Below are 72,089 nucleotides of genomic sequence, written 5' to 3' on the forward strand. Positions count from 1 at the left end.
TTCTTCTGGATCAACATTCTATGGGGGTCTTGAGGCAACTAAACGGTACCTCTCCATCAGATCTCTTAGTAATAGGGAACATACCCTAATGATTCTGGACAAGCTTAAGTTGTATCTAACCCACCACTCCTTCATGTTCGATGGTCAACACTATAATGAATTATGTGGCACTGCTATAGGTGCATCAGTAGCCTCCATGTATGCTAATCTATTTATGGGAGCCTGGGGGTAAGATCTGTTTGCGTCAGAAGAAAAATGAGTACACACAAACAGGGTGATACTATGGAGAAGGTACATGGACAACATATTTATCCTATGGGATGGCACAGCCAAAGAGTGGTTCGAATTTTTAAACTACTCAATACCAATGATAACAATCTAACATTTACAGAACAACATAGTGAAGAGGAAAATGTGTATTTGGACATTAAAATCAGGATAACAGACAAGAAGAACACGACAGAGCTGTATCACAAAGAGACAAGCACCAAGGCAGTATTACACACGAATAGCACACATCCCATTAGTCTCAAAAACAGTATCCTGTATGACAAATTCTTAAGGATTAAGTGGAACTGTAGTGAGGATAATAATTATGTACAAAATGCCAAAACAGCACCTGCAAAATTCTGTGCAAGAGGCTATTCCAAAGGCATAATTTGCAAAGCTTACGAAAAATTCCAGATGCAAAATAGGAGCAACACCCTCATCATGGGTAAAATGAAGAAAAAGAGACATAATGGGTCCATCAATAGTATCAGGGTCATCACCACATTTAATGAAGGAGCTAAACAGTGAGAAAAATCCTGGTCAAATACTGGCATCTTTTGACCAGAGACAAGGACATTAGCTGACACATAGAATCCACTACAAGCGTCACATTAAGGAAAGCAATATACGTGCAGTCTAAACTATCACCAAGTCATTATCAATCGGCAAACCCTGTTGAACAAACATGATGGTTGTCTGATAAACCCACGGGTTTCTACAAGTGTGCCATATACAAGGCATGTCAGTTTGGAACCAATGTGCAAAGTTACAATCACCCACGAACAGGACAAAAAACCCAAATCAAGAAACGAATCACATGCATGTCTACATATGTGATACATGTGATCACCTGTGACTGTAAACTGTGGTACATAGACAGCACCAAACTAGAGGTCAAAATGAGGACACTACAACACCTAAGCGCCATACAAAATGGCGATATGGCATATCCGATGGCAAAGAACCTTGAAGAAAAACATGAGAGAGACATGTCCTCCTTCAGATATTTAGCCATTGGCTCAATCTCTAACAACCCAATAGGAGGAGACTGACAAACAGAATCCAGATATATAATTGATTATGGCACCGAGACTCCCAATGGTCATAATAAGGATGAAGAACTGTATATATTTGTGGGAGACTAACACTGTATGGGCCAATATGCCTTGAAACACAAAACGAGATGGCAGAATTGGATACATGTAGACATATTATTCACGTGGTTTCACACATCGAGTATATAATATAATATATATAAGTGCTTTGGATTAAGGCGCTATATAAATAACACATCATTATCATTATTATCATTATAAATCAAGTTGATTTTAATCTTTGTAAGTTTTAACTTGGGGAAAGCACTTTACTAAGCATCAACACTTTATGTTTTTTGGTCTGTCCCTGCAATGGTATCCTGATTCCAACTAATGCCTTCTATTTATTGTTCTCTAGATATTCCAATGCGATTCTGTACATCATAAATACTGTTACAATTTAAAACCAGACTCCCATAATGAGGAAGCCTTGCCTCAGGTATATTACACTTACAAATATTAGGGAACCAGTGACCAGCCAAACAATAGGCGATTAGCAGGCCCTCACATTATTTACAATACACAAACAGGTATTAGAGGTTCAGTAATATATAGCACGGTGCACTTTCAAGGTGGAGCCTTTCAATTAGCACTATGCACTTTACAGTATGTACCTGGAAATGCACTAGGATAATCAGCTGTTAAGCTTTTTATAGACATGTAACCAACTAAAATGGACCGTAGGCTGTTATCCTTGAATCACCCTTTATACAACATAGGGCCTCATTCCGAGTAGTGTGGTAAGGGATACCGGGCACCGTTAAGGAGACCAGTGCCGGTAATCCCTTACCGCCCTACTACGAGGTCCCTTAGCGAGTCCCGCAATGGGTGCCTGGTTTTACCAGGTGCCTTTAGCAGGAGCCGCTAAGGGACCAGAGAGCTAATAATTATTAGCTACTTCCCCAAACCCATTTGAGCCATATGGGGCTCAAATGGGAATGGGGAATGGATAATTCAATGGGGACTTACCGGACCCGCAAAGGTCGGACTACACCTGTAAATCCCCATTGAACCAGGTCAGAGTCGGTACCGGTATGGGAGGTAGTCATGGCGCAAATAGCGCCATGACTACCACCATACTCGGAATGAGGCCCATAGAATACATATGTTCAAACTTAGGTGTTTTCGCCTGGTATAATATGCACTGTCTCAGTATTTAAAATTGCTTGTGAAACTGAGACCTTTCTCCCTCTATTCAGGATTCTCTAATCTTAGGTGTGTCTTCTCTCCTGTCATAACTGTGAAATATGTTAGCTCTGTGAGCCTGAGTGTCTACATTGTGTCCTATTGCGCAACCTGCCTGCCTCTCGCTCCTCGTCTGCCTACTCTAGTGTTCTACTCCAGTATCTCCACCTCTCTCCTCTCCCACCTTCTCTATGGTGCTCTCTGTCTCTCCCATCTTCTGCAACTGCTTCTCTATTGACTATCCTGCTCTCCTCACTAAATCTGGTAGGAAGAAGTTTAAAAAGGAAATCTTGATCTCCAACCCAGGCCTCCCTATCACTGACACCTACACCTACACCAGTGCCTCCTCTAAGGAAACTCTCACCAACATCGTCGTCGTCGTTCCTTCGCCAGACCTATGGACTCTTCATATAGTCTCTGTGCTCTCTCCCTTCTCCTCTTCTCCCATTAATTGTGGCACACGTTGGGACGTCCTCCTGGCCTCCTTCCATTCCTCTAAGGTCATCATTAATGTTAACTTGAACAGGACCGTCTTGGTCCAAGGCACTCAGCCAACCTTCACCTCTTTGATAGACGCTTCACGCGCCTCATAAATTTCCTCTCTTCTCCTGCTGTCCCCTCTCTCCCCCACCGCCCCCCTTCTTTACCCCTCCCCTGAAGTCCTTCAAGGATGGCAACCTTCTCCATATTTCCATTCTTAACTCTCGCTCTGCTGTCAAACACTCCTCTGATATCTGCCACCTCCTGGAAGAACTCAACCTCAAAGACCTCGGTCTCACCGAGACATGGTTCACAGCCAGCTCTGTCACTAGCTTTGACACGCTCCTACCCGACGGCTACAAGATCCTCTCTGCGCCCAGACCCAACCGCTCTGGAGGGGGTGTTGCCCTGATCTTCCATGAGTGGATTCCTGCCTCTATCACTCCCACGCAGTCCTACTCCTCTTTTGAATGCCTCTTCTGCAGGCTCTCTCTCTCGCCTAGCCATTCCCTTACTGTGGCTACTATCTATCGGCCACCTGGTCAGATCTCCTCCTTCCTCTCTGAGTGGGTGGACCGCTCCTCCTCACTCCTGGGGTCGACCACCCAACTCCTCCTTCTCTGAGATTTTAACATTCACCTGGATGCCTCCTGTCCTTCCTCTGTACTCTCTCGCGACCTCTGCGACTCTCTCTCTCACTCACTATTCTCCCCTCTGGCCTGACTCCCTCTGCAGGGCATACTCTTGATGTTCTGACCCCCTCAGACCTTCCCCTCTCTGATCCTCTCTCCACTCCTCTCTCCTGGAGTGATCACGGTCTCCTCTTCTCCCAGCTAACTCTCCCTACCCCTCAGGCCAAGCCACCTCCATCCCTGCCACCTAACTTCTCGGTCATCTGACCCATGAAGCGTCTGAGGCTTTTGCCACCACCCTCTCACCCCCCTCCTGAACTCTTCACAATCTACAAGGAACTGGCCAATCCTGCTGCAGTCTCTACCTCCCCTGGGCCTTTCACACCACTGGCCTCTCATTTCGTCTCTAAAACCCAGGACATCCTGTCCTCACTCTCTGCCTATTCCCTCCTTTCCCCTACTCCCTGCTCTTCCTCTGGCCCTCCTGCAGCCACCGCTCCTCCCTCCTTCTCTTCCTTTCCGCTTTTCTCTGCAGACAAGGTTTCTAGACAAGTCTGATCTATGAAAGTCTCATTGAAACAGGTTCACCCCTGTTCCTCCGAAACTATCAAGGACCACATCTACTCCCTGGCTCCTGCCCTGGCTGATTTCTGCAATAAATCCTTCAACACTGGAGTCTTCCCACCCCCCCTGATGCACTGCCTTGTGCACCCTCTTTTTAAGAAACCCTCTGCCGACCCCTCCTCCCCGGCTAACTATCGCCCAATCTCCATTACTCCCGTCCTGGGCAAGCTCCTGGAGAAACTGGCCATCTCCCAGCTTAATCTCCACACCGAATCTGTTGGTTGTCTTCATGACCATCAGTCTGGCTTCAGAGCTGCCAGAAGCAAGGAAACTGCTCTCCTGAACATCCGTGAAGACCTGCTCTCCAATCTTGACTCTAACACCCCTTATGTCCTCATCTTGCTTGATCTCTCTTCTGCCTTTGACACTGTCAACCATGCTATCCTGCTCAACCGTCTCTGTGATAACCTGGGTATCACTGGTCAGGCTCTGGCGTGGCTGACTTCTTTCCTCTCTGACCGATCCTCCCAGGTCCAATTTGGGACCCTCCTCCCCAATATCTTTTTCTCTACCTGTGGTGTCCCCCAGGGATCTAACCTCTCTCCCTGGCTGTTCAACCAATAGTTGGCACTCCTTGCCCACCGCATCACCGCTCTCTGCCCCAATTTTCAGTGCTATGCGGATGATACCCAGCTCATTTTCAGGCTACCCTCGGCCTCCTCCTCTCCTTCCCTCATCTCTGACTGTCTGTCTGCTATCCAGGAGTGGTGTGCCACCAATGACCTCTGCCTTAATGCCAGTAACACTGAGATTCTACTCATCGGCACACCCACTCCCTCCTTCCCTGCAGCTCACTGGCCGGCCTCTCTTGGCCTTCTTCCTGCTCCCACTTGCAAGGCTAAAAACCTTGGGGTCATCTTCGATTACACACTCTCCTTCTCTCCTCACATCTCTGACGTCTCTAAGAAGTCACACTACCAGTTGCACCTCCTCAGATGTATTCTTCCTTTCCTCTCCTTCCCCCAGAAGCTCACTGTCTCCAAAGCTCTGGTTCTCTCTGGGGGCTGGACTATTGTAACAGCCTCTATCTAAATCTGCCTGCCTCTGCTCTCCGCCCTCTGCAACTTATCCAGAACAGGACTGCGAGACTTATCCTTGGCCTCAAGCCCAGGGATCCTATCTCTCAGGACTGAAATCTCTGCATTGGCTCCCAGTGGCTGCGAGGATTACGTTCAAAACCCTCTGCATTGTCCACAAGGCCATCAGGGGCCGCAATACCTTTAACTCTCTTCCCAAATATCTTCCTTCTCGATCTCTTCGCTCATCCGCCTCCAACTCGCTCAGGGACAGTCGTTTCTCCAAGAAACAAGTTGGTGGTAGATCTCTCTCTTCAGCAGGGGCCTCCCTCTGGAACAGCCTTCTTGCCTCCCTGAAACTTGAGAAGAACCATCTCCGGTTCCGGAAGCACCTCAAAACCTTCCTCTTTGCCTCTGCTTTCTCCCCCTCTCTCCCCTGCTGAATTCCTGGCTGATTCCTGGCTGTTACCCGGCCACCCTTTCTGATCTCGGGCCCAGGCCCCGACAGTTGCACACCTGCACTGTCTCCCTGGCAACCTCCGGGACTGTTTTCTGTATCCCTACAGTCCCCCTACCAGCACTCATGCCTGCACTTACCTCGCGCTTGCCACAATCTGGCCGTTTTTATTATCTTATTTATTCTACTATCCCATGTACTGCACTTTCCCCTCACCCCAACGCACTTTTCCCTCTCCCCTTCCCATGCACTTGCACGATTTGAATGACACCTGGCCTAGTTTGATCGTTGTCTGTCCTCCCTTTGTTCCCCCTCCCTTGCCTCGTCGCGCCTTGAAACACTTGTGTATAGGCACATTATAAATGCCATATCATATCATATCATACTTGTAGTACCAGGCCCTTTACAGGCAGAGTCCTAAATATTGACTATAAAAGCACTAATCATTTTGTATAAGCACTTTAATTATTCTGCCAGAGCTGGCACTACACAGATGTACCTTGTTTTGCTGACAAACCAGCCATTGGGAAAAATTGATAAATGTGCCAGGTAACTCTTAGAGAGTTTTATGTTCTTATATGCTATTGTATAGATACAGAATATGATTTTATATAAAAGCACTAGGCACTTTATTGATAGACAAATTGCAGTTTGTACTTGTACTATGCCTTTTAACAGGGAGTGCGCCCACATGGGCAAAGGGGCTTATAAACTGTAAGAGAAACATAGCTCCATTACAAACTATCTTAAAAACCCATGTAACCCAATGTTCGTTTTGCAATAACAGCGGGGTTGACAGATCTGCAGTATGTGTCGTCCAACACGAGGGGTGGAGCACATGCTCTGCAGACGAGTTACAAAGGCATTAGCCATATACAAGTCTATTAAACACTAACTGTACCACCACCGACGGTAAACTGTTGACAATAATTAAATACATTATTTTGGATTGTGTAACGACACCATACAAGCCATCAAACAATTTGCGAACACATCTTTTGCGCCATCATCTGAAACAACAGTATTTTAATTGTGATGGTTCTGGCAATTTGTTAAATTGGACTCATTGCAGTATTTACCTTAGTAAGAATATGTCAGTTCAGTCTAAACCATATACTTCGAAGCACACTTCATATGTTCCAATATGGCGCTCTGCACTGGCCCATGTTAATTATAGGCATGTACTGGAGAGAACTAAGAAACCAAAGAAGGATCTTCCAAGCATCAAAAAGTGTCTTTGCTTAAGATGAGTGTGCAATCTGATGAAACCCGTGCAGGGTGAAACGCGTTGTTGTGCTTTTTTTGTCTGTTTTCTCGCCATAGATTAAAAAAAGGAAAAGATGTACTACACTTGAAGGCACCAAAGTCATTATTAAGTTTTCTGGAGTGAGTGTCGCGGTCTCCTGGCAGAGGGGAATCCATGCTGTCAGTTTATTTCTCATATATATATTCAGTAAAAAAAACTTTATTAAAAGGGACGTTATGGTTAAGTTGCGCTACTAAAAACCTATGAAATCCACTAAAAAAAACTTTGTTAACGGGACGTTATGGGCTGAAGTAAAACCGAAAAAAAAACCTTGAAATCCGCCATTTATGGTAAGCTAAGCAACCATAACTCACGCCACCGCCGTGCACTGCTAAGACTAACACCCAGGACATCAAAGATGACATCAGAAATGGTGTGGATTTGTCCAGGGGCAGCAGAGTTATAAGCCGCCCAAAAAGTGCTCTTCCTATGGAAACAGCAACTTAACCATAACTACACGGCCACTAACGTGGCCGTGTAATATTGATATATATTCAGGGAAATCACTTTGTTAAAGGGACGATATGGTTATAAATAAAACTGAAAATCCCAAGAAATTCACCTGTTATGGTAAACTATTCAAGCATAACTCCTGCCACCACCGTGCACTGCTAACACTAACACCCAAGACATCAAAGATGACATCACATCTGATAAGGATGTAAACAGAGTCCTGCCGGCTCGCCCCGTCTCACCTTCTGTAGAGCTGTCCCCTTGAAGGTCCTACTTGTCTCCAGTTTCTTACCACGGGTAAAACCACAAACTCGGCTAGCCCAAAATACCATCTGGCCCAAAATACCATCTGGTTTATTAAGTGTTCTAGGTTTAAGGTCTGTCAGTATACTACTTGCTTGTCCTCATTTAAACATCCTACAGTTGGTACCAAGTACACCATTCGTTGCAAAATGTATTGCAAAACAGACTTTGTTGTTTATATTCTCAGGGGCCAATGTTCAAAGTGGTACTTTGGAAGCATGGATTGCAAGTTAAAAATGAGGATTTTACAGCACATCTGGGGCATAAAGCATTCTGACTTTTCCTATCCAATTGCCAAACACTTTTATGAGGGTCATAATGGGCGTCTAGATGACTTCTCATTTTTTGGAGTTGCACTTATCGACAAACAGTGATGTGTTGGTGAAAGAACATTGCAACTCAGCTAGAGACAAGAGCTATTCTGGACTTCCAGACCAAAGTTCCATCTGGACATAATATTGACGAGGAGCCCTATACCTTCACTGGAGTGTAATTTTAGGTGGCCTAGCAGAAATTGCATTGGCCTTGTTTCTATTTGTTCTTCCGTGTTGTTTGGTGTTGCATTTTTGGTCATTGATGCATTATTATGAATATGTATATGGGGCTTTATTTTCTTTTTCTTCTTTTCCTTTGAATTCTTTCTTTTTTACATTATATTTGTCTCAGTGTGCTTAGATGAATAGTGAACGCCCTGGTTGAAATGTTTCTGCCTGCCATTATGGTTTGGTATTTTCTGGTCCTCAGCATTTATTTCATGGACAGTCATTTGTGTTTGTCACCAGCTCTTTTGGGTTTCATTTGGTGATATGTGTTCAATCAGGCTTCCGAAGCAGTCATAGCACAGAAACCACTCTCCTAGATTTCAAAACATCCATTCTTCAGCAACCAGACAAAGGCAGAGCATCTCTTTTGATGCTCTTAGATCTTACTGCGGCCTTTGACCTCATTGACCATACCATCCTGGCTACTAGATTACAAGACACTGCCTCCTTTTCTAGTGAGGGAACTAGCGGGGTCCTGTCCTTTCACTCAAATCGAACGACAAGATTATTTTATGAAGATTATATGGCAGAGGGCTATGAGTTGGATTGTGGGGTACCCCAGGGCTCCTGTGTGTCCCCAGTGCTTTTTAATGTCTTCCCTCTTCCTCTCTTGATGCCAAAGGCATTGGGTATGCAAACTATGCGGATGATACCCAGTGCCGCTTTCCTCTTACCGGTAACTATGAGCTAGAGTCACGGACTATTAATAACACCTACAATCGAATTCATCATTGGATGACTTTGAATGAGTTGGTACTTAACAATGGAAAAATGTAAATTATGTTGGTAGGTACCACCTCCAAACTGCACAAAATGGATCCTGCCTCTGCTACCTTTCAAATCGCTGATTGGCATCTGACAACGCTTACAAAAGTTACAACACTGGGTATGGTGTTGGACTCAGAGCTCACAATGAAAGCACATGTCAGCAGTCTTGTGTCTCGCGCCTCCTATTATGTTAAGCTACTGGTGCAGGTTAGACCACTCCTTGATACAGCAGATAGTGCCACTTTAGCTCATGCAATTATCGGCTCACGGCTGGACTATTGTGCCAGCCTTCTTCAGGGTATTGGAAAGACGTGGGTTAATCGACTGCAGGTTGTCAAAATAATGCAGTCAGGACAGTCACTGGTCGTCGTACAATGGAGCATGTGTCGACAGTAAGAAGGTCACTCCATTGGCTGCCCGTACAAAAGCGGATCCTTTTAAGGACACTATGCACTATGCATGCATGTCTTTACAGAAAAAGCCTGGCATGTTTGACTAAACGGTTAATGCGGCTGCCAGTCAGGCGTACGCTACAAACCAATAACACAGGACTTTTGGAAGTACCTGCAGCCAAGCTATCCCATGTGCAAGACGGCTGCTTCTCTGTAGCAGCCCCTCGGTTGTGGAATCCCTTTCCCCCTGATCTAAGACTATGCGGGGCATTATCACTCTTTAAGCGTAAGCTCAAGACCCTTCTGTTTGAATAACTTCTGTAAAGAACCCCCAGGATTCTCTGTCCTGGCTAATTCTCTGCTTTTGTTCAATGGTGTCTCTCTTGTCCTTGTCACATAGGCCCACAGGCCATGTCCCAACGCCTTACAAATAAACTTAAATAAATTAAATAAACAAATAAAATCTCATGCTGTTTTTTTCTTCTTTTTTTCTCCTCTTAATTCTTTTGATTCATGGGTGTTGGATTTGTATGTGTTCTCGTATTTTTTATTTGCCCAGTTGAGCATTTTTGCTCCTTCCCTGTTCTATTCATATTATTGGTTCTTGGTGGGACACGCCTCCTATCTACCTGCAATTTGATCTTGACGTGAATGCACGTTCTAGGCCCTTGTAGTCTTATGGGGCCATTTTGCATTGTGAACTTTATTTTTCCCTTCCGTGCATTTTATATCAAGGTCGTGTGTTGTTCTCAGGGCATCCACTTTGCACGTTATTACTTGGCCAGCATCATTCTGCCAAGGCCCTACTTTTGATAATTTCTGTTTAAGTTGTTTATACCTAGATGTACTCTGCACTTTAAACATCATTCGTCATGCTTTAAACTGAGTGCAGACCCCTAGGGAGACACAGGCGCGCCATCATCCGTTTAGATAAATAATAAATATATGCACTATATATTGATTATTGTGCTAGTGTGCCTCTATCTATATTATACCATCAGGACGCATACTGACCCATAACCCCTGATTGTTTTATTTCATTTTGTGTCAGGCAGTTTTACTTCATTAATTGTATTCCATATATACCCTGGAAGGGATTTTGGATTTCGAATTTCTTGTTTCCAGGACTTTTATCGGTATGGGCACATATGCATTTGCATCAAAATGTTATCTGGTGAACATTGTGTTTTTATTTTGTCACTTGGTGTTGAGATTAGTGGCTCTGATGAGGATTTAATATTGTTGTGTGTTTTTATTCACACTGTTATTAATATCAATGGGCCACTTGTTTGTGCCATGCACTTTATTTAGCAGGCTTTTATTGCATTGAGCTTTTTGATGCTCCTTGTCGTTGCGTAGTGATTACGCCGTTAACACGCATGCGCGAGCGGGACTGAGGCTTGCGCATGCGCAGTGTCGATAAAGACGGTCCTCCGGCAGTTCGAGCTGGGGACCTTAGCAACACACGCGTGGTTCTTGGTGTGCGTGTGCTGGCGCGCGTGTGTGTACCGGTGAGGGCTCTGGGCAGTCCCCACCATCCAACACTGGCGACGAGGAGGCTCAAGAGCGTCCTGTACCCGCTCCGACAGCATCGGAGTAGGAATTGATGCTCTGTGTCACTTCGAACTTGCGCGTATGGCCGGCGGCCATTTTGTGTCATTAAGGAACTCAGCAGTTGCGGCCCGGGAGGGTGCTCGTGCGCCGGCTGCGATCCCCAGTGCATCAAGAACAATTTTTGGACCCTCCCACAGCCCTAGCTCACTGCAGGACTGTAGATTCAAAAAAAAAAAAAAAGAAAGGAGCATCTTTACCTTGCAGGGGATTGGAAGTTCTACAAGGGCGCAAAGACTTTACAGGCTGGGCATCTGCAGGCCTTCCAGCAACATTCACTGGTGTTTGGAGCACCATCATCCCCTCTGGTGCCTGGATCACGCCTTCACCATCAAGTACCATCGTGAGTACTCTGCCTGATCGCCAGCATGGCGGAGGAAGGAGAGGCTGAGGGTGCCCTTGCGCCCATCCCACGCAGGATGTACAGCACACTAGCCCCCATGCCTGAATTTGACACAACGGGCCCACCTTCCAAGCTGGGGCCGAAATGGCTCCTGTGGGTCAAGAAACTGGAAATGTTTTTCAGGGCCTCTGGGGAAGAGGATGTCGACGCCAAAACTGCCATCATGGTGTATGCTGCAGGCACGGAGGTGCACAGAATTTATGACTCTCTCAATATCCTGGTGGTCACGTATGACGCTGTGAAGCAAGCCCTACGAGATCATTTTCTGCCCATGGCCAACGTGGACTTTGGCAGATTTGTCATGTGCGCGGAAAGGCAGCAAGAAGAGTAATCACTGGACCAGTTCTGTGCGCGGCTGAGACACCTGGCAACCTCCTGCAGGTGGGAGAATGAGGAGGAGATGGTCCTTAACCAGCTGTTTCAAGGGTGCAGTTCAGGGAAGCTAAGAAGGCAAGTACTGAGAGAGCCTGGTCTGACCCTGCAGCAAATCCTGGACACGGGGAGAGCTTACGAGCTGGCGGAGGCCAGGGGGGCAAAGATGGATGCAGCCACGCACTCTGGCAAGGGCGAAGAGGCGTTTGCCATTGGACGCTCTGCTCCAGGGAGGGTGAGATGGACACGAAAGAGGGGAGATGGCCCTCCAGCGCCTGGGGCTGCTCAGTCGTGCCCCTACTGTGGATATGACCTGCCACACGTGGGGGAGTGCCCGGCGAAGTCGAGGGTCTGCGGCTGGTGTGGCACTCCAGGACATTATGCGAGGGTGTGCAGGGCTACCGCGCCGGTAGCAGCCTCGAGAGGACCAGCGAGAGTTGGCGGGAGCAACACTCGGAGGGTGAGGGGCGTGGCATGCAGGACCTGAACATTGCAGAGGAGGAAGAGGAGGAAGAAATCTTCTTTATCTCAAGCATTGCCAAGGGCTCCGGAGGAAGCCGACAACCGACATGCACGGTAAACATCGGGGAAGACCCCACCACAGTCCTCATAGATACGGGGGCGTCAGTCTGTGTGTTAGCAACTGACCATTATGAAGCACTCCCTGGCCTGCACGAGTTGGCAGAATCCACAGCGCAGATATATGCATTCGGAGGTGACTTGCCACTCCCCATTCAAGGGGTGTTCGTGGCGGCAGTGTCCCACGGACAGAGCAAGATAAAAGCGAGGTTCTTCGTCATAAGCGTGAGCCCGCACTCCCTCTTAAATTGCGCTGCCTCGGAGGCGCTGAACCTGGTGCACTTCCCATTTGCTGTATATCATACTGACCTGGAACGCCTGCTGCAGCGTTTTGACATGATCTTCCAAGGCATAGGGAAGCTAAAGGCCGACCCCATACGGCTTCATATCGACGGGTCGGTGAGGCCAACAGCGCTCAAGCATCATCGCATCCCGTTCCACTTGAGGGCGCAGGTGGAGAAGGAGCTACAGACGATGGTCGACTTAGACATCATCGAGAGAGTGGAAGGACCCACCCCTTGGGTCTCGCCAATAGTGGTGGCCCCAAAGCCGAAACAGCCTGGGGCAGTCCACATCTGCGTGGACATGAGGCGGCCCAACCTGGTGATCAAAAGGGAACGTCACCTCACGCCCACCCTGGATGACATTGTCAGCGACCTGCAGGGGGCGAGAGTGTTCTCTAAACTGGACTTGAGGTCTGGTTACCACCAGCTGGAGCTCCACCCCAAGTCAAGATACATTGCCACCTTTACAACTCACCAGGGGCAGTATCAGTTTAAGAGGCTCTGCTTTGGGGTCTCGTTGGCAGCGGAAGTCTTCCAAAATGCCATCAGGGGGGCCATGTCGGGACTTAAAGGGGTGATCAACATGTCGGACGACATCCTGGTGTTCGCGAGGTCGGAGGCAGAACACCTGAAGCACCTGGAAAACACCCTGGAAAGGCTCCGCAGCCTTGGGCTGACTCTCCACAAACAAAAATGTGAGTTTTTGAAGGACCGGCTGGAATTCTTCGGCTTTGTGTTCCACGCCGGGGGCATCTCCCCGGATCTGGAGAAGGTGAAGGACATCCAGGAGGACTCCCCGCCGGGGTCACCCGTGGAAGTCAGGAGCTTCCTGGGGATGGTCAATTACCGTGGACGATTTATTTGCGACTTGGCCTCCCTGTCGGAACCCTTGCGGGCACTGAACAGAAATGATGTGGCCTGGAACTGCACCGGGAAGGAACAGAGGGCGTTCGCCGCCATCAAGAACGCCCTGTCGGGGCAGGAGACGATGGCCTACTTCAATCCGGACCGGGAGTCGGAGATCGTGGTGGATGCCAGCCCGGTAGGACTGGGGGCGGTCCTCATGCAGGCGGATCCCGAAGGGAGATTGCGGCCCATTGTATATGCCAGCAAGGCTCTCACCGAGACCGAGAGGCGTTATTCACAGATTGAGCGTGAAGCCTTGGCTATTCTATGGGGCTGCAAACACTTTTGTATTTACATTCTGGGGAAGCCCGTAGTGGTCGTGACGGATCATAAGCCCCTGATTCCGATCATATCCGTGGCATCGTCCAAACCACCACCGCGCATCGAGAGATGGATGCTCTCGCTGATGGAGTACAGGGTGAAGCTGATGTATCGTCCTGGCACGCACAATCCAGCAGATTATTTGTCCCGACACCCGGGCGCTGGGCGGCCCAGGGACTCAGCGGAGGTGGCGGACTGTGTAGAGGCAGTGCACCTGGTGGTGGAATCAGCGCTGCCCGTCGCCATAGCGCGCCAGGAGATTGCAGATTAATCGAACGCAGACGGTGTGCTCTTGAGGATCAAGGAGGCCATGTCAAGTGGGGAATGGCGCGAAGTGTTGATGAACAATGCCAGAAGGGGCGACGATGCACAAAATGACTTGAGTGCACTCTGGAGGGCACGCTATGAGATGTCGGTGGCCGAGGACGGTCTACTGCTGAGGGGTCACCAGATAGTTACCCCACGTGCTCTGGTGGGCAAAATGCTGCAGTTGGCCCAGAAGGGACACCAGGGGACGGCAAAAACGAAGGCACGTCTCCGTTTGAAAGTGTGGTTCCGGACCTAGAGAGCAGGGTGGATAAATGTGTGAGGGCTTGCATTCCATGCCAAGCGGCTGGTCCAGTGGAGAGAGAGCAACCATTCAAGCCATGGAGAGGAGTGAACGCCCATGGAGGACTGTGCATGCAGACTTCGGGTCCACGGGCTGAGGAATGTACTTTCTGGCGGTGACGGACCAGTGGTCCCGCTATCCCGAGGTGGAGCTGGTTGAGTCCACGGCCAGTGACCACACCATCCTGGCCATGGAGAAAATGTTTGCCACCCATGGTTTCCCCCTGGAGATCTGTTCGGATAACGGATCGCCGTTCCAAGGGCAGCTCGCTACTGTGAGGAAAGGGGGATAAAGCACCGGAAAGTCACCCCACTCTGGCCCAGGGCCAATGGGGAGGTGGAACACTTCATGCGGACGCCTAACAAAATCTTCCGCATATTGCTGAATGGAGGGGAAGACCTGCGGCGCAACCTGTTTGACTTTCTGCGTGAGTATTGCACGACCCCGCATCAATCTACTGGGGTCGCGCCGGCAGAGGCCCTCTTTAAACGGGCACCCCGAGGACTGTTGCCCGAAGTGGAAGGTCGGTGTCCGGGTGAGATCGACAACAACTGGATGCGAGCAGAAAGGCCTGCCTGGAACGAGAGTGAGACTGCTCGGCGAAGATTACCGGAGAAGGCAATTGCAGTGGGGGACACCATGCTGCTGCGAAATCAGAGGCCGGAAGGAAAACTGTTGTTGCCCTATGAGGCGCAGCCACTGGGGGAGACACACGCCAAAGGGTCCATGATCACTGCAGCCAATGGACAGAGAACTGTCACGAGGAATGCTTTGTTTTTCAAGCGCATAGAGGCGGCACCAGACCCGCCATAGAGCGTCATGCAGGGGCCCGAACAGGACGCATGATCGTCACCGAGGGACGATGGACCGCCAGAGACTCCAGGGACACCAGAGGTGCCCACAGCTGAGGCACGCAGGTACCCGAGCGGGGCGGGGCGCAAGCCGCCGCAGAGGTTCCAAGACTTTATTATGGACTCTGCCTTGTAACCGGTGAAAGACTGTTAGTTAAAGTTTGAATTACCGTTGTTAATTGTATAAGTTGTCATGGTTTCTTGTTTGGGGAAAAAGGAGGGATGTTGCGTAGTGATTACGCTGTTAACACGCATGCACGAGCGGGACCGAGGCTCACGCATGCGCAGTGTCAATAAAGACGGTCCTCCGGCAGTTCGAGCCGGCGACCTGAGCAGAACACACGCGTCCTGCGTGGTTCCTGGTGTGCATGTGCTGGCGTGCATGTGAGTGCCGATGGGGGCCCTGGGCAGCCCCCACCATCCAACACTTGTGTTGATTATTTGCATCAATATGGCACTTTCATGCATTATTCACCACTGCAAGATGACCACCGCCATTCACAGTTTACAACGTCGACATACTACCATAGAGTTATTTAGTGCAGTTATAAGTACCTTGACTATGTCTATGTCTGCGTCTATGTGCGATCATGCAACCTGCGTGGGTGTGAAACGAGTACGAGTAGCTTTTCGTTCTCTCGTGGTGTTTAGGCATTGTTGCCATTAAATATATGTTTACTTGACTTTCCAAATAGTCAAGTATAGTGCAGTTTTCTGTCACGTTTGCTGTGCGACCCGGCAGCATTTGGTGCTTTTATTAATTCAATGAATACATCGTTTGTAAGAGTGTCTTTAAATGTCACTACTAAACGTTCTTTGGTTTGAATTTATGTTTTTTTAATGAAATAACTTTGCTAGAAAAGTACATGAGCCCACTCTTAGCCTATCTGTCTTACCGAATGCACATTTATCAAGCAATATTGACCTTAAGGGGGTTGTTGTATCTGTGCAAACCCATTGCATATGCATTGCGGCTTGGGCTATGCTGTGGGCATGCTTTATTATTTATTTATTTAGTCTTTTGTATAGCGCACCTAACCGGGACACATACTCTACCCACTTTGCAAAGTGTACATTGTCATTGATTACAGAGTACCAAGATATGTTTGTACTATACACATGCAGAACTCGGCATTGCATAATTTCGCACATTTCAATGCACTGCCACCTGGATTACCTGGAATGGGAAAGCACTGGAATGCAAAGTCACCACATTATCCAGCCAAGATGTGCTTTAGTCATGGGCAAACAAGTGAGCCCCTTGCATGCCTGTGATGCAATGTGCCAAAAGAGACCTCACTAGTCACTGATTACTGGCTTCACCCAAGCCTTGCGCATATCTCTAGGTGGTGGGAGCTTCGGGTTCGCCTGATGACATTATGCAAGACACCCCAGTCATGTTATGCTAAGTGGCATTGCATTGTAGACATGAGAAATATGACAGGGATGCTCCACCAGCATTCGCGCATAGACATGCCATGTTTTGGTGACGCGTCTCTTTCTCGGATGCTTGTGGAGTAGGGGGATTATATATCCAGCATGCAATATGTTGGTCAGGTAGTTGTTTCCCGGCCGACAGGGAGTAAGGGATTCTGTATCAAAGCAAAAACAAGGAGGTGATGGCTGGAAGGTTTAGAATGAATCACCTCTTTGTTTTTGCTTTGTCACCCCGAGTGGGACGGGTATGTCCAGACATGGGTCCCGTGCCTGCTGGGCCTAGAGACCCAAGCTACTCCTCACTGATGACGCCCAACAAGGTTGAAACATATCTGGGGATGCTTGTTTTCTCGTGCAGAAGGGATGTGACCTAGCAGTTCGGGCTGGACTGCCCCTTTTGGGGTGGGACTAAGCCTGATTTGCATATGGTCTTTCCCCCTCTGTTATGGCTTAGCAGGCGGAAAAACGATGGTCTGGAGGGTTGCCCAGAGCAATGCCAGAGGTTAGGATTAATTCCAAATAATCCAGCGATCATCACTTTTTTGCTGGGATTCTGTATCCAGCATGCACTATTTGCTAAGTGTCTCTTGCTTGGTTGCTTGACGGTTAGACAGTGTTGATCATCGACTTTGTAATATCAGGCACTACACAATGTACCCTTTGCAGTGATACAATATCCTGAGGCTTGGTGAGACACCTCCCACACTTGTATTTATTGTTCACCACAAACAATACCCTTAAAAGCACACTAACTCCACCTCTCCACACCGGGGTGATAGATACACATTGTCCTGTCTTTGTTCAAGTTTTTTGCCATAAACATGTCACATGTTCTATTGTCCAACTTTGGTAATGAAGTGCAGAGGGTCGTTTGTGCCCCATCTCCACCTTAAATGCAAGTAGTGCTTCATGTTTGGTGAAAGTGACATCTTACCGCGCCCACTGAGGCCACTGTGCAACAAGTCGTGCAACCATTGGAAAAGCAAATGCAGGCAACACAGTGTTGCGGGGCTGGTTATGTGATCAGAGGCGAGCTACACATTTAGGAACGGTGTTTAATCTGTATTCAAGACAATTGCAAGTTTTGAGTAAACCATAAAAAAGACAACAGCTGCTGGAGAATGTGCAAAAAAAAGCATTGGTGTATATTTCTATATTAACGAAATGACAGAGTCATTCTTTTATCTCGTACATGGCTGAATTACAGCATAAAACACATTTTTATCATGCAATTGATTATTTTTCTGGTATGTATGTTACGAGTGCTTTTCCTTTTTTCTTTTCCAATCATCTCTTCAGAAACTATTATAACTAGTATCACAGAGGAAAATAAATAATATTAGATAATTGATGGGTTGGATGGAACCAACAGCTCCTTGGGTTGCTTGCTCGCAATGTGCGGGTTCTAAACTATGATGCATCAGAATTCTGGCTATGATGTGCACCAGGACACTTGTATGCCCGAGAACGGTGCAGATGTGAGCATTGTGGATGGGGCATTCACGTGTAGGTTCTAGTACTGCTGTTGAATGACCAGGAGACAAGGAGTGGCCAGTTGATCAAACACGTCTCAACGGCTGCCTGGTGGCAATACTTAACAGTGAAATATATTTAGTTATTTATTTATTAAGAATTCTTGTACTACCGCGCCGCATGCCCATAGGCCTCGGTGCGCGCACACATAATCAACAAAACCAACAACACTACAAAGAGTTTTTAAACAGTGCGAAAAAGAGAGACACATGCAGAAACTCAGGAATCAATGTGGTGAGAACTCCATAATCAAAAAGAAGTCCTAACCAGGCGGCAGGTCAAAGAGAAACGTTTTCAGTTTCCTCTTAAACGTGGCCGGCAGCTCGGAAGCTCTAAGGCCGAGAGGTAGCAGGTTCCAAGCAAGTGGCCATTATGAGTGAATAAAAGAGTGATATGTGCCCTCAAGTACAGTGCACCCAGCCTGCATGCAACTTAGCTATGGCGGACTGCCATATTCAAAGTGCAACATGTATCAATCCGCAGCTGTTCCCTCTGATTTCACTTGGGGAGAAGGGTGCAGTATTCTTTCACGAGAATTGTTACAAAATGAACGATTTCTACATTCACTGTCTGGGAGTTGGGGCTCAGCTTCCCAGCATGCACCGTGTGAGGTCCACAGGACAGGTTTTTTATATGGTTTGGCAGAGCGCACGTTCCATTATTTTGCCACATTGCTTGCTCCTACTCCATTGCCCTGAAGGCTGATTTTTCTATGTCTTGGTGCTTCCATTTTGTAGACAAGATTTGGGGCTCATATTTCTTCCCTGATTTCAAGCCTGGATTCAAGTTTCCTCAACCCACTTCCAACATTCTCACAATGTTTCATGATGCCTTTTTCACTTACTCAAATTCCCTTGTATTATATTCTGTACTTTCATTTTTTATTTATTTCAAAACTTGCAAGGCGCCTATACAACAAATGGTGTTTCAAGGTGCTGCAAGACAAAAAGGGGTTTGGGGGGGACAAGGGAGAAAGATAATAATAATGGTCCTACTAGGAAGGGAAGTGCAGGGTAAAGAGGAAAAAGTGCAAATGAAAGTGGTGGGTGGAGGAGGGGGGAAGAGGGCCACAGGGGCTAGGCAAGTGCTAAGGGGAAGCCCGGTGGGCAAGTGCCGGGGATTGCACAGGGTGCAGGGGGTGAAGGTCCACATGCTAAGTTTGAGGGGAGAGTTGGACCGGGAGGGGGGAACTGGTGCCCTGTAGAACTCAGAGGGAGCCAGGCAGCCAGCCACAGGGGAAGAGAGGGGTGTTAGCAGGGGAGGGGGGAAAGGGAAGTAAGAATTGAAAAGCAGGGTCTTGAGGCGCTTCCGGAATTTAAGGAGATCCGGCTCAAGGCTGTGAGGGGCAGGGAGACCATTCCAGAGGGAGGCTACTGCGAAAGGAGAGGGATCTACCCCCCCCCCACTCTCTGCTTAGAGAAGCGTCTGATCTGCAGAGAGTTGGAGCGAGAAGAACGAAGGGCTCTAGCAGGGAGGTATTTAGGAAGAGAGAGTTGGATGTAGCGGGGGGCCCAGAAATCCTTTTGGGTGATGCAGATGGTCTTGAAAGTGATCCTAGCAGGAACCCGGGAGCCAGTGGAGAGATTTTAGGGCTGGAGAGATGCGGTCCCTGGGCTTGAGGCCAAGGATAAGTCTTGCAGCTCTAATTTGGATTAGTTGATGGGGTGCAGGGAGGATAAAGGAAAATTGAGGAAGAGGCTGTTGCAGTAGTCCAGCCTTGAGAGGACCAGAGCTCTGGAGACATTGAGTTTCTGGGGCAAGGTGAGGAAAGTGATGCTGGGATGGAAATTAGCGTATCTCGAGAGGATAGCTCAGGGGCAGCGTGCTTGCCTTGGAAGCAAGAAGACACAGAGCACCACAGGTTTGAACCCCAGGTCCGCGCTTAGAAACCTCTGGGTATCCCACCCCCCTAGGTGCTTCCAAATAAGACAAACCCCATACGAAGTGATATAACATACAAGGGGGGAGCAAACCACATTACTGGGCAATATGTAGGGGCCCTGGAGCACTTAGATGTAGATGCCTGACACTAGAAAAATTAATAACCTGCGACTCCATTTTGTATTAGGCCCAGAAGGGATAAAACTGCAGGCCCAGTTTCTATGCAAACACCCTGACTTGGCACGAGCCCTGTTCCCACGGAAGTACATTTTCCTTTGTCCCTCGAGTGTTGCGAATATTTATTAGCTTCTAAAAGAATACGCCCTGCAAGAGCGTGAGACAACACCAGGCTCCGCTCTGCATCCATTCATCTCCACTAACCTGCCATTAGGCCTCTAACCCCCACCCAGCCAGGCGGGAGCCAGCCTCACACCACTGACTTGATCCCCACACCTTTGCATTCTTAATAAGCAAGAGACCCTCGGGTCCTAACCCCCATATAATGTCCACCAAAAGATCTAAGCAGGTGCAACTGTATTTCTACTTAACAACAACACGCTTTCCTTGTAACACGAGGTACCAGGAGGGATAAATTAGAGATCAAACCCAAAGGGGAAGACGACCGTGAGTGCGGGAACTGCGGTATCAATAAAGTCCTGAATATGTGGGTAAGCACGACTGTATTTCACCCTCCCTTCTCCTTGGCATCATTTCCCGTGCCGCCCAGGTGCCTGAAACAATGAGTGAATATTCAGCCTTAGCTTGTTTAGTTTAGATAGGACAATGTATTTTATGTACGCCTTCACCGCGAGGATGAGCCCAGTTGACCCACGTGGATCCAGACCGACGAGGAAGAGCCAGCCAATTACTGCTTGGCAACCCCTATGGAGCAAACCCATGTGTAGGGTGCCTCCAAGCAAGGGCCCTGAATTGTACCATATTCATTGACATATTTTGAGCGTATAAACTATTGTTTGTAATTATGCTAGAGCGCTCTCGAGCAGCAGAGTCCTTTGCTGATACTTGTATTCTGTGAGAATCAACCTTGTTATCCTAGCAACGCTATCTCCTGGCCTATTTCCCTAGCGGGGTGTCTTTGTTCTGGAGTGTGCGAAAAAAGGGACTTGCCTTCAGGGAGAATGCCTCTGAGGAGGTGCAGCTGACAGTGGGTCTTCTTGGCAAGGTCTGCGATGTGAGGAGAGAAGGAGAGAGAGGAGTCAAAGATGACAGCAAAGTTTTTTGCCTCACAAGAGGGTGAGGGGAGGGGACCCGTAGAGGGCGGCCAGGGGGTACGAGCGAAGGAGGGAGCTGAGGTCCCAATGAGAAGGATCGCAGCCTTACTGACATTAAAGCATAAATCAGTGGCAGCACACCATACCTGAATAGTAGTCAGACAGTCAGGGATAAGAGAGAAGGAAGAGCAGGCAGTAGAGGAAATCTTGAAGGAGAGCTGCGTGTTGTCTGCATAACACTGGAAGTGAGGAGAGAAGGAAGAGTTCAGGTGGGTCAGAGGGGAAAGGTAGATGTTGAAGAGCCACAGCGAGAGAATAGAGTCTTGGCGGATGCCGCAGGTGAAGAGTGTGATAGGGGAGAGAAAAGGGGCCAGTTGAACCTGGGAAGGTCAGTCTGAGAGAAATTAGGTCAACCAGTCCAGTGCCAGGCTGGTGATGCCAAGGGTGTCGCAAGCCAATTTGTCAGGGTGGCATGATTGACCGTGACAAAGGCAGAGAAAAGATCCAAAAGGATAATAATGGATGGAGTGTTGGAATCGAGATGTGGGAGCAAGTGTTCACGGGTGTTCAGTAGAGCGGTTTCCGTGCCTCTGGCTGCTCCGAAGCCAGACTAGTCATCGTGGAGACAACCATCAGATTCAGCGTGTTGGATCAGTTGGGAGATGACCAGCTTCTCCAGGAGTTTTCCCAGGAAGGAGGTAATGGAGATAAGGCAGTAGTTAGCTGAGCAGGAGGGGTCGCCAGAGGGCTTTTTGAGGAGAGGATGCAGAGGGAGTGCTTGAGGGGTAGCGAGAAGGAGCCAGTGACAAAGGAGTGATTACATAAATCGGCCAAGGCTGGTGCAAGGGAGGCAATGTTGTCATTGATAGTTCTGGAGGAGTAGGGGAGCACTTGTTTGGAGGATACTTTCATAGAGAGGACTCATCCAGTGCTATGGGCGAGAAAGAGCAAGGTAGGAGGTGGGAAGGGAAGAGGGGGGCCAAGGGAGGCCTGAGAGCTGGGGAGGGATGGTAGTAGAGGAGAGTAAGGACAGGATGTCCTGAGTTTTGGTTAAGAAGTGGGAGGCCAGAGAAGTATGCATGGTCAGCGATGGCAGGGGAGAAGTGGAGACTGCAGTAGGATTGGCGATTTCCATGCAGATTTTAAACAGTTTGCCCAGGTTTTTAGTGGCCCCAGAGATGTGCGCTTGGATATGTACTCTCTTCTTTGAGCATATGGACAGTCTGCATTGCCTTAAGAGCAGGCGGCAGGTCAGTCTATCAGAGGATGTGCCTGATGCCCACCACATCCGCTCAGCAACTCTGCACCTGTGTTTTCGAGAGTCTAGGTCGGAATCATACCAGGTGTTACGCTTGGTGGCTGGCTTCATGCAGATCCTCATGCCAGGGGCACGGATGCCTGGGGTGTTGGTGATAGAGAGGTGAAGATTAGCAAGGGCAGAGTCAGTGTGAGAATCTGTGGCAGCAGTTGGAGGGGGAAATGAAAGTGATGGCAAAAGCAACTGACACTTTCTTCATCAGTCGAATGATAGAAAAGGAGACTGGCAGTGCAGGCAGAGACTTAGCCGGGGGACCTAAGAGATCCAGGTCAGAGGACCGGAGAGCATGCTCAGACCAGGAGAGAGGTGTAGTGAGAGGGTTGGAGATATGGATGTCTGCTGAGATGAGAGTATCCAGGGATGGCTGACTGAGTGTGTCAGACCGGGGGGGATGAATGATGAGGGAAAGAAAGTCACAGAGGCTACAGAAGAGTCCAGTGGCCGAATTCAGGAGAGTCAAGGTGAATATTGAAGTCTCCGAGGAGGAGAAGCTTGGAGGTGGAGGCAAGAAGAGAAGATGTGAGGTCAGACCACTCCAAGAGGAAGAGGAAGAGGAAGCCTGGACCAGGGGTCTTGTAGATGGTGGTCAGAGTCAAGAAGAGGGTTGGAGAGACACGAAGCATGCAGATGAAGCAATCGTAGGAAGAGTAGGTCTGAATGGGAATGATAGTAGCAGAGACCCATTCATGGAAAATCAAGGCCACTCTGCCTCTAGACTGGTTGGGCCTGGGCTTAGAGAGGATTGTGTAGCTCTCAGGGAGGATTATGTCAAAAGCAGTGACAGAGCTGGCAGTGAACCACGTCTCGGTGAAAGCGCCAACATCAAGGTAAAAGTCTTCAAGAAGGAGACAGATATTAGAAGGGTGTTTAACAGCAGAGCGAGTGTTGAAGGTAGCTAGGTGAAGCTGACTGCCACCTTTGAAGGTCTTCTGAGGAGGGGTAAAGGGATGTGGTATGCCCATTGTTGGTGAAGAAGGGGTAAGAGGGGTGGCAGATGGGGCAGTGGAAGGACAAGGGAAGAAGTTGATGAGAGATGGAAGACAGCTATCAAGAAGGAGGAGGTTGAACTGAAAGCCCGGGGCCATGACACTGCCCTTCTGATAGACATTAATGATGCTCCTAGAGGTTGGGAAACATGCCAAGAGTACTTCCCATCTAGCCATTAACTCAAAGTTTACCCCTAGTCCTGTAGCTAGTTTTGATGCTGCCTCACAGTATTATGTAATGCTAGTGTCCTCTTCTTCAGCTCATGATTGCCCCCTTGAAATGACCTGATATTGACATATTTGTAGAGTGGAGTCTATACAACTATTAGCCGAATCATATAATAACGAGGTCATTTTCATTAAGGTTGTCACTCCATGCTAGAAGAACAAATACGTGAACATACATCCAAGTGCCCTCAAGTCAATCCAACATGGGTTTGCCACTACAGGAATATGAGGAAGAAATGGGAAGTGGGTATCTCTAGCAGAACACTCAAGATATAAAATGTGGTTGCCACCGGTAGTACAACCCCCATGACGGGAGGCTCAATAGCACAGGGTCTACAGGAGTGCACGAGGCCCAAGGATGATAACCTTGTGCGTATAAGGGTTTCATTTCAAGGAGATTCATTCACGTCAATGTGTCATATCAAATTCAGAGGCGTTGGGAGGATGGCCTAGTAGTACTGAGCGATAAATGGTTTCAGGGTGTCAGATGCAACTGCTTAAATAAAGGGGTAATCTATTTAATAAAGGTTTTCCCCTGTCACTCATAAACAAATGGCCCCACTTCACACCTTTGTCACTGACACACATGCCATACACACTAAAGTGAAAGAGAATCCTATAGTCAATTGTGTCAAACACAGATCGATATAAAATAGCATCAGTACTTTGGCACAGCCTCAATCATCTGTCATCCTAATGTCACCGACCACTAGGAACAGAACTGACCGTGTACACCTGGACTGTCTTGGGTAGGCCCTCATAGGATGCAGTATATCTCAATCTGTTAAGCTGCATCGTCCTTTACTTCTCCTTGACAGGGAACATAGAAAGTGGATAAATATTTCTCCAATAGCCAGGTTTCAGAGTCGGCTTTTGATAGGTGATGTTGCTGCTATTTTTATCAGTGTTGAAGGGACAATTCCAGATGTTGGCCACATGTTGATCAAAGTAAAAAAGAAGCATAGTTGACGTGTCAAATGATTTTATGGCAACTTAAGATTGAAGACGGCTGTGGATTGGAGCAACTGTTCAAGGGAAAATGCTTACACAGATCATCACTGATGCTCTGAGAGGCAATGACAGCTGGCTTTAGCATATGTAGGGCCCTGAGTAGATCTAGACCAGGGGTCTGCAACTTTGGCTCTCCAGTTGTTTTGGACAACTCCCATCAGCCCTGATCAGCATAGTCAATGGTCTGGGATCACTGGAGTCAAACATATATGAAGACCTGCAGGTTGCAGACCGAAGAATTTTAAGTAGTTCTTTGCAAGGGCATTTAGCTGTAGAGCAATGTGTTAAGTGGGTTTCTTAGGAGCCCAGAGCAAAGGTTGATAGAAATTGAGTTACTTTATGTATGACAGCAATATATCATTTGGGCATTGCCACTAGACCAGTCTCTCTAGCAAGCAGTGTGTGGATTTAGTCTCATAATACTGTAGATGAAACCATATGGTCTTTGTTTATTTGCATGAAATTACCAGAGTGGGATAAGAATGTGCCCAGTCTACAATATAGGCTTGCAATTTAAAGGCTACCTGCATGCTGTGCACGGTCTCCCTGATCGCACTTATTGCGCTCATAGATTTTCTGCCAGGTAGCAGGACATGTTCTTTAGAATCTGAAAATAAATATGAGGGCATGCCAGGAGTCATGAACACGTCAGATAATAAGCAAGGCAGTTGTATGAGAATGAGTGCAACAGTTTGGAAGCAGCCCAAAAGGACACGTAATGGTATATAACGCGTTGAAGATCCTGGTGACTGCCTTTCGGCAGTTCCCAATGATCTGCATTGCTGTGGTCCTTTGCAGGGTCTCCACTCTTTGTATTTGCATGTGTGCATGGTCTGGCAGAGATGCTGTAGGGTCTGTTGCTGCTGAATTGGTAGACTCCAATGATCTGCATTGTTGTGGTGCATTGATGGATCTCCACTCTTTGTATTTGCAGTCTTGCATGGTCTGTCAGAGATGCTGTAGGGGCTGTTGCTACTGCATTGGCAGACCCCAATGATCGGCATTGATGTGGTCCTTTGCAGGGTCTCCACTCTTTGTATTTGCAGTCTTGCATGGTCTGCCAGAGATGCTATGGGGTCTGTGGCAGCCAATGAACTGCAGTGCTGTGGTCCTTTGCTGGGTCGACACTTTGTATTTGCAGTCTCGCATGGTCTGCCAGAGATGCTGTAGGGTCTGTTGCTGCTGCATTGGTAGGCCCCAATGATCTTCATTGTTGTGGTTCATTGCCGGATCTCCACTCTTTGTATTTGCAGTGTTGCATGGTCTGTCAGAAATGCTGTAGGTCTGTTGCTACTGCATTGGCAGACCCCAATGATCTGCATTGATGTGGTCCTTTGCAGGGTCTCCACTCTTTGGATTTGCAGTCTTGCATTTTCTACCAGAGATGTTGTAGGTTCTGTGGCCACCAATGATCTGCATTGCTGTGATCCTTTACAGGGTCACCACTCTTTACATTTGTAGTCTTGCATGATCTGCCAGAGATGTTGTGGGGGCTGTTGCTGCTGCATTGGTAGACTCCAATGATCTGCATTGCTTTGGTCGATTGCTGGGTGTCCACTTTTTGTATTTGCAGTCTCGCATGGTCTGCCAGAGATGCTGTAGGGTCTGTTGCTGCTGCATTGGTAGGCCCCAATGATCTTCATTGTTGTGGTTCATTGCCGGATCTCCACTCTTTGTATTTGCAGTGTTGCATGGTCTGTCAGAAATGCTGTAGGTCTGTTGCTACTGCATTGGCAGACCCCAATGATCTGCATTGATGTGGTCCTTTGCAGGGTCTCCACTCTTTGTATTTGCAGTGTTGCATGGTCTGTCAGAAATGCTGTAGGTCTGTTGCTACTGCATTGGCAGACCCCAATGATCTGCATTGATGTGGTCCTTTGCAGGGTCTCCACTCTTTGTATTTGCAGTCTTGCATTTTCTACCAGAGATGTTGTAGGTTCTGTGGCCAGCAATGATCTGCATTGCTGTGATCCTTTGCAGGGTCACCACTCTTTACATTTGTAGTCTTGCGTGATCTGCCAGAGATGTTGTGGGGGCTGTTGCTGCTGTATTGGTAGACTCCAATGATCTGCATTGCTTTGGTCGATTGCTGGGTGTCCACTCTTTGTATTTGCAGTCTTGCATGATCTGCCAGAGATGCTGTAGGGTCTGTTTCTGCTGCATTGGTAGAACCCAGTGATCTGCATTGCTTTGGTCGATTGCTGGGTGTCCACTCTTTGTATTTGCAGTTGTGCATGGTCTGCCAGAGATGCTGTAGGGTCTTTTGCTGCTGCATTGGTAGGCTCCAATGATCTGCAGTGCTGTGGGTCTTTGCATGGTCCCCACTTTTTGTATTTGCAAACTTGCACGGTCTGCTGAAGGGTCTGTGGCTGCCAATGATCTACATTGCTCTGGTCCATTGTTGGGTCTCCAGACTTTTCAATTGCAGTCTTGCGTGGTTTGCTGGACTGTTGCTGATGCATTGGTAGACCTCAATGATCTGTATTGCTGTGGTCCATTGCCGGGTCTCCACTCTTTGTATTTGCAGTCTTGCATGGTCTGCCAGAGATGCTGTAGGGTCCTTTGCCAGCACATTGGTAGACCCCACTAATATGCATTGCTGGGGTCCATTGCCAGGTCTCCACTCTTTGTATTTGCAGTCTCGCATCATCTGCCGGAGATGCTGTAGGGCCTGTTGCCGCTGCATTGATAGGCCCCCAAAGTTCTGCATTGCTGTGGTCCATTGCTGGGTCTCCACTCTTTGTATTTGCAGTCTCGCACCATTTGCCTGAGATGCTGTAGGGCTTGTTTCCGCTGCATTGGTAGACCCCAATGATCTGCATTGATGTGTCCATTGCTGGGTCTCCACTCTTTGTATTTGCGGTCTTCCATGATCTGTCAGAGATGTTGTAGGGTCTGTTGCCACTGCATTGGTAGACCCCAATGATCTGCATAGCTTTGGTCCTTTGCAGCGTTTCCGCTCTTTGTATTTGCAGTCCTGCATGGTCTGCCAGAGATGCTGTAGGTTCTTTTGCCAGTGCATTGGTAGACACCAATGAACTGCAATGCTGTGGTCCTTTGCAGGGTCTCCACTCTTTGCATTTGCAGTCTCGCATGGTCTGCCAGGGATGCTGTAGAGTCTGTTGCTGCTGCATTGGTAGGCCCCAATGATCTGCAGTGCCTTGGTCCTTTGCAGGGTATCCACTCTTTGTATTTGCAGTTGCGCATGGTCTGGCAGAGATGCTGTAGGGTTTGTTGCTGATGCATTAGTAGACCCCAATGATCTGCATTGTTGAGGTCCATTGCTGGATCTCCACTCTTTGTATTTGCAGTCTTGCATGGTCTGTCAGAGATGCTGTAGGGGCTGTTGCTACTGGATTGGCAGACCCCAATGATCTGCATTGATGTGGACCTTTCCAGGGTCTCCACTCTTTGCATTTGCAGTTTTGCATGATCTGCCAGAGATGTAGTGGGGCCTGTTGCTGCTACATTGGTAGGCTCCAATGATCTGCATTGCTTTGGTCGATTGCTGGCTGTCCACTATTTGTATTTGCAGTTGTGCATGGTCTGCCAGAGGTGCTGTAGGGTCTGTTTCTGCTGCATTGGTAGACCCCAGTGATCTGCAGTGCTGTGGGTCTTTGCTGGGTCACCACTTTTTGCATTTACAAACTTGCACGGTCTGCTGAAGTCTGTGGCTGCCAATGATCTACATTGCTGTGGTCCATTGCTGGGGCTCCAGTCTTTTCATTTGCAGTCTCGCGTGGTCTGTCGGACTGTTGCTGATGCATTGGTAGACCCCAATGATCTGCATTTATGTGGACCATTGCTGGGTCTCCACTCTTTGTAATTTGCAGAGATGCTATAGGGTCTGTTGCCACTTCATTGGTAGACGCCAATGATCTGCATTGCTGGGGTCCATTCCCAGGTCTCAACTCTTTGTATTTTCAGTCTCGAATAGTCTGCCAGAGAAGATGTAGGGTCTGTGGCTGCCAATGATCTGCATTAATGTAATGCGGTCCATTGCCAGGTCTCCACACTTAGCATTTGCAGTCTCGCATGGTCTGCCAGAGATGCTGTAGGGTTTGTTACCGCTGCATTGGTAGACCCCAATGATCTACATTGCTGTGGTCCATTACCGGGTCCCCACTCTTTGTATTTGCAGTCTCGTTTGACTGCCAAAGATGCTGTAGGGTCCTTTGCCACTGCATTGGTAGACCCCAATGATCTGCATTGTTGTGTCCATTGACTGGTCTCTACTCTTTGTATTTGCGGTCTTGCATGATCTGTCAGAGATGCTGTAGGATCTGTTCCTGCTAAATTGGTAGACCCCAATGATCTGCATAGCTTTGGTCCTTTGCAGGGTTTCCACTCTTTGTATTTGCAGTCTTGCATGGTCTGCCAGAGATGCTGTAGGGTCTTTTGCCAGCGCATTTGTGGACCCCAATAATATGCATTGCTGTGGTCCATTGCGGGGTCTCCACTCTTTGTATTTGCAGTCTCGCATCATCTGCCGGAGATGCTGTAGGGCCTGTTGCCACTGCATTGGTAGACCCCCAATGATCTGCATTGCTGTGGTCCATTGCTGGGTCTCCACTCTTTGTATTTGCAGTCTCGCATCATCTGTCAGAGATGCTGTCGGGCCTGTTGCCGCTGCATTGGTAGACCCCAATGATCTGCATTGATGTGGTCCTTTGCTGGGTCTCCACTCTTGGTATCTGCAGTCTCGCGTGGTCTGTCGGAGATGCTGTAGGGTCCTTTGCCACTGCATTGGTAGACCTCAATGATCTGCATTGCCGTGTCCATTGCCGGGTCTCCACTCTTTGTATTTGCGGTCTTGCATGATTTCTCAGAGATGCTGTACGGTTGTTGCTGCTGCATTGGTAGACGCCAATGATCTGCATAGCTTTGGTCCTTTGCAAAGTTTCCACTGTTTGTGTCGCAGTCTTGCATGGTCTTCCAGAGATGCTGTACGGTCTTTCACCAGCGCATTGGTAGACACCAACGAACTGCAATGCTGTGGTCCTTTGCAGGGTCACCACTCTTTGCATTTGCAGTCTTGCATGGTCTGCCAGAGATGCTGTAGGGGCTGTTGCTGCTGCATTGGTAGACCCCAATGATCTGCATTACTCTGGTCCACTGCCAGGTCTCCACTCTTTGTATTTGCAGTCTTGCATCATCTGCCGGAGATGCTGTAGGGCCCGTTGCCCCTGCATTGGTAGACGCCCCCAATGACCTGCATTGCTGTGGTCCTTTGCTGGGTCTCCACTCTTTGTATTTGCAATCTTGCATAGTCTGCCCGAGATGCTGCAGGGTATGTTGCCGCTACATTGGTAGGCCCCAATGATCTGCATTGATATGGCCCTTTGCTGGGTCTCCACTCTTTGCATTTGCAGTCTTGCATAGTCTGCCCGAGATGCTGCAGGGTATGTTGCCGCTACATTGGTAGACCCCAATGATCTGCATTACTCTGGTCCACTGCCAGGTCTCCACTCTTTGTATTTGCAGTCTTGCATCATCTGCCGGAGATGCTGTAGGGCCCGTTGCCCCTGCATTGGTAGACGCCCCCAATGACCTGCATTGCTGTGGTCCTTTGCTGGGTCTCCACTCTTTGCATTTGCAGTCTTGCATAGTCTGCCCAAGATGCTGCAGGGTATGTTGACACTACATTGGTAGGCCCCAATGATCTGCATTGATATGGTCCTTTGCCGGGTCTCCACTCTTTGTTTTTGCAGTCTTGCATGGTATGCCAGAGATGCTATAGGGTCTGTTGCCAGCGCATTGGTAGACGCCAATGATCTGCAGTGCTGTGGTCCTTTGCAGGGTCTCCACTCTTTGCATTTGCCATCTCGCATGGTCTGCCAGAGACACTGTAGGGACTGAGGCCACTAATGATCTGCATTTCTGTGAACCTTTGCAGGGCCACCACTCTTTGTATTTGCGGTCGTGCATAGTCTGCCAGAGGTGCTGTAGGGTCTGTTGCTGCTGCATTGGTAGACCCCAGTGATCTGCATTGATGTGGTCCATTGCCGGTTCTCCACTCTTTGTATTTGCCATCTTGCATGGTCTGCCAGAGACGCTGTAGGGTCTGTGGCCACCAATGATCTGCATTGCTGTGATCCTTTGCAGGGTCACCAGAATCGCATGCTTTTGCAACATCTCAGTCGTTTGTATTTGGCCTGCAGTGAGTGCCTTAATCGACATCCTAAATGTTGCACCATTGCGATGGTCCCAGCTCTCACCCAACCTTCCATGCATTAATAGTCTGATCGGTTCCAGCAACAGATAGCCTCCCATATTCTGTTTATCTCTTATGCTGCTCTGCACGCAGTGGTGTGTCAGTGCTGCTCTGCATGCAGTGGTGTGTCAGTGCTGCTCTGCACGCAGTGGTGTGTCAGTGCTGCTCTGCATGCATTGGTGTGTCAGTCCTGCTCTGCACGCAGTGGTGTGTCAGTGCCAATTTCCAGTCTATAATGATGCATATTTGCTACCATTCAGCAAATGGCTTCATGGCATTTATTTGTATGCACTGAGAAACACATAGATGCAGGGCATGCGAAAACTGCGCCCTGTGACATTGCATGGCCCACACCCATCCCTACATCCAAAGAAACCTTTCAGTCTTCACCCAACTGGTACCACGAAACTAAATCAAAGAAAAAACGCATGTCACACGCACCTGACCACAGCATGAACCAGAAGAACGAGCATGTGATATCAAACATATACACTTCAAGGTATACCCAGGCCAAGGTATACCCACACCACGTTATACCCACTGCAAGGTATACACAGGCCAAGGACTACCAAGGCCATGGTATACCCAGACCAAGGTATACCCACTCCAAGGTATACACAGGCCAATGTATATCCACTCCAAGGAATACCTAGGCCAAGATATACCCAGGTCAAGGTATACCCAAACTAAGGTATACCACTCCCAGGTATAGCCATGCTAAGGAATACCTAGGCCATGGTATACCCAGGTCAAGGTAGACCCACTCCAAGCTATACACAGGCCAATGTATATCCACTCCAAGGAATACCTAGGCCAAGGTATACCCAGGTCAAGGTATACTCAAGCTAAGGTATACCACTCCCAGGTATAGCCATGCTAAGGAATACCTAGGCCATGGTATACCCAGGTCAAGGTATACCCACTCCAAGGTATACCCACTCCAAGGTATACCCACACCAAGTTATACCCACTGCAAGGTATACACAGGCCAAGGACTACCAAGGCCATGGTATATCCAGGCCAAGGTATACCCACTCCAAAGTATACACAGGCCAATGTATATTCACTCCAAGTTATACCTAGGCCAAGTTATACACAGACCAATGTACATCCGCTCCAAGGTATACCCATTCCAAGGTATACACATGCCAAGGAATACCTAGGCCAAGGTATACTGAGACCAAGGTATATCTCTGCATGCTAGACCAATTCATACGCAGGCCAAGGTATACACAGACCACAGTTATAATGTGGCTTCATGGCCACCATGCACCCAACTATTGTACCCTAGCATGGAACAGACCGTAAAGGTGCGAACAGACTGTGCCAGCAGGCGCCTCAGCATCGGACCTTCACCACCAGAAAGCAACGCAATGCGCAATGCTGAGGTTGGTGATGGGAGTGTTGAACGGTGTCTTGCTTTTGCTGGCTCAAATTGTTTCATGTATTTCTTTTATTTTCTTTTGCTCAGCACCCGCAGAGGGCTTCACTGCAGGAGGGTGCCAGCATTGGGCCCGGGCTGTTGGTGGAGGGAGGCCGGGACTTACATTCATCCAGCAGGTATTGTTGAAAAAGCCACGTGTTTAGTGTGTTGCAGACACATAGATATTTTAACGGAGAGCAGCTGGCATCGCCGCAGTCCGTAATACACACACGCATTTCCCACGCATATTGAAGGTGCAGCCCAGTCCACGCCAAAGGATTGACATTGACGCAATGCGTCTGATGTCGCCCTTTAATAAACTGGATGGAAAACCTCTTTCGTGCCTAGGTAACAGAATGCAAAGATAACACCCCACGCCTATCCCAGGAGCCACTCTGCATATCGCATCGCTCTGCCAAGGAGGGTTTCAGATTTGCGCCTTCTTGGCACCTGAAAGCGTCTCCGTGGCTTCTCCAGCAATAGGCGCATTGGGGCGCACGTGCCCCCCTTTCGATGCTGCAATTTCAAGGAATGAAAACCTATTGTAAACCTGATATACATTCTGTTTCAGCCAAAGAGCTTTAAATTAAGATGTAAAGCATAACAATATTATCTTAATCTTGATTAAAGTTCCAATCACACAAATACCTATTTATTATTTAAAAAGATATAAAATACTCCGAATTTAATGTACAGTTTTGTGAATGTGAAACCTGAGGGACATGACATTCCAGGCTTTTCTTTATTAAAAGGGGTGATCTTAGCATAACTGGTTATATTTTAATGCAGAACAGGTTCTTTCGGGTGGGGGCCAGATGGCCGTGTACAGCTTCCAGTGTCAAACCCTGAATTTCGAGAGAAGAATTAACTTTTCTTACCCTACTCTTTAAATAGGGGTCTGCAGCCTTCGGCTGTGCATATGTTTTGAACTTCAACTTCCGTGATCCATCAGCATTGACTGTGCTGCCTAGTGGCAAGGGCTGATGGGAGTTGTAGTCCAAACATCTGGTTGCCGGCCTCTGCTCCAATGGGAGCGAACCAGGACCAAAGTGTATCTCCCAGAATACTGGGTGCCTTGCAGAAATGCAGGAGTCATAATGGATATTCCTATTACTTCAATAATACGTGGTATTGTTGCCTATATCGAAGGTACCAATTTAATCATCGTCAAAAGGGTGAAAGGCTGCGTTATTTTATTTATTTATATTTTTGGGGGTGATTTCAGCAAAAAAGGCTGCAAGCGACAAAACAAAAAACAGGTTCACTATGTTGTTCAGATGATGTGATCAATCCTTGTATCAGAATTGAAAAATCAAAGAACAGGGGCCAGTTTATTTAAACTTTACCCTTATGCAAAAAAAAGGAGAAAATGAATTTAGCAAAAATGGTGCAGCTGCTTTTATGTGGAATAACAGGACTTCCTTCAATACATAACTAAATATGCTTTCACATTTGGATCCGATTTTTCTTAGTATGTTTGTGTGTGCAAATGTGTTTACTCAATGTGGATTGGGACAGAGCCTGCGTGCGGCAGTCCCTATTCCCTGTGCAGTAAAAGTGGTGCAATTGCTCAATTATTTGCACTGGTGCAAATGTTAGATGAAACCGCCCCTGAGCTTTAATATTGGGAACCATAACCCTCCCAAAAAAAAGAGTATGCAATGTACTATTGTGACGGCAACCGAAGTAATGAACTGAAAGCAATGGGATACATGACATTGTTTAGCAATCTCTCACATCCTGGATCGCTGCATGTGAAGGGGCTTCTGCAGGTGCCAGCTAAGCTCCCTCATGTGGGAGTGAGTGAAGAGAAAAAGGGCCAATCAGAAGAAACCGAGAACCTGGATTCCTGTATTCTGCATCTTCGAACCTTCCTCAGACACGAGTTGACCATATTCAAATGCCTTCGAGCCACCAGGAACCGTGGTGCTGCTTTTGACACTCTCTTCAAATATCTTCAAACCACTGTTGCTCCATTGCACGAACCGGCTCGGACCTGCATCGTACTAAGCAGAGTATGTATTTTGTTTGGCACGAACTAGCCAGCTCACTGCTGTGGATGACTTTGAATCACTGCATCTGGAGCATTTCATTGAACCATTAGCATCTTCACACTGTCCCAAGAGACCCTTGTGGCCTCATTGAAATGCACCGCTAGAATGCCTTTGAACCGCTCAAAACGGACTCAATGCCAGCTGGCTGCTTGGACGAGCATGACTCACCAATTCTGAATGTGGGTGGACCCGCAAACACACCATCCTGACGCCTGGTTTGACACCATCAAACCACCCAAGAACAGCTACAGGTACTTTTGGGAGGTCCAGTTTCCCATGGTCCACTTTTGGTAATGTTTATTTGTAAAGAGCCTATACACAAGGCAAGTGTTTCAAAGCGCTCAAGGTGGGAGGGAACAAGGGGAGAAAAACAACATTCGTTCAGAGCCCTTGAATTTCTGAATGAGACACGTCTGCCAGTCAGAGTAAGTGCATATAATACAGTTAACAGTTTAGATAACAGCAAATAGGTCTGACGACGATGCCGCAGTTTTTCCAAGTGCAATGAAGCGCCACCATGCATGAAGAGGAGACGGGGAAGATAGATAGATGATCTTCAAGGCATGGTACGTTCAGATCGTGCAAGTGCACAGATGGTACAGTAGAGGGGAGGGGTGGGGAGAACAAGTGCATCGGGGAGAACAAGTGCAGGGGTAGTCCAAGTGTGCCCAGTCGGTCAGAAACTGGGCTATGTGCTGAGTGATGCCACTCTCATGGGTCATTGACCAAGTGCAGTAGCAATGAGGCAAGTGCAAGCCTGGAGGTAAGTACGAGAGGACTGATGAGGGTGCCAGGGACCTGTGAGACTCTGAGGTACACCCATCGGCCAGTCAGCAAGCTGTGTGGAAAAGGAGGGAGAGAGAGATAGAGCAGAGAGAGAGGTTAGCAGGGTAGAGGGAGAGAGAAGGAAGAGGAGAAGGGAAGAGGAAGGAGATCGGGCTCAAGGCGGAGGGCAGCAGGGAGGTGGCAGGGGGGCTATTGCAGAGAGAGGCCCCTGCTGAGGATAAAAATTTCCCTCCAAATCTCTGCTTGGAGAACCGGCTCACTCGCAGAAGTTTGGAAGTAGCTGAGCGGAGGGCTTGGGAAGGGCAGTATTTAGGTAGATACCATTGCAGATAGGTAGAACCCAGGCCCCAGAAGGCCTTGTGGATGATGCAAAGGGTCTTGAACTTGATCCTTGCATCCAAGGGGAGCCAGTGGAGAGATTTCAGCACCGGAGAGATGCGGTCCCCGGGCTTGAGGCAAAGGATAAGTCTTGCGCTTCTGTTCTGGATGAGTTGCAGAGGGCGCAGGGCGGAAGCAGGGAGGTTGAGGAAGAGGCTGTTGCAGTAACCCAGCCTTGAGAGAACCAGGGATCTGGAGACAGTGAGCCACTGGGGGAAGATGGGAAAAGGAAGAATACCTCTGAGGAGGTGTAGCTGGTAATTGGACTTTTTAAAAATGTCCGAAATGTGAGTGGAGAAGGAGCGAGTGGAGTCGAATGTGACCCCAAGGTTTTTTGTCTCGAAGGTGGGTGCAGGCGCAGGGCCAAGGGAGGCCAGGAGCAGGAGTCCCAATGCAAACAATCTCAGTCTTACGTTGAGGCAGAGGTCATTTGCAGCACACTATGACTGAATTACGGACAGACAGTCAGATATGAGCGAGGTAGAGTAGGTGGCTGAGGGTAGCCTGAAGGAGAGTTCCGTGTCATCTGCATAACACTGGAAGTTAGAGATGAAGGTGGCAATCACACATTGCAGGGTAGCCATGTAGACATTGAAGTAACAGAGGGATAGGTTAGAACCCTGGGGAACGTCACAGGTTGAAAGAGTTCTAGTAGAGAGAAAGGACCCAAGTTCCACCTGGGATGGGCGGTCGCAAAGGAAGGAGGTTAACCATGCCAGAGCCTGACCTGTGATTCCCAGGGTGTCATGGAGACGTGGAATCAGGATGTTGCGGTTTACCATGTTAGGGGCAGAGGAGAGGTCAAGAAGAATGAGGACAGTGGGAGTGTTAGCGTCAAGATTTGAGAGCAGGTCTTCACAGGTGTTCGGAAGAGCAGTTTCCATGCCTCTGGATGCTCTAAAGCCAGACTGATGGTCGTGGAGGCAACCAGCAGATTCAGTGTGGAGGGTGAGCTGAGAGATAGCCAGCTTCCCCAGGAGTTTGCCCAGGAAAAGGGTGATAGAGATGGGGTGGGAGTTTGCCAGAATGGAGGGGTCGGCAGGGGGTTTCTTAAGCAGAGGGTGCACAAGGGAGTGCTTAATAGAAGTTGGGAAAACTCTAGTGGCAAAAGAGAGATTGCAGAGGTCAGCCAAGGCTGGAGCGAGACAGTCAATGTTGTCCTTAATGGTTTTGGAGGGGCAGGGCGCCACGTGTTTTGATGAGGCCTTCATAGACCGGACTTGTCTGGCAACTTCATCAGGTGTGATGGGAGTGAGAGAAGGTGGAGGGGCCAAGGGAGGCTCCAGAGGTGTTGGTGTATGATGTGGTGGGGAAGTGAGAGAGGAAAGGATGTCTTGGGTTTTTGTGGGCAAGTGTGCAGCCAAGGCCGAGCAAAGGTCCTGGGTGGATGTGACAGAAGAGGCAGCTGCTGCAGGATTGGCCAGTTCCTTACAGAATTTGAAAAGTTTGTCTGTGTTGTTTAATGCCGTGAAGATGCAGGCTTGAATAAAGACTCTTTTCTTGGTGTGGATGCAGAGTCGATATTGCCTTTGTGGTTGCGCTGCAGTCGCTAAAGCCATCCGAGAGGCCTTGAGCAGTACTTCAGAACCACTGACCAGCACCATCTTGAACTCTGTCGCAGAAGCTGCAAAGCACCCTGAAATCGACTCGACTCCATCAAGCACCAAGAACTCCTACAGCACAAGGTACATTGTGGTTCTGTCACCCTGGTCCTTCTCTGAAGGCCCCTAGTGACATTTTATGACCCCTTGCTCCTTTTGTATTGAAACTAAGTATCCTTGAACTATTACAATGAATTACTATACCGACTACCCTCCTGTCAGTTTCCAGAGTGCATCTCTTTCCTTCGTAAAACTGTCTGTCCTCTGTATTCCTTTACAGTGTGGGTTGTAGTTATAGAGTGCTATAACTGTGTGTTGTGATAATAATAAAGCAGATATTTATATACATCCTTGACTGGACAGCCCCTTTTATCATTGGGTAATAATTGTATTTATGGTGTGTGGCAACTAACCAACGATCCACGATCTTTCAGAGATAAGCCTGCCGTTCTGTCCACGTTACCAAAAACTGGAGAAGGAGGTTTATAATTAGTTTGTGTTTCCAATCTGTTCAGATTCCTTCTGGTGTACTAGAGGTCTGGTTCTGATTGATGGTTTAGAAACTGATATTCATCCCTGGACCACTGGTGCCCCAGAAGATGATTTGTCACACTATTTATTTATTTTAATGTTATTTATGTACTTATAAAGCGCTGATAGCCTGAGGTCATCGGGGCGCATAAACATAAAAAAGGGTTACAACATAAAAAGATACAGAACAACCAGACCTATCCTAGCTTGCCTTCCTAATGGAGGTGACTCCTTACTTGAAGAGGTATGTTTTTAGGCTCTTTCTGAAGGCCAAGTAGCTGGATTCTAGTCTAATTGCTAGGGGGAGGCTATTCCATTATTTTGCCGCCAGCACGGGAAAAGCCCTACCCAACCCCGTAGCTCGTTTGTGGGTTGTTACTGAGATCCTGCCTAGTTCCTTTGATCTCAGGGCCCGGTTGGGTGAATATCAGAGAATTGTTCCTTAAGATATTCTGGTGCCTTACCATGCAGACACCTATGATAAGGATTTAAATTGGATACGCTCTTCAATCCACAGCCAGTGAAGTGCTATTCTGTCCATGGTGATGTGTTCACTTTTCCTCTTTCTCCTTATTATTCTGGCTGCGTTGTTTTCCTTAACCTGGCATTTCGCCACGCAGCTCTTGCTAGCCCCGAGCATGAGTGCGTTTCCATAGTCTAAACGGTACAGAACAGTGGCCCTCACGATCGTAGTGCAGTTCTCTTTGCTCAGGAAGGGTTGGATATCTCTGAGTAGGCGTAGGTGGTATAAATTACTGTTGTGGAGGTGTTGAACCTGCGCATCTGCTCCCAGTGAAGCTTTCATGACAAGCCCGAGAGTTTTCACCTTCCCAGACACCTGTATGCGAGTGTCCTTGATGTAACAGGCCTCGTAATCAGGCCCTAGTTTGGCCCGGGCCTGACGGGTGCCAAGAACCATCATCTCCATCTTATTTCCATTAAAGCACATCCAACTGTTCTGCATCCAATTCTCTATGATGTTATACAGTGTTGTGATTTTAGCGCTATCCTCAATGTAGTTACCACATAACTCAGCCACCAACTGGGTATCGTCGGCGTAGTTTGTAAAAAATGCTCTGATACCTTCCAGTACCTCACAGAGGCATCTAATATAAAGGTTAGAGGAGAGGTGATAAACTAACCCCCTGCAGGACCTCATACCTGATGTATGCAGATTTGGAAAATGTCTCCCCCCCAATGAATTTTAGCCTCTCTCTCCACAAGGAAGGATGCCAGCCATGCAGAGGCCCATTTGGAACAATCCGCCACTTTCTCCAAAAGCAATTGGAGCAGCTGGTAATCTACTAAGTCAAAAGCCGCGCTCAGATCCAAGAGCACTAATAGCCCCGTCTTGCCCTTATCCAGAAAGCTGAGCATGTGAGTCTGCAGGTCTAACATTGCCGTCTCCGTACTGTGTGCGGCTCGGAAACCGGATTGTTGATCATGCAGTATATGGTTTACTTCCACGTGCTTTTGTGGTTGAGCTGTGGCGATTTTGAGCAAGAAATTGCAATTTGTGTTCCCTGGATCTTTAGGTTCTAGCCCTGTTTTTTCTGTGAGAGGCTTAATGGTGACTGATTTGATGCTTTTGGGAACGATTCCATCTCTGAAAGAGGCGTTTGCTATTTTAGTCAATACTGGTCAAATATCTCCTTGTTGTCCAGTAATATTCTCGGGGGGATGATGTCTCGGCGCATGAAGTAGGCTTCATTGCTGTTACAACTTTGCTCATCTCTTCTTCTGTAATGGGAAGGAACTGGAAGCTATCAGCATTCTGCCAATGGTATTCCCGTGTGGATATCGCTGCCTCTATGTTGGAGATATCTCAAGATGCTACAATAGATTCCCTGGCCTTCTGGATTTTATAAGCAAGGGCCTTTTGTACATTCTCTCAGTCTTCCTGTGATGGAATAAAAGGAGGGGACAGGGCTTTGGGATTATCAAAGGATTCTAAGATATCAAATAATTTGCTGCTGAAATTAGATGCTGATGTAATCTGTTCATTGTAGAGATTTTTCTTAGCCTCCCTGATTTCAGTTTTATAAAGTTTTTCTAGGTATTGATGGATTTTAAAGTGAGATTATTGCAATTTCTTGCCTTTCAGCCACGCTATATTACCCAGAGCGCAAGCACCGTCTACAGAAAGCATATTCTGTGTTCTTTCCACAGGGGTGTTTTTTTTTTTAGTGTTTTCATAGATAGTTCTTTTTTCACATTGGCGTGTTTAATTCAAGTATATGTATTTTTCTAGAACTTTGATTGGACATTCCTTTATTTTGGACTGTTGAACTATTGCTCTATGAGTTGCTACACTCATCACACTCTCACTACACTTAAGAGCATAGCCTGCCATTGGCTCACATTACCCTGCCATTGGCCCACATTACCACAAAAGCGGGAGGTGGTATACCACTTCACTGCACCAGTTTCGCCTTTAGAATTGGCATCACGGTTAGTTTGTTGCGGTCTAATGGCTGAGAAGGAGATTAAGCTACTATTTATTCTTGGCGGTATTCATCTCGTCCCACTTGGGTCTCCCAGTGTAGCATGCACGCCGAAGCTCCTGACATCTGTTGCTAACAGGAGTGGGGCTTCGCAGGCTGGGGGAACCACCTTCAGTAGATTGTTCCTGCTGTCTATCTACCAAAGCCTTTCCCTGATGCCTGGCAAGGCTGGAATTGTTGTCTGGTAATCCCGGGAGGATGGGATCCAATGATCCAAGAGGGGCCACAAACAGGGTTTCAGGTGGTAACGTTCCCAAAGATCTGTCACGCCATGCAGTTGTAACCATCGAGCCGTGGCCTCCGAGCTCTGATTGATCGCATCCAGTATCGTTAAAGCATCATCATTCTCATTCATGGCAGGAAGGCTCTGCCCACATCTGTATAGAACCTGACCCAAAAGAACTGCGGTCCTGCTGGGTTGGGAGCAGGGATGATATTTTCTAGCTGATACGCAAGCCAAGCAGCATGAAGACCGCGCAAACTCTGCGTGTGATGCAACAGCCCTACTTTGATTGTGCCCTTCTCATCGAGTCGCCCAAGTGAGGAAAGATGGAAATTCCTTTGCCATGTGTAAAGCCTGCGATTGGGGTAAGGATTGGATGAAGACTCTGGGTGGCAGATGCCAAACCGAAGAGGGCAGCTTGAACTGGTATACCACCTCTGCCGACTTGCACCCCAGATAACTCAGGTGTGACTGCCGAATCGGAATATGCAGGTATGCACTTCCAAACCGAACAGTGTCAGTCAATCACCAGGCAAAATGGGTGCGATCACCTGTTGGGGAGTTTCATACATTTGTTCAGCCTCTTCAAGTCTAATACCAGTCTGCGTTTACCAGATAACAGTTTGACGAGGTACAGCGGGAAGGAGAACCTGTTATCCTCTCGTTCTTCTGGGCTGTAAGAATGGTGTTATTCTGTAGAGGCTGTTCTATCAATGTCGTCAAAGCTAGTGTTTTCACTTTATTCTTTGGGACTGGAATAATAATCTTGACATCTTCTGGGGGTGCCTAGGGGAAGTCTATCACATATCTTTCCTGAAGAGCCTTCTATATCCAAGCATCTGGACGGCCTATCCAGAATCCTGCAAACTGAAAAAGGCTCTCCTGCCCACCTGTCCCGTGGGAATGTGCAAGATTTCCAGATAGTCATGGATTAGGACGGGCTAGACTTGCAGGTGCGCCTGTAGAGCACACTTTGGGTGCAGAAGACCCCCTTCCTCCCTAAAAATAGTCTCTTGATGGCAATGGAAGAGAGGGCTGAATTGCTTCTTGTTGTTAGTTTCGATTTGAATGAATGACCTCTGCCTCTTTATGACCAGGTGGGCTTTTCCAGAAATGAGTCCAACTGGAGACCGAAAGGTCTTGGGCCCAAGAATGGTAATTTGCTAAGAGCATCTTTACTTGAGGCCTCGGCTTTCCAGTTACGTAGTCACAGGTAACTTCTGCTGGAAATGAATGAATTGCCCGCTGAAGGGTCCACTCTCATCACATCATAGTCATATTGGATTTGTCCTTCCATTACGTCCAGTTGAGGTGAGATATCTGCCCTTTTTTCTGAGGCAGCAAACTGCAGTTCGTACCCGAGGATGAGGAACAGAGCTACAGATCCACAGTGGGACCCTGCTCTAATGAAATATGTTTGGGAGAGCATGTCCTTTTCAGGGTGCCGTTGATTGTTTTATCCAATGCGTCTGCCGGGGTTGCTTCCTTCGTAATGAAATTGGTTTGACGCATGAGATCTTGCAATTTGCTATCCAATTTTACCTTTCTTGGATACTTTGAATCAAAGTTTGACAAGGGGTACAATTGTAGAGTAGCAGGTGGACACGCTCTCCTTAGCTACCGCCCCCTCATTGCCATCAGGATAAGAGCCCTATATAGGACCCCATGTGTTGTCCCTATACAGCATCGAGTGTACAAGAGATGATATGCATTCAGGCAACTATACCAAACGCACCCTCACACTGAAAGAGTGGAAGGATGTCGGCACACATCACTGGACATCATGGAGTGCTGAGTTAAATTTGATGAGGGCAGAGTGATGTCATGAAGCAGATATACAAGGACATACGGAAACTAAATGAAAATACTTAAGAGTAATGATGCAACTGAAGTAACAACAGAAACATGTACTTAAAGATGAAGTAATCATACATACCAAGAAGATAAAGGGCCTCATTACGACCCTGGCGGAGAGGGGTTTACGCCGGCGTACAGCATGGCGTACCTTTCCGCCTGACTACGAGTTCCCGTAGCGCCATGGTGATTTTTACGCCTGCTTTTTGCAGGCGGTAAAATCCATGGCGCTAAGGGACCTTGTTGTTAATTACGCCACCGTAATTTACGGTGGCGTAATTAACGCCTTCCCCACTCCCATTACACCCTATGGGGCAAGAATGGGAATGGGGAAGGGTAAAATGGGGATTGGGGACTTACCGCCCCGCCAAGGTCGGCATGGGGCGGTAAGTCCGCCAACCACCATGGCGGAGTTGGCAGCTTAGCGCCATGGACCATGGTGCTAATAGCACCATGGTCCTCCGCCAGGGTCGTAATGAGGCCCAAAGTAACTTGCTGGCCAATAAGTGTAAATAGGCAGTAAGGCAAGGTAGATGAAACATATAGAAACTTGCTATAGAGGAAAATATAACTGGCCAATACGACCATGCTAGGAAGATGGACGTCGGTTCACGCTAAGACTCAATCCAGCTACCTCAGAGACAGACCAAGGTTGCAGAGTCAGGAGATGTTGGAGAAACAGTGTCCTGTGCTAAATAAATAAGAGTCTATGTTGGCCTGGGATCAAGGATGTTATTTTAAGGAATAATTGCAAGGCACAAGGGGAGGCAGATGGATAAGCCATGTACGCAAGACATATTTCTCTTAGATTAAAAAGTACTGGAGCCAAGTACTGGCCAATTAAAAGTGTTAAAAGTGTTTGAAGTCCACACAAGATGGAGTGAGCAAGTCTCTAGAAGTCAAGAGGAGCAAGAACACCTAGTATAATTAAATCAAATAGCAGTTAATTTGCGGTCTCCCCACATGTGATTCAGAAGTCAAAAACAAAGGCTATTCATTAAGCTTTGGATGAAGATAGTGATGGGCTTACACTCCCTTAAATGTCTCAGAACAAAGAGCAGGCTACAAGGTTAATTGCTGATGGGAAACTCTGGCCTGTGGCCGGACTGATGAGAGATGATGGATTAATTGGGAAAGTGGGGAGTAATCTGACGTGACTCAAGCAGCTGGGTTTCATTTCACTTACGTGCTGCTAACGAGCCGAAAGTCCACGGTTCGATGAGAATGCCAACCAATCAGAGGGTCTATGGGGCAACGTGCTATACAATGTTGCATAGACCAATCGGTTGTCATTTTGTCTGCTATAATCAGTAGTAAACGTGTTTAGTGGTAGTTTGAGGTGTGCCTTACAGATAAGGCTCAGCCAATGATGTACTAACCCCTTTGTATACCATAGGTACATATGTTCCCTTAACCAATCCCTACCTTCAATAGGTTTTACTGTTTGCTATGTAGGATGGCATCACAGATGAAGCATATTGGGGTTTAAAGCCTCTGTATAATCAAGTTTGTGAGTGAGTGTGCGAGCATCAGTCCATTGTTTGCCAGTTTGCCCAGCTTTATTGAATTGAGAATAAAGTAGTATTTTCCCATATTCTTTGAGTCTGTCCAGTTATTTGGTCTGAGATGTGTATCGGTAATTCCATCTACCACAAGAGATGCTTCACGGTGCTAGAGCACACAGTGTAAACAGATCCCTCAGGAATGATGGTCAATCTGTGTCCCTCCACTCTTTTGTTCTTTCATGCAAAAGAAACGATGAAGAGGGGGTGTCATTGAAAGGCCTGAAAATGAGTGTCTTTTCCGGTAGGGGAGGAGCTCTTTGAGTCTTCAGGCTCTGTCTTGTGTCTGGAACCACTTTGAGATCCTCGCTTCACACCTATTTCCCCACACAGGGCGCTTACCCTTCATCCTCCGCTGTCATGGGATCATCTCCCCTGGTTCTGGCTACCCCCTCTTGTGTTCTCCTCCGCTGAGTGACTGGTACCACGTCTGCTGGGGGCCCTTGTAGGACCACCGGTTGAAGGGCAGAAATGAATGCTTGCACAGCCTCAGCTACTGACGTCTGCCCTAGTTTTACATTCCCTCCTCTGGGGCTCTTTTGGGTGACGTGGAGGGTCTTCTCTAATGATGGTGGCACCGGTGCCCAGATATTTTATAGGATGAGGATCTGGAGGTTCAAAGGCTGATGGCAGGTGCTTCCTTTTCTCTGATGCCTCCTTGGGCTCCATGCAAACAGACATATTACTACAGACTGATTAATACAGACTACAGACTGCTTGCTGCAGACTGGTTACAATGGGCCTCATTACAGGTATGGAAGTAACCATGCAGCTTTTTGCGCCATGGCTACCCCCATACCGGGTACCGGGTCCGGGTTCCATTCCAACCTTGGAGGTCCCGGTATTTCACCATTCAGGGAACCCGGACCAGGACCATCCCCATTCCCATTGAGCCCCCCATAGGGCTCAATGGGAATGGGGATGATGCTAACAATGGGCCCGTTAATGACAGGCCCGTTGTTAGCATCCTGGGCTGCTCGCGGGACCCGCTAAGGATGCCTGGTAAAACCAGGCCTCGTAATGAGGCGGTAAGGGGTTAACGGCTTCGGCACCTTTACCGGCACCGTTAACCCCTTACCGCATTCCTCGTAATGAGGCCCAATGTCTTGATTACTTCAGACTTCAGACTGGTTACTACAGACTACAGACTAATTGCTAGCTACTGCGTTCTACAGGCTACAGACGTGTTGGCTCAGACTATAGACTGAGTACTACAGACTACAGACTGAACACTACCAACCATAGACTGATTACTGCAAACTACAGATGTTTTAAATGACATGGAACCAGTCACTGCAGGCTAATTACTACAGACTTACACTACAGGCTGATTACTACAGACCACACAGCGATTACTGCAGAAACAATGGGCATTAGCAAAGATATCTTTTCTGTGGTGAGAGCCCCCAGATTTCAGGGGAATCTGAGCACCCAGAGATAGCCATTTCCCAGCAGGACACCCAAGGCAGGACATGGTAAGCATTCCCCTATGCACCACAACTGCTGTCAGGAGAACTGTCCTATGTGCTGTTGTTCTCATTTGTGTAAACACCACCCAGCCACAGCATACTGGCTGAGCTAACGTACAACATGGACCTAGCTGTGCTTATTTTCATCCGTACCCAGCAGCAATCACAGTGTCTGCAACAGCACGCCCGTGATGGCGGTGTTAACAATGAGGCCTTTTCTACATTGCAAGCTGCATGCACAAGAAAGAGCACCTACCTGTATATGGGTAGCCTGCTCACCACTCTCTCATTGCTGGTACATCTGAAGTTCTGTCACATGCAACAGCGCTGCACACAAAGACCATCTCGCCATTTGCTACTTCAAAACCGGCAGCAGCGCGATACACACAGATTGTGTGCCGGGCGGTGGTGGTTGGCACGCTGCAGTGGCTACAGTGGGCCCACGGTTCAAGTGTGGCTACAGTGGGCCCACGGTTCAAGTTGATGATAAACGTGGGTGGACGTTTCCCCTCACTTCCTTCAGAAGTCCCCCACTTTTTTCAGAGGACACCCTGATATTCAATTGGTATTTTAATGAGTCCCCCCACTTTATTTTTAGGCCCTTGGTGGGCCTTTAGGGAAATGGGACGACTGTTCAACAGTCGTCCCCTTTCCTAAGTGTAAGCATAGATTTCACGTATCCCAATCCAACAACAGCATTACCAGCCCCTTTCATAATTCTTGCTGACTCTTTGCAAAGCCCACCGCCAGCCAACTCGTGGAGTCTCTTGTGGAGACAGAAAACACAGGAGCATGCACGAGAGGCTAGGGCTTGTGACCCTCTCATGGATCATCACTGTGCCCGGAATTAGGAATTTTAAATCGAAATGTTGGGAGAGTCCAGGATTACAAAGGACTTTTCCGAGGTCATTATGTTCCCAAAGTCTTACAAAAAAAATCCCACCTATCTGTTTTGGAAATTTGTTCCGGGAAGTCCCATCAGGGATTCATGTCCAACTTGTCCCGTCCCCATTTAATGACTTTGAAACAGTCAACATCCCCATAGCCTGGCAGGGCAGAAAGCTCTATCAGACGGTCCTTGTATACTCGAGGGCCATGAGGGGCCTATATCCTGACCGGAAAGAAGATGACATTCTGATCCTTCCAAAGTGGTTGGCAACTTGCATGGCTCCAGAGGGCAGGTCATCCTTAAAGAGCGAAGGGGCGCTGACCTGCTAGTACCCTCGCCCATTATGGAGGAGCCGAGCCAGTCCACTATTTCTTACTGTGACATGGCATTTTCTACTGGGCATCTATCATGAAACAACTATGATGTGTTATAGCTCGGACTCGGTCAGGAATAGCTAGACATGATGTGGCTAGACTGGCATTTTTTTGTCGACAGTTTGGATATGCTTTCATATTGTGCCATGGCATTTTCAATGGCAAAGTCAGCAGTAGTATGTCCTTAAGTGGGGATACTGCCATTTATTGGCAGAACCCGTGTGGGCGTATTTGCTCACAGTATCTTTACTGGCATTTTGCAGAAAGCAAACATGAGAATGTTCTTATATGGGAATGCTGGCATATATTGGTGCAGTCAGCATGGAAATGTATGGGCACAGCCAGTGTGAAAAATGTTTTCTACTGGCATATATTGGTGCAGTCAACATGGAAATGTATGGGCACAGCTAGTGTGAAAAATGTTTTATACTGGCATATATTGTGGGCAACGGCATCATCACCATGCATTAGGAAATGCTCCTGTTCACTGTTGGTGACTTGCATCTATTGGATTTTTTCATGAGTTACCCTAAAAAAGCAATTGCAACCTGTCTGGCTTTTTAACCCAATATTTAATTTAAAGCGTGCTGAAAATGCACCATTTTAACCCATTATTTAAAGGAAGACATCTTGGGGGAGAACACTCCCAAACCCTCCTTGGTTGGTTCGGGCTCCCTCGCTACGCTCGCTCGGTCTGGCATATTTGTGGGGAATATCTCCACCCCTCCAATACCAGCGCCGCTGCGGTCTCAAGACCACAGTTCTCCTGCGCGGAGAACTCCAGTCAATGGCTTAGCTCCAGCTCAGCGCCACTGCGGGCCCAGAGTTCTCCAATGCGCAGAACTCCAGCCAATGGCTTGGCTCCAACTCAGCCCCACTGCTGGCCCAGAGTTCTCCAACGCGCAGAACTCCAGCCAATGGCTCGGCTCCGGCTCAGCGCCACAGCGGGCCCAGAGTTCTCCAGCGCGCAGAACTCCAGCCAATGGCTTGGCTCCGGCTCAGCGCCACAGCGGGCCCAGAGTTCTCCATCGCGCAGAACTCCAGCCAATGGCTTTGCTCCTGTTGCAGCACCACTGCGGGGACAGAGTTCGCCAGCCTGCAGAACTCCAGCCAATGGCTGAGCTCCGTTAGCCTCCATGCAAGTAGAAACCCAATGGCGATTTAAGCGATGGACACCCCACGTCTGGGTTAAGCTTCCACGTCAGATTGGTAAGGTTTGAAGTGCTGGCCTTCTGAAGGTCGAGCATAATATCCACGGAAGTTGCCGAGCGCATTGACTTAAACCCAGCGCAGGCATTCTTTAACTTGCCCGATTCTCACTTGACACTGCAGTGCAGGCTTGCCCAGTGCCCCTAAATGCAGGCAACAGGATTACAAGAACCATAAATAGAATTGAAAAATGGACGTGCAGTCACCCAATTTGAAAATCGTTTACGAAAACTAAAATAGCACCACTTTTTAAATGGATGTACAAAGCAATTCCCAATTCGGATGCGGCAAGGAAGATTAGATTTGATATGCAATATTGCCATCTTGTGGCCATTGTGTGGTGTACTTGTAACAACCTTTTAAGTACTCATCATATAAGTACGTTTCTATTTAATTTTCAGAATTCACGACATTATGTTTTGGTAGAAATTTCGGGTTATTTTGTTTATTGATTTATTTGGAAAGCGCCCTACAGCCAAAGGCATCGAGGAGCTGTTGCAGAGAATGTCTTAGTTACAGGTAGAGGGCTCTGCTCATGGTTAGAGGGTTACAGGATACTGCATACTGCCTATTTTCTTTTTTTGTTTTTTTCTGACGTTCCCATTCTCTGCGAAACACGGAGAACTACCAACAGGAAAAATGTGATAGAAGCTGTAATAATTCAAGAAAATAAGTTATTAATATGATTAACACTACTGCTTATATTAATCGTCATTATAATAATAATCATAATTATACTAATTAAATAATATAATTTTCACTGTTATGATTAGCAGCCCCATTAGCAGCAGAACTGATATATTTGAATATTGTATTATCATAATCCTCATAAATGAAAATGAAACTACTGACACAATTGTTACTGTAATTATAATTATCATTAGCACCCTGGGCGGTGGTTCCAGCCAATCACGTAGCTCGGAACGTGGGCCGAATCCTCTAGTACATGCCCGCTTTCCGAGCTCCCCGCGGCTCGGCGCCCCTCGGCCTTGGCCTAACTTGCTCCCTCCTACCTCCCCCATAATAAATACACGCGGGTGCTACAGTCAAAGTTAAAGTTTTTAAAAAAGGAAAACGTATAGGTGTCATTTTGTATATTTGAGATATTGTATTATGTTTTATTGCTTCTGTATGGTCCCAAATGTATAAATGAAGTTTTGCAAAAGAAAGAACGAAGGAAAACGTACCTTTATTCCGTCCTGCGACGCGCGTCGGCAACTTGGGCGCCAGGACGGCCCGCCACCCCCGGGCATATCGCTTTAATAAAGTTATTATTAACAATATTAAATATAATAATAATAATAATGATAATGATATAATTCTCATTCTTACTAGTACCAGTCTTACCTGACAGGTTGATTGGTAGAGCCGGGCACCACAACCTTTTTTTAAGCATCATTTTGTTTTAAAAGACCCAAGACCTGAGACCCGTTCTAAGCCTTCCACTTTGCCCTTATTTTCACGTGGTTGCACTTGCTGCATAGTTCCACCATCCTATTAGAATATGCATTCATCCGTATATTGGCGTTCACCGTGGAAACAAGTCCAGCTCTGCCTAGTCTCCTCGAGAGCAATGGAAGCAAATGGTTTTATGCCATTATGTTTTCAGACCCCGCCCCTCTCCTGAGGTCTAGTCAGCGCTCCAGAGCATGCAAACTCAGCCCTGGTATTTCCTACTCAGAGAGAGGGAGTTTGCAGCCAGCAGAGTTTGATTGGCTACAAATGTAGTTGCAATGGCAGTTTGGCTACAAAAGTGGTTGCAATGGCAGTTTGGCTACAAATGTGGTTGCAATGACAGTTTGGCTACAAACGTGCTTGCAATGGCAGTTTGGCTACAAACGTGGTTGCAATGGCAGTTTGGCTACAAAAGTGGTTGCAATGGCAGTTTGGCTACTTCGCACTTGTTTAATACTTCAACGTGCCATGTAGAGAGCACCTGCTTGCATCTTCAACATTATGTTACCTTAAAGCCCCAAGACTGGATGGATATTCCGCCTGGCAGGGTATTACAGTGCCTTTTCCGATGTTAGGAACCGTTGTCCTTGCATAACCCCCTGCAGCCCATCGGGGTCCTTGCAAGTCTACCCTTAATATGCAATCTTCCTAACTGTATCCCTATTATTGAACACTTTTAGTGTGTCCGCTTGTTGTGCAGAACTCCTTTGCTTTAGAGCCAGTTGTATGTTAAATAACACCTGGCAAATACATACAATTAGAGCAGTGGCATTCAAACTGTGGGTCGCGAACCCCTAGGGGTCCGCGGGTGCATCCCAGGGGGGCCCTGAGAGCTCAGCATGAAAAAAGATTTTTTTTTATTTTTTTATTTTTTTTTTTTTTAGATTGGAAGAAATGGGCAGGGGTGGCCCACATGGGCGGGCTGAAGCATGAAACTGTCTCAGGCAACAATGAAAAAGTGGCCCACAGTTGTAAATGGATATTCATTCCTTTAGTCACAGACTGGGCCTCATTACTGCTATGGCGGACCAGTAACAACGGTGCTGGTAAGCTACCGGCACCATTGCTACCGTTCCGCCATAGTAAGAGTCGTGCTCGTGGGTGCTTGACAGCCCCCGCCAGGTCTGACCTCAGCAAGTCGGATGCACCGGCACCGTTATTAACGGAGCCGGTGCATCCGAGCTCCCCATTCCCATTTGAGCCATATGGGGCTCAAATGGGAATGGGGATCTACCGGCACCTTCGAAAGGGCAATTATCATGTCCGCCTAACTCGGCATGACCTAGTAATTGCCCATTCGCGGGTGCCAGACCCGGATGCAACTCCAGTGGCAGCCGTGCCGGTTTTACCGGCACATCTACCGCCAGAGTAGTTATGAAGCCCACTGTTTCAATAGTACCCAAAGGGGTGCTTTGTGTTAAAATGTAAGTAAATTGTGATATATTCAGCAACAATGGTCAACATTACTAACTGCATAGTTAAGTAACTCATCAAAATGGTCCACATTGGCCAAAATGGTGGCCTATTTTGATTGGCCCAAACTAGCATTTTACATTTTTGGTACAGGCATTGCCCTATAGGCCTGTCCGAGCCTGGCGGCTCATCCATAATGGCAAGAGGCGCCCACCCAGTGGCCCCTCACCCATTATGGAGGAGCTAAGGAGCCAGCCCAGTGAAACAGTGAGCACTCCCTCAGCTGCTTTATCCAGCTAATGGAGTGCTCCTGGGCTGGCTGAACTGTCAAAGGGAAACACTGTTTCCCTTTGACAGTTCAGTTTAGTTCCCCAGCCGCACATGCTCACTGAGCCATGCAAATTTATCTGTTTCTCCTCTGCTTCGCACTTTCCACTTCTCCCCCTTCCATGCACTTTTCCCCTCACACTTGCGCGTTCTCAATGTCACTGGGCCTAGTAAGATCGCTGTTTTATTCTCCTCTGTTCCCCTCCCTTGCCTTGTCACGCTCTGAAACACTTGTGTACGAGCGCGATAGAAATAAAATATCAATGCCTGCCCCCTGGACTCCCAGCAACAATTGCAAACTGTTTGGCTATTTACCCATTTTTTGTTAAAAGTATGCTCTACAATGCAACATTTTAACCTATTATTTAAAAAAGAATTCATAGGGGGAAACCCCCCCGAACCTCCCCTTAATGCCCCTCCACTTAAAAAAGATTCACCAGCCGCCACTGGCCCTCAGACTGTGTTGGGAACGGGATGGGGGAACCGAGGGACTATGGTGGGAGCACAATGGGCGGGAACCATGGGATAGTGATGGGAGCAGAGTGGGGAGAGCCCTGGGTGTGTGATGGGGTGGGGAGAGACCAGCGACTGGGTAGGAGTGGGATGAGGGAGCCCAGCGACTTTGATGGGAGCAGGTGACGGCGCACAATATATACTGTCCATTTGGCATTTCTGGGGGGTCCCGACCTGCCCAAATTTTGCTCAGGGGGGCCCTGGCCAAAAAAGTTTGAAGACCACTGAATTAGAGTGACCAGATACAAAAAAAAAAGAAATGGGACAGGCCATAGACATAGAAGTAGGACTACAGTAAGCAGATATAGTACTCCGATAAAACTGCAGTCCTACTTCTATGTCTCTTGTCTGTTGGTGGGGTGTGGGAGGTCTGCTCACAGGCACACTACTCTCATCGTAGGAGAGCGGCCAGGGAGGGGAAGAGGGAGGAATTAGGGGGCGTGAAAACCATTAAGGCCCCCATTCATTCAGTGCCGGGTCCGATTTTGGGATTTTCGAATCAGTTCCTGCAAAAACCGAGAACTTATCCACCCACCCATCCAATCTCAGGACGGGGGCTTCCAAACTTAAAAACTCTCGGGACCCCGGGACGGAGGGCGATTTCCCGGGAAAACCGGGACGTCTGGTCACCCTACGTGCAATGCACAAGTCGCCAGTGTGAGGCCTGTCTAATACTTGGGTGAAAGGAATGCGTTTCAAGCTATCACCCGTTCCGTGGAATATGTGGCATGGTTTGTGTGATCTCGCCCATGTCTCTCCTGGTAGGTACCCACGAAACAGTAACTAAGCAACCCTAAATCTTTCGTGTGCTTCTGCCAGATAAAGGGCTGAGCGTGTTCAGTGGAGAAAGTCAACCTTAGTCCAATTTCTCAGGAAAGGTGAAGTGTGGCTACTGCAGGTCGGAGAGCCGGGCAGCAGCAGAGTACACTTTAATAATGATAAACATATTTGAAGATTTATATAGAGCTGCATGCTGGAAATGTCAGCTTCGGGGCACTTAGTGGCCGGTGTTACTAATTACCATCATTATTACCCAAGTTTGTGGTACTCAATTTACAACTTCAGGAGGATGAAGCAATTAGTCAGCCGAGAGGAGTATTGAACTGGTGTCTGAGTGAAGGGTGCACCTTCTGTGAAGTTTTCCGCACGCATGACTTTTAAAATGGTTTCATAAAGCGGACCTTCCTGTCTGATTGATGTTCGTGAAAGACAGATCTACCGATGCTGTCTTCTATGATTTAATTATTCTTTATTTTATTTTGGCGCCATTTGTATAGCGCTAAAAGTCTAAACAGGCATCTATGCGCTCATCAACAGAGATAAAAAATATTCTGAAAGAGGTAGGCCTTCAATCTCTTCCTCAAAGTCGTCTCGTGATCCTGGTATCTCAGGCCTTCCAGAAGCTCATTCCAGAATTTGGCGTTAAATCCGAAAGGAACATCCTAAGGTTTGGTGTTGGCAAAACGAGGTATGTTTGCCGGACATCTACTGTTTTAAATTCAATCTGTAATAGAGGGATGCCAGCTGAACTCATTGCCGAAGTGAGTTGGTGCTCGACTATGTCAAGGTAAAGGCTACACAAGAGATATCAGCTATCACCCCCCGCAGGGTGCGTGCAAGGTGGGTAATAGATAGGGCTGTGTTTCCAGCCACCTGATTGGCTGAGCACCTTTCCCCTGATGCGAGTCTTGCATGAACTGGAATCCTGTGCACTTCCTGTAGGACGGGCGTCATCTGATCTCTCATTGGAGTCTTCCTTATAGTCCGAGCCGGGCCAGATGAAGATCTCAGCTGCAGCTAAAAATACTGCATTGCAATTATTTAATTGCGCCCCTAGGAAGGCTCTAGAACTGAAGGCACACTTCCCAGCGAGAGAAAAGCTAAGTGGTCACATAGGAACATGAAGCATCACGGGTTCTGGTGACCAGAGATGACGCTGGAGGTGAGTTATAAACGGAAAAGTAGCTTTATTGTAGTTACAGGGTAAGCTTTAAAGGAGAGAAGAGCTCAAGGTATATACATCTTCTCCAGTATCTCTCACATACTACAGAACACGACATAATGACTTGACGCACTCACCGTGGTATTGGCGTAGGGTGCTGTGTACAGAGTGGAGTCCAAGGTCCCTCCCAGTGACTTATCAGCAATAGATGGGCCTGAAATCATAAAAGGGGAGTGTGCCGGCACCACCAGTTTATGCACACGAATGGCAGCGAGCAGCAAATGTTTGACCTTAAACTTCTTTAAATGGGTACGATTTTCATCCTGATTTTCGTTAAGTCTAACGATATCCTGGGTGTCATCCGTGTTGTTATGGAAGGCCGCACCCACTCTAACAAGCAGGGCAGGCAAAGGTTTTCTATAAATGCTAAATACTAGAAAGGTTGAGATAGGATCCCTGGGGGACACCACATTCTACGGCAGTCATAAAGGGGTCATTGGCTTCAGTCCCACCTATTGACAACTGTTGTTAGCAAACCCGTCCACCGCGCTCGGCAACCCCAGGATCTCCATCAGCATCGTGTTCAGAATGGAGTGGTCGAGGGTATTGAACGCAGAGGACTGGTCCAGTTCCATGAGCATGCCCCTCCCACCATGCTCCATGAGCCGCGACAGGTTATTCAAAAGAGCTGCCTCTGGGCCCCTTCGGTTCGGTCAGTAGCTTGGCTTGGCCACCCCCCAGTGATCAGTGCCATACCATGATTGCCAAGCGTTTCTCTATGATGTTTTAAAGAAAGGGGCATTCATGATAGGCCAATGACTGGGCATTTTGATTGATGTAAAGGTGGCTTTTTGATGAATGGGGTGCTCCAGACAGACTTGAGAGGACCTGGGCTGTACCCTTCAGTGATAGAGTGCTTTGCTATTTCGGTAATCAGGGGCGCCAGCTGTGGAACAGCCCCCCTGAACATAGATGATTGACAAGGATCCCACATGGTTGCAGTGATATCCAGCCAACTTGTGATCTCACAAGCGTTTTTAATAGTACATTTTTGAAAAGAGTATTTGCTGCAAGAAGGCAAATGGACACATTCAAAAGTTGGTGGTGTGGAAAAAAGGTGGTAAATCATCACCTCTATATTTTGGGTGATAACGTATTTACCGCCATTTACTGCCACATTTACCGCCAAAATGCAAGACTGGATTGGAAAGTAGATTAATGACCTCCAGCATCTGGCTGAAGTCAAGTCCTCCACATTCCCTCCAAAAAGTGGCAGGTTTGCTCAGGCGGAATTACCAACCGCGGTATATGCACCACGTTCCCAATGAAGTCCTATCAGCCACAAAAAAGGGGATTAACAATGCCGTTAACGCTCTACTAATGTGGTAGTAAAGCCATCAGACCAAGTATAGGTAATGGTAACTGACTTTGGTGGTATTTTCCTGGAAATGCCTCAGAAATACCACCAAACCTGAAATGAGCCCAAAGTCTCTATGCTAGGGGGACTGTGGGTGGTACAGGATTGGTGATAGCCATGGAATTTACAGATAATCTGGTAGGGCTACTGATATTTTCCCAAATGTTTACAGGTCTTGTCTATGGAAAAGGTTTGCAGCTTTAAAGAGCTGGCGAGATTCAAGCTGAGCTCGAGTCTAGCTAATTGTTGGCTTAAAATCTTAAAAGGAAATGTGTGGCATTGCTGACTGTTTCTTCATCAAAATACTCATTTACCTGCAACGATGACCTCTCTATAAGCTTGCCTTGCTGTTTTTAAAACATTGCATAGAGATGGCATGCTAGCTTTCAAGATTGGCATCCTTTCCTGTGGCGAGGCATGTGGTCACTTCAGTTTTGGGGGTGCAGCTTCATCAAGGTCTAATGTCAGCGCATGAGTAGGCATGCGGGTCAGCCAGAGCCTACTTGTATACAGTGATGTAGGGAGGTGAGGGGGTAAGGTGGCTGTGTAGGGAGGTGAGGGGGTAAGGTGGCTGTGTAGGGAGGTGAGGGGCTAAGGTGGCTGTGTAGGGAGGTGAGGGGCTAAGGTGGCTGTGTAGGGAGGTAGGGGGCTAAGGTGGCTGTGTAGGGAGGCGGGGGGCTAAGGTGGCTGTGTAGGGAGGCGGGGGGCGGCTAAGGTGGCAGCGTAGGGAGGTGAGGGGCTAAGATGGCTGTGTAGGGAGGTGAGGGGCTAAGGTGGCTGTGTAGGGAGATGAGGGGCCAAGGTGGCTGTGTAGGGAGGTGAGGGGCTAAGGTGGCTGTGTAGGGAGGTGGGGGCTAAGGTGGCTGTGTAGGGAGGTGAGGGGGTAAGGTGGCTGTGTAGGGAGGTGAGGGGGTAAGGTGGCTGTGTAGGGAGGTGAGGGGGTAAGGTGGCAGCGTAGGGAGGCGAGGGGCTAAGATGGCTGTGTAGGGAGGTGAGGGGCTAAGGTGGCTGTGTAGGGAGATGAGGGGCCAAGGTGGCTGTGTAGGGAGGTGAGGGGCTAAGGTGGCTGTGTAGGGAGGTGAGGGGCTAGGGTGGCTGTGTAGGGAGGTGGGGGGCTAAGGTGGCTTTGTAGGGAGGTGAGGGGGTAAGGTGGCTGTGTAGGGAGGTGAGGGGGTAAGGTGGCTGTGTAGGGAGGTGAGGGGGTAAGGTGGCAGCGTAGGGAGGTGAGGGGCTAAGGTGGCTGTGTAGGGAGGTGAGGGGCTAAGGTGGCTGTTTAGAGAGGTGGGGGGCTAAAGTGGCTGTGTAGGGAGGTGAGGGGCTAAGGTGGCTGTGTAGGGAGGTGGGGTGCTAAGGTGGCTGTGTAGGGAGGTGGGGGGGTAAGGTGGCTGTGTAGGGAGGTGAGGGGGTATGGTGGCTGTGTAGGGAGGTGAGGGGGTAAGGTGGCTGTGTAGGGAGGTGAGGGGGTAAGGTGGTTGTGTAGGGAGGTGAGGGGGTAAGGGTATCGTTTCCAATTCTATAGCAGCGCCTTGGTGTAAAGCGCTCTATAAATAAATAAATAAATAAATCAATACCATCTGCAATGACCTGTCCTTGTCTTTTTGTTTTGATCCCACCTGACTGCTGTTCCTCGCATGTGCTTGGTCTTCCTTTCTAATGCTCTTTTTTCACTTCACGCCTTTTTTTAAATTGCTGTTTATTTTATGTTTTTGCTTCCTCCCCATTTGTGTAGGTCTCCCTTTCCTGCTCAAATGGTTGTCTTCCACTTGCTGTTCGTCTTCAACCGCATTCATCACCTTGATATGACATCATTGGTTATAACGCGCTTAATACCCAGAGGTTTCTAAGCGCAACCTGTGTTGCTCCACATCGTCTTGCTTCCAAGGTGAGCATGTTGCCCCTGAGCTGTCCTCCTGAGACAGAAATGCCCCTTCTCATCTTTCTTCTGCTCTTTCTAGTTCTCCTCCCCTTCCCCCCCTTTGGACTTCCTCTCCTCCGTTGTTCTCTGGTCCCCATCCTGCTTGGGTCCAGTCCCATTTCTGCTCATTCTCTCATATGCCCCACCACGAACCCTTCGGATGTTCTTCCTTACTCATTATGCCCCGCCCCCAATCTTGCTTCTCTGCTCTCTTTTCTGAAACCCTATCTTTTAGCTGTCCTTCAATCATGTTCTTGCCTTTTATTTCTCCATTAGTATCTGTTACTAGCTTCTAGTAAACTTGCACATTGCTTTACCAAAAGTGTTTAATAAATTCAGTCAACAATCCTTTATTCGACTGCAAAGCCATCAGGACACAACGTACATATAACATGACACAATTCAACTCAATATGTATGGTTAACGATGCAATTGGCTGTCGGGATGGTTTCTAGCAACTCGTTACTGAAGCATCTGTTTGGAGGACGAAAGTTGATAGAAATCTGAATTTTTGTTTTGATCTCTTAAGTCAAGTTTGGTGCTCAAAAGGTCACATCCCAAGATGGCGGATCATAGGCTAAATGGTGTCATTAACAGGAGCCTTCAATAAGGGCGAGCCCTCCTTCTGTGTCTGTTGTTCTCTCAGCTTTCATAATTGAGTAGTGCTCTGCCAGGTGATGTTAGGACTGGAGTCATCCTCTCACTGGTAAGGGGCGTCCAAGGAGTTCCAGATTCTGGGCTTCAATGAGGTCAGGTACTTCCACTGCATAGCAGAGAAGGTAGAATTCATTCACTTGGGTTTATAGAGAGCCTCGGATAGCAGGGGAAGACCAGCTGAGAAGCCTGTCAGACTTGGGGCGGGATCCTCTGGCAAGAGGTGGGCCAGGGACTAGCTCGTTAATCATGGCAACTAATCCTTGAAATTTGGTCCCTGTCTGTGGACAACGCTTTAAGGGGCAGCAGGATGCCAGCTGTTGCTCCTTCACTGCTCAATTGGTGCATTATTGTCATTACAGAGGGCTTGGCCAGTGAGCTATGCTTGCCACTACACAAACCTTTACGGTTCACTCATGACGCAAGCCTTATGTATTTGCAAGTAAGCTCTATTCAATCCTATCCAGCCCATTATACTGTGAATTGCATTAAAACATTCTGCAGCATGTCTACCAGAAAATACCTAAACCTACAGGCAACTCACCTCCATTGGTGCACGCCCCTCAGAACCCCCATTGCCTCCTGGAATCTAAAGGAAGCCATTCTACTGCATTATTTGCACAAAGACCCCAATTACATTAGACTTTTCGTCCTGACCTCCTAATTCAATCACAGACCCTCATAGATCTATCGGTTAAGTCGACGCAAGACTGCTTGGCATTCCCATTAGAAATACCTTGCAGATTCCTCTCTTTCCAATCAGGGAAGGCCCCACACTATCAAACCTTTCTTATTGGAGCAGTAGGAATCCATCAGGAGTCTGAAAAAAGACCACAATCTGACAGTTCCCACAAAAGCATGTCTCCTCCCGAAAGTCCACCGGCATATTATGAATCACGATCCTTCTGGTCATCCAGGTTGCATGAGCGTACTGGCTGGAACAACATGCATACACGCTAGATACAAGAAGAAGCTTTGCAATAGCGTGTGAATAGCACCACAAAAAGGGCAGACATCACAAGTCAGGGTTTAAAAAATGGCAGAAAATTGATCCTGAGCCTATGGCCCTTTGTGCATCGTGCATGCAATGGATGGGGATGCAGAATAACTCCGACACCAAATAATCGAACCAACTCAGGAAGATGGCAGAGATTCTGTTTTATTATCAATTGTCTCAAACAGGGAGTTACAACGGACATCAACGGATGTTCGCTTGAGCTCTCAATTCATTTGACACAAAAACAGCCTCATATTCAGAAAATACATCAGACGTGATGTCATTCTATGTGGCAAATGAGAAAAACCTACGAGGGATTGTGATACGTTCAAGGGGAACATCTAATTATACTTTCTATAAGGGGTGGGATTGTGATTGGATATCTATTGTCAGGTGGAAAACTTATGCCTACCTCTAAAACATTTAATCTTCAACACTATTAAGTACACGGTATATCATTGGCTCTCCAACTATAAGGTCCTTCATTATATGTCCCTCTACAATTGGTTGGCACACTCGTGCCATGTCTGGAACATTCAGTTCACTTAGCTGCACCTAAACTCATACCCAGGTGCCAGGAGGTGAACTTGAATTTATCTCCCCACCAAATTAGCCCTTCATCTCTCATCACCCAAACCTTCTACCATGCAGATTGTCTTTGAACTTGGCCTTGCAAAGTATCCTTGTCTCTGAGAATATATGGGAGTGCGAGCACTCACTATCTTTGTTCTGGGACTCCAAGCTCAACTCTATTTCCATCCTTGGTTCATGTGACAGGAGATCATAATTTAGACCATTTTGCAGTATTTTCATGTCGTAAATGAATAAAACTTGCCATGCGCGGTGTTCTTTCTTTGCTCCTTAACAAGGGATGATTCAGCTTCTCATGTTCACCACCTTCAAGAATAGATAACCAGCCTTGGCTTGCTTCTGCTTTGACACCAGGCCAGACAGCCTCGCCATTAATTTCCACAATCTCAGCTTATTCGTGCTGCAACACAGTTGTCGACCTTTCTTTTCCATTGGTCCTGGCTTCTAATTTTATGAAACCGATATCCATTTTCTATACAATAGCGGCTTTGCCTGCAGTCTATTCACTACGTATAGCCAGTTTCTATGATCAATTAATCTACTTGTATTACAGCATCTGTACAGTCATTAAATGGCTTGTATTTTCAGCAATACTTCACAAACAGGCAAACCTTTTTTCTGTATATTAAAGTTTACTTGATTCTTAACTTTGTCATCAGTTTCTGTATGATCCATACTTTCTCTTCAGCCAGTATTCTTAGGGCGTCACTCTCGTCTCTTGTGAGTGACGTCACTGGCTCCTCTTTCACTCTTTTTCATATTCCTTCAAGGAGTTTCTCCCTCAGATTATCGTCTTTTACGGATACATTTGTAGGATTTTCTCAGAGGATATCTTCTCTCAAACACTCGCTGTGGAATTGGCACACAGGCAGGTGTCAAACATGGCACAATCTCAGGCTTCCAGCATATAGGTCGGGGACAGGACTTCCTGCAGAGGCATTTACCTGCTCCTCTACAATCCTGAGGCAGTAAGTGGAAATTAACACTATCAATGCAGAATTCCTTCATTTGAGTCCAGAATCCTTGGCAGCAGTCCCGCACTAGGACACTAAGACTTTAGGGTTAGGCAACTGGATATGGATATCAGAATGTTCACTGCCAGTGTTCTCACAGTGGCAATACAACGTCAGAAGGCCGGAAAGACCAAGGTATGATAATTGGTGTACATAAGGAGATGTGTGATGGGGGTAAAGGAGGTGGCACTAGAATTTAACTGGTATGATCTCATCTGCAGAACTGATTCACAGTCTTGGAGATCTCCTCTGAAGCATGGTGTACTGTTCTGAAGGTCTGTAGTAGTGTGCCTGCTGCTGGACCTGAATAAGCTCTGATAATCAGTGCCAAATCCACTGACTTTCACACTTGTCTGGAGGATATGTTTTCCTGCCCTCCAGTGCCAGACTGAACTCCCTAGAGACTGAGGGGCAGATTCTCAAATCTTTATTTGATGCAAGTGATAAGATGTGCAAGAATAAGGTGACTTGCACATTTCCAAAAACTGGGCATCTAAAAACAGGGCAGCCTGCTCATTATTCTTAAATGCCCCATTTTTTGAGAATTGGTCCCTGCGACTCTATCGAGGTGCTACGCGTTGGAAAGAAGCAGCGCATTTCACATCATACCACTCCTTTTTCGTTTGCCTTCTTAGGCTAAAACGTCCCCCGGGGCTGTACGCAAAGGGAGCATCAATTTTTGTTCACTCACGTTTTACATAAAAGAAATTGACATTACTAGCAATGATCCAGTAAAGAGTTGGCCAACATCAATGCACCGGGTGCTCTGAAGTGGCCACACAATGATGTTGTGTCCGGGCCCTTTTAAGCACTTCTGGGGCATGGGGCTTGGATACCTTTGGGGTCTGCCTCTACTGAACCAAAGGAATTAAGGGATTCAGAATATCTGGTTGCGCTCCCCCCTTGTTGCGATTACAACCCATAGCTTGATATGCTGCCTCGCAGCCATCAAAATAAGCATTAGGAATTGACTTTCAATCCCCTTACCCTCTTCATTCTTGCTGTAATCAGAATGATAAACAACTCGCATTTCAAGGGAAACATTAGCATTCGACAATGAGAGTACTTGTGTTCTAGCCTAGGTACAGGACACTTTTCATTTATAGCAGCCACGAGGAAGGTAAACTGGTCGTAGTATAAATGCGAGGCACAGATTGTACGAAACAGGTACGCATAATCCAGAACAGAGGTCTCAGATTAGCAGCCTCACAGAATGCAAAGGTGTGCAAGCAGGTATAGAGGAGGCCAATTGGAAGCGAGACGAACGCTACACGTACTACAGGATAGATAAAGGATGAAGATCAGACGCTACCAGGAAAGTGTCCGTATCCAGACGGACGGGAAATGGTGTAGTAGAGAGAAGAGAAACAAGTGGCTGTGGTGTGCAGTATATCAATGCTCGCTGTTATTAAAAGGAGGCAACATTACATAGCAAGTGAAACCATGAGTGAGGCTTCTTTGCAGACCTTACCCTGAGACCGAAATCACGCTAAAGGGTTGTCAATTTTGAAATGTTCAGGCACTGGTAATTTTGACAGATTAAGCCATGCAAGATTTAATAAGATGCCCAAGATCACTCATTGGTTAAGAGGTGAAGCTAGGATTCGTGCACACTCTGAAAGGGCTACACGTTACCATTTTCTTTTCCAGTTCTTACCATGAACTAAAAAAATCCCACTTTATACGAATGGCTTTCAAAGTACACAGATCACATTCGCCAGCACGTTTATTTTTAAAAAGAAAATATCATAGAAGCATATCATGCAAAATGGTAATTATTCTAGCTTCATTGTCTCCATCATCAAGGGAAGTATGTACCTACCAAGATACTACTTGATGTGATCTTAAAATATTTCATCTGGGTTTCTCCTTTTGTATTTTAAAGCTTTAAATACACCTAAAACACAGGCTTGTGAAATGTGTATTTAAAAACATGCAGAAAGCCTTTGAACTGTACAAAAAGCAACCTGTTTGTATGTCAAATAAGCAAACCTTAAAATATGCTTGCCAAAGGCCTGCAATATCTGGTCTGCTCTCTTCTGTCTAGGACCCCTTCCACTAACATGGTCTGCCCTACACAAAAAGAAAGCTCCGGTAAGGGGCTAAACAATGCCACCAGGGTGTGAGAGGAAAACATTTTCACAGGAGACAGCACAGTACTGTCAGTGATGTAAGATGATTTGTCCAGGATCACTGTATTGTCTGCCGGTAAAAGGCCAGATACAAGCATGAACGCTTTTGTTAGATAGTCTTAGATTTGGATACTTAATGACTTCTCCTGACTAACACGTTATGTTCCTCATTGGAGGTGGCTGCCGAGGTCTAACAACTCCCCATTTCAGCAGATCAATGTCTAGACCTTCACCATACTGATGCTATATTCGTTTTTATATAGCAACCACTATCTGGTGCATACCATGCTTGATTTCTCATAGATTCTCAGAAAACAAGTATTGCCACAGTAAGAACGGGCTAGATTGGCTACCCAAAAAATGCCATCTAACCAAGTAATAACACATACGATCATTGAGTTATCATAGATGCCCAAAAAACAAGTCATGCCACAATAGGAAAGGCTAGACTGCCTACCCCAAAATACCAGTCTAGCCAAGTATTACAACATACTATGCTTGATTTATCATAGATGCCCAGAAAACAATTCATGCAAAGTAAGAAACGGATGGATTGGCAACCCCAAAATGCCATTCTAGCCAAGTGTTAACTCATAGAATGCTTGATTTATCATAGATTCCTAGAAAACAAGTCATCCCACAATAGCAAATGGCTAGACTGGCAACCCCAAAATGCCAGTCTATAACATCAGTATCACCAGTATAACTCCTCAAATATGAACAGACCACCATTTAATCTCATTCTCTGCCTCACTTGACCTTACCCACCCGAAACCTATAACTATGGCCCCGCCACTCCCCACTAGAAGTTAAAAAGACATAACAGTAGAACAACGCCTTCCACACCTCCTCACTACCATTAACAATGTAGACAATATCACAGACCCGACCCTACTTGTGTTGGAAACCTATAATAGCACCATGACCAAGGCACTAGATCTGATCGCCCCTACCAAAATCCGTAAAGGCAAACAACTTTCACACCTGAATAACTGGTTCACACCTCAACTGAAAGACCTTAGAACTCCAAAAAGAAAACTGCAATCAATCTGGCGACACTCGCCTACTGAGGAGAACAAAATTAAGTTAGCCACCCATGCCAAACGGTACGAAAATGAAATTATTAGCACAAAAAAACACTTACAACAACAGAATAGCTAAAGCCAAATCTGACACTAAGGAATTATTCTCCATCCTCTGTGAAATGGAATCACCCATACCGCAAACTGATAATACTCCCGAAAATAAGCTCTGGTGCACTAATATACAAAATGCCCTTGCAGGAAAAAATAGCTCTCTTCAAACCAAAATTGCAATAAAAAAAGCTGCCTTGCTATTGCCAGCAGAGCCTACTCCTAAGGTACCTCCTTCCCTAAACCAGCCCAATAACACTCCTCACCCCTTTAGCTTCAAACAAATAACCATACTAGAGACAGAAAAGGTTATACTCTCCCTAAAGCCGTCTAATTGTAAAGGAGATAACTGCCCTGCTCAAATTATAAAAGATGCAGCAAAAGACCTAGCTCCCTTCATCTCCAAACTGATCAACGCCTCCTTTAAGACTAATCTAGTGCCCAATAACCTTAAACAGTCTTGGTTCCTACCTTTGCTAAAAAAAAAAACTCTCGACCCATCCATCCTGACAAATTACAGACCCATCACCACCGTCCCATTCCTACTCAAAATCATCGACAGGGTAGCCTACCTGCAAATTCAGGATTACCTTGATACTAACAACCTTCTAGGCTCACGACAATCTGGCTTCCGCCCCCTTCATGGAACTGAAACAGCCTTGATTGATCTTAAGACTCAAATTGACGAGTTGAAGGATAATGGAAAATCAGCTATCAGCTGACCCTCCTTGACCTTTCGGCAGCCTTTGGCCTGGTAGATCATGCAGTCTTATGCAATCACCTTGGCTCCACTGCCCATTTTTCAAGCGATGCCATAACCCGGGTACAATCCTTCCTTGCTAACCGGACAATGAGAGTCTTCTCCCCCCTAGCAGCTGCTGATCCCATAAAAGTCTCCTGCGGTGTCCCCCAGGGATCATGTGTGTCTCCTACTATGGACAACATCTTTAGCAAACCTTTGTTTGACAAGTTGGATAGACTGGGTGTCAACTACACTAACCACGCAGATGACACTCAGATCCTCATCCCCCTTTCGGGTAACTTCTTGGAAGACTCAGCTTTGGTAAACAAGATATATCTCCTCATTCAGGCATGGATGGCATCCCATGGCCTCTGTCTGAATGATGACAAAACAGAGATTCTGATCCTCGGCTCAGAGGCAGGGATTAAAAAACTTGACCCGAACTATGCCTCGTTTAACATTGACAACAATGTCATCAAAGGGATGCCTGCAGTCAAAACCCTTGGGGTCTATGTGGCCTCAGCAGTCACTTTTAAGAAGCAAATTAACTCCCTAGCTTCCTGCACAGCCTATACTTGTAAACTGATCCGAGCATGTAGACCATTCCAAACGGAGGCCAGCTGTATTACCTTAGCCAATGCACTTATCATATGCAGACTGGACTACTGCAACGCCCTATATGCGGGATCTAACAAGTATATCCTTAACAAACTCCAAACACTCCAAAATAACGCTCTTAGAGTAGCCTTAAACATTCCTAACAGAGCCCATGTCTCTACCTCCAGAAGGAATGTCCACTGGCTAAAAATTAAAGACAGGATCACCCTCAAAACTCTTTCGCTCACATCCAAATGCCTCAACAACATAGCTCCTCCCTATCTAGCAAACAGAATCAACAAGAGAATCTCAAACCGCCCCACAAGAATGACTAACGCTTAAACCTTGACGGTGCCTAGATACAAAAAGAGTACAGCTGGCGGCGCTAGCTTTCCAGTCATAGCTGCCCAAACCTGGAACAAACTCCCCCTAGAACTTAGAAAGGACCAACCCTACCTAAGTTTCAGGCGCAAGGTTATTTCATGGATACGATCTAATGACATCTAATGTGATCACCCTCTTTTACTCGAACCACTCGTCCTGAGTGACACCTCCCGACTATGCCCTTTGTTAACTTGACCCCCCATAGGGACCTCCGTCTACCACTGCTAGAATCTAGGAATTGCACTGGACCCCACGGGACTACAAACTGTGGTTGATTGTTACTCAGCTCTTTATGCTTCCGACACTTGGCATTAACTGGATAAGTATATTCAGACTGTAATGCTGCTGAACTGTCCTACTGCCTATTTTGCTTGTCACTGTAACTAAGTTCTCAAGTATCCTTGTAATGTTTGCACCCGGCTACCTGCAGGTTTGGTTTTGCGCTATATTAAATAAACAAACAAACAAACAATGTCTTTCCTGCTTCGGAAGCCGAATCCATCTTCGACAAGAATGCCTCCGCTGCAGCCAACTCCTGCACTCCAGGCGCCTCTACACAGATAGGAAACCAGGAAGCTGGTTTCCTATCATGCGCAGTGGGGCCAGACAGAAAGTAACATTCTAGCTGCAGCGCAGCTATTTAGGACTTGAACTCTCATTGTGGCTAGCCAGCATACCGAGTGGTTAAGGATCACGGGAATTGCAGTCGAAAACCTCTATAGGCCCACACAATGAGAAGCCAGGGGAGATAATAAGGGACTATAGGTTGAATAATGTTACTCCAATCTTTGGCTCATGTCATACTATGAATAATGTCCAACTTTACTCAACAAAATGCAAAACAGGAATGCACTAATATGAGCGAATATACACAGGCCCACAGACTGGAGAGAGCATGTGTGATACATTCCAAAAGATCTGTGCATGCCAAGGGGAGATATAAACGGAAACACATTGGGTGTTTTGGCGATGTCCCCTGCGATGTTGCTTTAATGTATTAAACGTGTCACCACTTATACAATGCAATAGAAATGGCAGCACGTGATCTTTGCAAATGCTACTTCCTTTCTGTGTTTATGTGGGATCTAAATTACTATAAAGGCAGAGCTAAGCAACGCATTGTATGTTACCTATTTACTTTCTTTCAAAGTGAACCCGAAAATGGAGTAAGATTTTTCTGTCTGCAAAAAAATGTATTCAATTAAAGTTTTGCCTGTTTGAAAATAATGCCCGAGGAGAACCTTTTTTTTTTTAAAGAATTGTTTTTGTATTTTGAAACCTCAGAATAGCTCATAAAGACATTATTAAAATGAAATGAAACACGCTATCTTGCTCGCTGGAAATCTGCTGGGAACGCACTCTTTTGGGTCTTTGGCTCAATCGTTGCCCTTGCATGAGATGCAAAATGGGGAGGTTGTTGGGTAAAATATTAGAGGATTTTCAGAAGGTTAAATTAAAACCTGGAATTAAGGCGGTGCATATGGAGGCGTACACGCTTCCTGCCCACTCTAACTCCTCAAACTTGGGAGCCAGTTCGAAGCCATGGCACTCTACAATTATGGTGACGAGGACTGTAGCGGCAGAAGGGGATGTCAACGGCAGTCATACTTGTGTAAGGATGAACAGTCACTCTACAGGCCCAGGTGGCCCAGGACTACTCCTGTAGAAAAAAAGATGCATATTTATTTGACATTGTTCCAAGGTTCCAGTTACTCCAAAGGCTGCTCCTTCCTCCCCCATTGCAGCTCAGGTCCCAACCCACATCTCTACTAGACAAACACACAAAGAATTCATCCAACATTTGAGCCGTCACTCAATCCCATTCATCAACATTCTATCATCATGCATGTCGGGCCAGCAGGTTATAGACAATAGACATGGCATTCATGCATTCATCCACACACAGGGCCGGTGCTAGACATGTGAAGCCTGTGTGGCTGCACTTGGCCCCACGCCGAGGGTACCATTAACACCCTCCTCGTGCAGGCTGCAGTGTGGGTCATGTGCCCAGAGTACCTAAACTTGCTGCAGTGCACTCAGAGCTCATGGCCGGCACACGCTGCAGCATGCATGATGACGGGGAAGCTTGCTGCAGTGCACTCTGAGCACACGGGTGGCACACGCTGCAGCCTGCATGATGACGGGGAAGCTTGCTGCAGTGCACTCTGAGCACACGTGCGGCACACGTTGCAGCCTGCATGATGACGGGGAAGCTTGCTGCAGTGCACTCTGAGCACACATGCGGCACACGCTGCAGCCTGCATGATGACGGGGAAGCTTGCTGCAGTGCACTCTGAGCACCCAGGCGGCACACGCTGCAGCCTGCATGATGACAGGGAAGCTTGCTGCAGTGCACTCTGAGTACACGTGCGGCACACGCTGTAGCCTGCATGATGAGGGGAAAGCTTGCTGCAGTGCACTCTGAGCACACATGCGGCACACGCTGCAGCCTGCATGATGACGGGGAAGCTTGCTGCAGTGCACTCTGAGCACCCAGGCGGCACACACTGCAGCCTGCATGATGACGGGGAAGCTTGCTGCAGAGCACACAGGCGGCACATGCTGCAGCATGCATGATGACGGGGAAGCTTGCTGCAGTGCACTCTGAGCACAGGGGTGGCACACGCTGTAGCCTGCATGATGATGGGAAAGCTTGCTGCAGTGCACTCTGAGCACCCAGGCGGCACACGCTGCAGCATGCATGATAACGGGGAAGCTTGCTGCAGTGCACTCTTAGCACACGTGCGGCACACGCTGTAGCATGCATGATGGCGGGAAAGCTTGCTGCAGTGCACTCTGAGCACACGGGTGGCACTCGCTGTAGCCTGCATGATGACGGGAAAGCTTGCTGCAGTTCACTCTGAGCACCCAGGCGGCACACGCTGCAGCATGCATGATGACGGGGAAACTTGCTGCAGTGCACTCTGAGCACACAGGTGGCACACGCTGCAGCATGCATGATGACGGGGAAGCTTGCTGCAGTACACTCTGAGCACACGTGCGGCACACGCTGTAGCCTGCATGATGACGGGAAAGCTTGCTGCAGTGCACTCTGAGCACACGGGTGGCACACGCTGCAGCATGCATGATGACGGGGAAGCTTGCTGCAGTGCACTCTGAGCACATGGGTGGCACACGCTGCAGTATGCATGATGACAGGGAAGCTTGCCTGAATATCTTTTTCAAAAGAGGCTGTTGTCCCTCAAGGTGTGGCTCCCTTTTGTTTCTTCTGGTGAAGCAATTTGTCACCTGTCAACCTCCTGCTGTGACTCTGGAGAGACAAACTCGCCCCACCCCCTAGTGGCCCAATAGGTGCTGCGGGCCTCATAAGCACTGCTGATCCCTTTTTTTCTTAAAGTAGAGCGTTTAAAGTGGGTGCAATTTACTATTAATGGCCTATTCAAGAGACCCTGGGTGTGTTAAGAACCGCAAAGGGGCATTTACATTTTGAAAGCACATGCAAAGCAGCAGTTATCTGCCTAAAATCTGTGCCTTCCTCCAGTACAATTAAACATATTGCACAAAACTGTTTTAGCTATTTGCCTTATTTCCAAATGTTTCTATTAACCAAGACAAAACGCATAGTTTGAAGGCGGTTCCGCTATGGCTCTCGTGCACCACTACGCCCACCCCACCCATTGTTAACACATTTAATTGAATGATAAACAACCAATTAAATAAATGTAAGAATGTCTCTGTTACTACGCGGATCCAGGCTGTGACCTGCCCATCTGCTATTGACACACTGTTTGTATGCATATGTTTCAAACTTTCATACTTTAGCATTTCTGGTGCAGTGCTTAAAAGCCCGCCCGTGAACCCTGTGACCACGGTTCGAGTCCCAAGGACGGCAGGAGTTCAAAAACGACAGTCAATTCTTTGTATTATACACACAGCCTCTGAAATGCCACGGAGGACGGCGTCCACCCTCTGAAAAAAGTGGGTGGACACCCACGTGTGCCCTCGACTTGAACCCTGCATTCAATATACTATGGGCCTGATTCATGGAACTTTTAGCACAGTACAACGTGACTTTGCACAGACTTTCAACTGGTGCAAAGTCACCATGTACTGCAAAAATACACTTTGCACCGCTCTATGAATCAGTGTGTTTGTTAGCTGTGCAAAGTCACTTTGCACCGCTCTAAAAATGCCATGAATCAGGCCCTAAGTGTCAAGCAGTCCATTGAATGAAATAAAAGAAATCCAGCACGTACGAAATAACAGTATGAGATGCGATATGACACTGGTTTGCCAGGGCTCGGGTACGAATCCCCTGCACGGGACAATAAACAAAGGCTATATTTTTACTGCCCCATGCTGGGAATTTGAACCCAAGCAATGCGATGCCGGAATCCCTGCGCGGGACAATAAAAATGAAAATCTAGCTTGTTGCTTTTCTTTGTATTGTCCTGTGCTGGGAACACTTCAGGCCACACCCATCATTTGGGCCTCACACCCTCGTTTCAGCCCCTTCTCGATTTCCCACCCCACTTAAAGCACCGTGGGCCTCATTTTGGATCCGGCGGTAGTCGTGGCAGTAAAAACGGCAATGGGGACTTACCGGTGCATTACGGCCCGGCGGTCCCTACGGCCATTTTTGAGTCCCATTGGGCTCATTGGGGATTGCATATTACCGCATGTGGTAATTACCAGATGAGGTAATGGTTTTGTGTTGAGGTAATTTCCAGGGGGTGTTTCAACGAGTTTCAAATTGAAGCTGACATTGGTGGTGTGGTAAAAGTGGGTGAAATCTTGTTACTACCACTTTTTACCGCACCTCCAAACTAAAATGATACTCTCTGCGTCTCTTCTTTTCCGCTCTTCCCTGTGACATTGGTCAGATAGCTCAGTGAACTGAGTGCTTAGTGCTGAGTTCTCTGTTGAACCTACAGATTAAATGATTAAATGTTCTGATCTCTGGGAGACTGACTCCCCCTTTATACTTCCAAAGTCATATTTTTGAATTCCATTACTTTAGGTAATAGTAAGACTTGTTATTAACTGCACCACAAAATAACTTCTGTACCAATCACTTTGTAAAAGGAAACTTATTGTTGTTCTTAGGAAATTAGCAAACACGTGTGATATTGGCTTCTTGGATAGTTAGCATGGAGGTTTTGGGTGAATATTGTGGCAGCTTGAACACAGAAGTTGCAACCTCCGCTGATGTGCTCTCCAAGGTAGGCACCCCATACAAGCTTAGCTGTGCCTGGGGAACTGCACTGAAATGTCTGGCACAGGGCTCACTGCAGCTCTCTTCCAAATCCCAACAACATGTTTTGTATTTATACAGCTTTCAAACTCTTACACAGAGCTTCTTTCAAGTGCTTTCTCCATCAGACCTGTGGATTAAAGTGTCCCTTTTTTATTATGCATGTTTCAGCTGGGTTTTGAAGTGCACCAGGCACTTTTGGCAACGCACACACGAACGTCCAGAGCAATCGTGTATTTTTAAACGAGCGTGGCATTAAATCAGTCCTTGGCTATTGTAATTGCGTGCACGCAGAGCTCCCTGTGAAACTCTGCAAGATTAGACCTGCTGCATAGCAGGGCTGTTTATAGCTCTGGCCCCCTGTGAGCTCATCCTGCCTGCACTTTCAAACCTGATCTGACTTTTATTTCATGCCACTGCCTCAAATTAATATCTTCCGTGTTCCCCATGAGGCTTCTTGGAGCAAATTCTTCATATATGACTTTATTTGGAGCGCTTCCATAGCGTGTTTTTAGTTTCGAGGTGCAACAGAACGCAGTAAGGAAAACCCGCATTTATTTATTTATTTATTGGTTGAAGGTGTCAGACAGTGTGTAGAAGAGTGTACGAGGGAAAATGATTCAAACATTGGGTCTCATTACGAGTTGTGTGGTAATTCGGCGCTAAATGTTCTGATTTACCACCAAACTTGTTTATCGCTACCTCCACTTGGTTCTGTGGCTTCACTATGGCTTTACGAATGGTAGTATTTCGGTGCAAATCCATATCGTTGGAGTCCATACGACCCTGAGGGGATTTTTGACAGATTTACCATGAGCGGTAGTAGTGCCCTGCACTAAATCCGCTGATTTTGGGAGGTAAAGAAGAGGATTCACCTTCAGCATTTTGCAGGAAGTGTATCCCACACTTTAACTCCAAAGTTAGAATTTGGCAGTGCAGTAAAAATGGTGGTAATTCCACTACCATCAAAAAAGTGGTGGTAAAGGAATTACTACCACTTTATTACTGCACCGCCAAACTCGGAATGAGGCAGTGTAAGTGTATAGTGGAAACACAAAGATAGAGGCATAATTTGTGGTTTGTGCGGTGCATGTCATAAGTGGAATTGTTTCTTGGTGCAACAAAATATAATTTCCCAACCTAGTGGTAGTGGTGTTTTTTCGTTGGCTTTAGAGGGCTGAAAGGATGAGTTCTTACTTGCCAGATAACCACTTGTTTTTTCGTTCCGTGCACTGCTGGTGTGACTAGCCAGTGTGACATTGCACAGTGCTATTCCATAGGTGTTGGATTTCATTTGTTTCATTCAATAGACTAGGGCCTGATTCATGGAATTTGTAGCACGGTGTAAATTGACTTTCCACTGGTGCAAAGTGACTTTGCATTGCCAACAAACACGCTGATTCACAGAGTGGTGCAAAGTGTATTTTTGCAGCAGTGCAAAGTCACTTTGTACCACACTACAAATTCCATGAATCAGGCTCTAAGTGTCAAGC

This window comes from Ambystoma mexicanum, chromosome 8, assembly GCF_040938575.1.
Source record: "Ambystoma mexicanum isolate Mex_15411 chromosome 8, UKY_AmexF1_1, whole genome shotgun sequence".
Classification (NCBI taxonomy): Eukaryota; Metazoa; Chordata; class Amphibia; order Caudata; family Ambystomatidae; genus Ambystoma; species Ambystoma mexicanum.